The sequence below is a fragment of the Aegilops tauschii genome, chromosome 1, assembly GCF_002575655.3.
Source record: "Aegilops tauschii subsp. strangulata cultivar AL8/78 chromosome 1, Aet v6.0, whole genome shotgun sequence".
Classification (NCBI taxonomy): domain Eukaryota; kingdom Viridiplantae; phylum Streptophyta; class Magnoliopsida; order Poales; family Poaceae; genus Aegilops; species Aegilops tauschii.
The window spans coordinates 61,542,706-61,613,955 of record NC_053035.3 but is presented as its reverse complement, the minus strand read 5'-3'; the positions used below and the strand labels follow the sequence as shown (position 1 = coordinate 61,613,955).

Below are 71,250 nucleotides of genomic sequence, written 5' to 3'. Positions count from 1 at the left end.
TGATCAGTAGTGGAGCCAAGTTGGGACGATCAAGGATCTAGCAGTTGGGTTGCCTTCTTTTATTTTGGTTCCGTAGTCGGACCTATGTGTGTATCTTGAATGATGTATGATTTTATTATGTATTGTGTGAAGTGGCGATTGTAAGCCAACTCTTTATCCCATTCTTGTTCATTACATGGGATTGTGTGAAGATGGCCCTTCTTGCGACAAAACCACAATGCGGTTATGCCTCTAAGTCGTGTCTCGACACGTGGGAGATATAGCCGCATCGTGGGTGTTACAAAATCCAACCGAACTTACTAGCAAACTCTCAAGCTTCAATTACTGAGTTCACATAAATTGGAGCTCCATGCGTAGCATTAACACGAAGCATTGCATTCCTGCATCAAGAAAAACCATACTATCACCACAACGTACCTTGACATCAAAGCCACCTGCATTTTCTGCCCGCAGCAGCGGCGAGGCTGCCCCCCACTCACCACGACACCGATGCCACCCAGCGCCACTGGCAGCCACCACATAAACACCAAGGCTACACGCCGCTTCCCACGTCTTGTAGTCCATGACAGTGCCACCACTTACCGCGCCTCAAGCCGCCCAAATCCCGAGCAGTAGTCTGCCCGCCGTCATCCTCAATCTCTAGTTTCAGATGCTCTTTCCCGCCGCAATCACCAGCTGTACCCGCAATCGCCAGTGAAGCCGCTCGTCGAAATTCCAGAACCGACGGCCACACACGACGCCCTCAATTATAAGGGAAAATAATCCTGTACGACCGGGTTGTACGAAGCTGCTCATGAGAGCATCTTCAGCCGTTGGCCTACAGGGGGCGCCTAAAATCGCCGCCTGGGGTGAGCCGGCGCAAAAAATGGCCCTGGAGACAAGTTGGTCCCCAGCCGCCCGGCCCAGGACCGCCCCAGGCGCGTTTAAAAAAGACAAAAATATAGCAAAGTTCGGCATATATTACATAATAGTCGCGGATTTTTATTACATAATATATCTAATTAAAAAAACTGGCTAAAAGCGGAGTAGTCGCCGTCGTCGCCGCCATCCTTGCCGCCGCCGTCGTCGTCGGGCTTCTCCTCCTTAACGCGGCCGTCCCTGGTGGACCCCTGACCGGCGTCGCCAACGCGAACTGGTGGCGGCGGCGCGTCGTCGTCATCGTCGCTGTCCTCGATGACGACGACTCCTCCTTCGTCGCGGCACCGGCGGCGCTGCGCGAATCGCCGCAGGGCGGCGCACTGGCTCCCTTGCCATCTTCAAGGAGTCCGCGCGCGCCCATTCCAGGGCCGCGTCGTCGTCGAGCTCGACGTCGCCGCCGTGCTCCGTCTTCACCGCGGGGAGGCCCGGCTCCGTCTTCACCGGCGCCAGCCCCGGCTTCGTCTTGGGCTTGACGAAGCGCGGAGGAGCCGGCGAGGAGGCGCGCCGGCCGCCCTCGTTGATGACGATGCCGGCGCTGCGAGTGCGCCGGCCGAGCGGCGTCTCCGCCGCGGGCTCGGCCTTGACGCCGAGCAGCGCCGGAGTGCCGGAGGAGTGCGAGGAAGAGCGCGAGGAGGAGGAAGAAGAGGAGGCGCCGAACCTCCTGGGCAACCATTGCCCGTCGCGTCGGCGGTGAGCCGTGGCCGTGGCTGCCGCCCTCGCCGGGGGGTATGCCAACGGCGGGTCGTTGCCGCCCTCGAGGTACGTCAGAACGCCCTCGAGGGTGCGGCCGGGGACACCCCACCACAGGTGGCGTCCCTCGCCGTTCTTCAGGCCGGCCACCACCGGCGCGCCGTTGGTGGACGACATCCTCTGCTGTTGCCGGCGCTGGAAGTATGCCGTCCACGCCGCTTGGTTGTCGGCGGCGTACTCGGGGAGGGCGAGTTGGGCGTCGGTGAGGGAGGCGCGCACGACCTCGACCTCGTCGGCGAAGTAGGACGGTTTCGCCATGGCGTCGGGCAATGGGGGAATGGGCACTCCCCCGTTGCTGAGTCTCCACCCCGTCGGCCCGGCGCGCATGTCCGGCGGCGCCGGGATGTTCGCCTGGAACAGGAGCCAAGACTCATGTTCGCGGAGCGAGCGGCGACCGAAGCCGTTGGCCGCCGCCTCATCTCCGGGGAATCGCTCGGCCATCGGGAGAGGGAGGGAGGGAGAGGGAGGGCTCAACGGCGGCGCTCGGGAGAGGTAGAGCTCGGCGGCTAGGGCTAGGGCTGGTGTGGCCAGAGGCGAGGGAGGCCACCGGCTTATATAGCCGCGCCGCGCCCGTGTGTATGCGTGCGAGGGAGGGGAGACGTCGGCGCGCCGCCCCGTGACGCGCTGCCCGTGAGGAATCAATGGTAAGGCTGACCGGCGGCAGCCTTGCCATTGATTCCCCGCGAGAAACTGAGGCGTTGGGGGGAAGACGACGCGCGGTGTCGCTGACGCGCCGGGCCCGCGGCTCTTTCGCGCCAAAACCGCTCGCCCCGGTGCCCCCGAGCGCCCCCAGCACGCCGGGTTCGGCCTGGGTCCGCCGGCGCTAATTTCGGCCCAGGCCGGCGAAAATCAGGCTCCTGGGGGCGCGACTGGGCCGATTTTTCGGCGCCGGCGCAAAAAAATCGTCTGGGGAGGCCTTTCTGGGGGCGCGGCTGGAGATGCTGTGAGACCCTCTCTCCCGTGCGGCGCGTGGCAATACGAATCTCAAGGCAGCAGCCGTCTCCTTCCCCGCTTTTCCCTTTGCAAATCACGATTCAATCTATCGAACGGCCCCGCCGGCGTGAAACGCTCTGCTGCTCGCCGGTGAGCTCCTCTACACCAAGCACAACACCCCAGCTCAATCTCGTCGGTAGCCCAGCTCGCGACACCGTACTTTGCCAAGATGCAACCAGCAGGTCAATATCATGTAACTATAACACATCCGGCGGAGCCGAGCTGAGGAGGTTGCCATGGACGGAGCGCCAATGGCTGTCGGGGCGTGAGGAGCCAGGTGTGGACGACTGGGAGAGCAGCGGAGACGGAGCTCTGGTGCTTCTGCAACGAAGCCAGCTTTCGTAGGCGGTGACTAGCAGCAGTGGATGCCGGAGCTTTGGCAGGGGCGTTCGATAGATTGAACCGTGATTTGCAAAGGGGAAAGCGGGGAAAGAGACGGCTGTTGCCTTGAGATTCGTATTGCCACGCGTCGCACGGGAGAGAGGGTCTCATGAGCAGCTTCGTACAACCCGGTCGTACAAGATTATTTTCCGATTATAAGATGGTCCAGCTCGTAACAATAGTGGGGGAAAAGAAACGTTGATGTATAAAAGAGATAAGAAAGGATGACGATAACTGCCACACGTGTGGGTGTTAAAGGATCGGCCCACACACCTTTTTTCCTCGCGGTTCCTCTCTCAACCACCTACCTCTCGGTCCCGCATGCCCCGCGTGACAGTCACCACGCGTCCCCGCAGTTGCCATGGTCCGGACCCTCTTTAATGTCCGTTTAACTGCAGTTGCCATGGTTGCTCAACTGCAGTTGCCATCTCAGGTCAAGTGCCAGATGCCATTTTGGACAACTGCAGCTGTTGCCATGTATGGTCTGGTTTACTATAGTTGTCATGATTTGAAAACTTTAGGGGTTGCCACCTACTAACACTAGGCAGTTGCCATGTATGGTCTGGTTTACTACAGTTGCCATGATTTGAAAACCTTAGGAGTTGCCACCTACTAACACTAGGCAGTTGCCATGTATGGTCTGGTTTACTACAGTTGCCATGATTTGAAAACCTTAGCAGTTGCCGTGTAGCGCTACAAAGAGACATGGCAAAAATAACATGTTTCGGGTAAAGAGAGAGTTGCCATCTGCTTACAAGCACACTAGGGCAGTTGCCGTGTACCCTGCAAAACACATGGCAACTGACATGTTCGGATAAAAAAAAGAGTTGACATCTGCTTACAAACACACTAGGGGTAGTTGCCATGTACACTGCAAAACACATGGCAACTGGCAGCTTTGAGGGTGGGAGAGGAGACGGGCGTGTGGGCGAGATGGCAAATGCCCACACACCAACCCTTGTGCCTGACTGAAAAAAGACGTGTGGGCGAACTGCTAAACGCCCACACACCGGCCCCTTCCTGTGTTGAAACGGACGTGTGGGCGACCGAAATGCCCACACACCAGCCCAGTCCTACGTGGCACCACAAACATATCAAAATTCATGCACCCACAAACGGGCGCGGATCCACGCGTGTGAGCGAGATGCAAACGCCCACACATGTGGGCGTTAGTGTTTCCGATAAGAAATTGCATCAATAGTGATGGGACCATAAGGGCCACTATTCCCAGGGAAATTTGGACTGAGCCGCACCAGGTGCAATGGAGCAGATTTACATACTCTTCACCTTGGTGCTTTAATAGCACTTTTAGGACGCGCTAATTGAATTCTTCTATTTTCTTTATCTTCTCCTTTGACTTGTTCACATGACTAGTTTATATTGACTAGTCTAAACTTTATGAATTTGTCTCTTGGTTAGCATGTAGGATTGATAGGATCCACCAGTAAACTTAGTTACTCTCTCTGTTTATAAGGCGTTTTGGTAGCTCAATTAGAGGGAGTATTATCTTACGGAATGGTTTTGAGAATGTATTTATTAAAAAATCATAGTAGGGAGACCAATCAGCAACGCGTGAACTATGAGGTCGGGGAACTAAAAAAAGGAAACGTTTGGGGCCGGGGCATCGGCGGGACATTGGGCCGGTCGCTCCCTCTTCCTCGTGTCTCCTTCATCGCGTCTCCCCGCATCTCCCGCACATCTCACGCAGCTCTCCCACATCTCGCGCAGCTCGCTGGGGGCGCGCGCCGCCCTCTTCTTCTGCCCCTGCCTCCCCATCCCCTCCCATCCTCCCCCACCCCCGCCCCCGGTCGCAGCACCACGCCTCCCCTCCCCGCTCGAAGCTCGCCATGGCTCTGCGCAGTGACCATCCCATCTCGCCGGCGACCGAGGGGGGGTGACCATGGGAGATGTTGCAACCAGAGCGACGGGGTGCTACCACGGCGACGTTGATGCAACCCCGCGGAGGCCGAGGTGTGTGACGGCGATGACCGAGGTGACCGCGGGCTGCAACCACGGCTTTTCCATCATCGGTAGCCGGTTGAAGCTTTTCCTATATACGGTTGAAGCGTTCTCTGTCAATGTTTGCAACTTTTTCTCTGGGTCGCAGGTCTGGTTGAAGCTTTTTTTCTTAACGGATGAAGCTTTTTTATACACGATTGAAGCTTTTCCAAACCACAGTCGAAGCTTTTCTAAAAACGATGGAAACTTTTTTCGTTTTTTTTTTGTGTTTGCTACAACCACGTCATTTTTTTGCTGCAATCGGGCAACCACAGAAGCTACATCCGATTAACATTTTTGCTACAATGACGACGGCGGGCTGCAGCGGTAAGCTTTTTTGCTGGAAGCAATAAACTTTTTTGCTACAACCGGTGTCGTTTTCATTAGAACCAGCAAGAGCCTCGGGTGGGCACACGGCAAGGTATAGCGCGAGCACAACGACAGGTGCTGTGGCCGGCGGCCGGTGTCACCGGAGATGCGGCCATCTCCCCCGGAGCTGCAAGCTTGCACCCACGAGTGCAACCATGGGCACACGCTGCTGCATCCACGGAGGTGAGAAACGCATGAAGGCGGCATAGGTGAGGGCGGCGACCAGCGGCGAGGGCGGCGACCGGCGGTGAGGGCGGCTGGCGGTGAGGAGGCGAGGCGAGGCGTCGGCGCCGTGCGGAGGCGTCAGCGCGTGCGAAGGCGGGCCTCTCCCTTTTTTCTGTGCGGGAGGTTGAAGATGGGGGAGGTTGGGGACAAAGGGATCTGACGACTCGGGGGGCCAGATCTGACGGCTGGGGCTTGAACTATCCAACGATTGGCCGGTGCGCCGGCGCAGATCGCTGCCCCTAAAAAAACATTGCTCATGACACAAAATGAAGAAACAAGACAAACAATGAGATTGGTGGGGGTTAATTATCTCTTTATTGCAGAATGCAGTACAGTTCCGTCGCATAATATAAAACGACTAAACATGGATCAGCTTATAATAGCTTATCCCGAAACAAAGCAAATGGTCACTGCCGGTGCTTCATATAGGGCTTTCTCGGGCAAAACCAAGAACTCGGTGACCAATTAGCTCCGTTAACTCTAAGCTCTGACGGGTATGGGATTTCTTCTAAAGCATTAGTTTCCAAATCGAATACAAACACCCAATGATGCAGCTTGCGCCCTCCGGTGTAGTTTCGATTAAGAGGAACACAGTAGTAGATGTGGTTTCTCTTGAAAAATGAGAACTTTTCTGGCGACTCGGGGGCACCCTACTGCGCCGCCGCCGCCTCCTCCCCCTCCCTTTCCCCTGCTTCGCCGCCGCCGGAGGGGACACGGGCTAAGCCGCGCGTGCCTCAGGGATGGCGGCGGCGGGGCTCTCACGGCAAGCGTACACGTGGATTGCCTCACATCGCGCTGGATCTGGTGGGCGGCTGGCGGCGGATCCGGGTCGCCTGCCCCTTGTCGCGATGGCTCGGGTGGACGGCGGCGCCTATGGCCCCGTCGCGCGGCGCGGCTGCTTCGTGCTGGCCGCTGTCTGCGGATCTGGGTCGGCCCCCGCGTGGTGACGGCGCTGGGCGCGCGATGCCGGCCTCCTGTGCTATGGTGGTCTGCGCGGCGGCGTCCTTCCTGTGGCCCCGCCCCTAATGGTTCTGGGCCAGCCGCTGCTCGTGTTGGGGTGGATCTGGAGGCCTGTTGGTGATGCGTTTCGCTGGACTGGATGATTCCGGCTGGATCAGCCCGTGGTCGTCCGGCTTGGGACAGAGGAGGGTGCTGGTGAGTGGTGCTGGTGGAGGTGGAGGGGTGGTGGCGGTGCTGCTGCAGCCAATGATCTCACTGCTTTCTGTTGGCGGGGCGGGCGCTTCGGTTTTGGTCTCCGACGGGTGTGCGGTGGCGCGCGTGGGGCGTGTCGGCGCACCTGATGTATGGCTGCAGCCCGGACCATGGTGGTTCCTGGCCTCGGGCAGTGCTCCTCTGCTCCTTGCCGGCATGGTGCTCGGATGGGCATGGTGGCCTGCGCTGCGTCCGGTGGCCTGCGCTCGGGCGGCCGTTGATGGATCTGGCGCCTAGTGCTGACGTTTGGTTGTCGGTGGTCTCCGCAGGGTGCGGTTGGCTCCGGCGGCTTGTCGTGCTTCTTCGTCTTTTGAAGGGTTCGATGGTGGTGGTGGTCGGTTGTCGTCTTATTGTAGGGATGTGCTCAAACTCCGGGTGAGAACCCTGCATCGACTATGTCGATGCCGGCGGCAACGGCGTCTATGGGCGTCGTTTTCCTTGCAGGAGGTGCCGTTGTGGAGCTCCAGCACCTACAATACTTTGCTTTGTGGTCTCCGGGTGAAAACCTAAGACCGGGCTTGTCGGGTCGGATGGCGGTGTTGTGTCCTCAACAACACTATGGAGGCGTCGTCTTGGAGACCCAAACTACGGCTTCAGTTGCTGCGGCTGGTTGAGGGTGGTTCGCGTGGTGGTGGTGGTGTGGCCTGCTCAGGACCGAGGGTGGTGTGTTCTTCTTCAGGTGTTTCTCTTCGGCTGTCCTATGTGTGGTCTCCGGCCTGCTACTTTGCATGCTCATGACCCTGTTCTGTTGAGGCGAGCCTCGGGCTCTTGGTCTCGTCTTGATTCATCTTTGCTCAATGACGACGCGATGACGCCTCCCCGACTTGCTAATCATCTTGAACTTCCGTGGCGGAGCTTCCAGTCAAGGTTCGTGTTAGGCATTGGCACTCGTTGATTGTGGATGCTCCTCTGTTATGCCATGGGGTTTGATACGCACGCCGGTGCGGTGCGTTAGGCTGCTTCTAGAGTCTTGGTATTGTGAGCCCTCGACGCACCCCTCATCTACCTGGTCCTGTTAGTTTGCTAGCTAGGTCTTGCCTTATGTTGGGCGTCATGTTCCTTTCCTCTTCTTGTAACACTTGTTACTTGTCTGGTTTTCAGCTCGGTTTTCCTCATAAACGGGGTCAATTTGTTAAGGTTTTCGATCCGATTTTTCTTATAAACTGGATCACTCTCCTGGCATTATGGCCACTTTGAGCAATATATTCAGGTGGAGGGACTCCTCCCCGGTGATTCTCAAAAAAAAAAGGGAACTTTTTAGCCGAGAGTGCAAATGTATCGCCACATCCCACGAAGAGCGAATGTTCCCCTAAATTAGTGACTCTGTCGCGGAGAGGGAGTAGCCCACCATCCGGTGCCCACTCTGGCTTGTAGACTTCGGCAAATGAAGGGTGGCTGTGTTCTAGACGCAGCACGACAAGCAGAAGCTCATCATTGCAGGTCACCAGAAAACCTCCGCAGAACCCGTGGAAACGGTCACATGTGCAGAGCTTGTTCATCCGGGGACACATATTAAAGATCCGGAGAGACGCCATTGTTCCAACATCGTAAACGTAGAGGTCGTGACTTGAGTCCGGGTAGTATAACTTCCCCCCATGGAACGCAACACTGTCGATCCTGGCGGCTAGTCGCTCGTACAGGGCGCTCCAGGCGGCGGCGTTTTGAGGCCGCCAGAAGAAGGTCTTGTACTCCCCTGTGTCACCGTAAGGTTGGAAAGCGACTTGATTTCTTTAGATCTCGTTTCTTTTGGCAGTCTGATGAGGCCAAGAAGAAATACCGTCTCGCGCGATGGGATATCCTTTGTCGACCTAAAGACCAAGGAGGTCTCGGTATTGAGAACTTGGAGGTCAAGAATAAATGCCTTATGAGCAAATGGTTGTACAGGTTAGAGACAGAGCCGGAGGGCATGTGGTCTCAAATACTGCGCAATAAGTATTTGCACTCGAAAACGCTAGCCCAGGCTACCATCAGACCGACTGATTCGCCGTTCTGGAAGGGACTTATGAGAACGAAGGATATGTTCTTTCGGAGGGTCAAATTCTTGGTTGGCAACGGGATGTCAACAAGATTTTGGGAGGATACGTGGTTAGGAGAGACACCTCTGGCCTTACAATATCCTACCCTTTACAATATTGTACAACGTAAGGAAGATTACGTAGGTATCGTCCTTCAAACTATTCCCTTGAACATCCAGTTCAGACGAACGTTAGTAGGCGAGAGATGGACAGCCTGGCTGCACTTGGTTCGGAGATTAATTGAAGTTCGACTCTCCGACATGCCGGACTCAACACAATGGAAGTTAACTAAAAATGGGATATTTACGGTGAAATCCTTTTATACGGATCTGATTAATTCTGGCCCCATCTCACGGTCACTTCATATATGGAAGGTTAAGGTTCCTTTGCGGATAAAAAATTTTATGTGGTTTGTCCACAAGCAAGTCATACTCACAAAGGACAACTTACTTAAGAGGCGATGGGTAGGTAACTCGAGGTGTTGTTTTTGTGCTCAGGATGAGACAATACAACATTTATTCATTGAATGCCCACTTGCCAAGTTACTTTGGAGAACGATTCATATAGCTTTTAATATTAACCATCCAGTAGATATTGCGTCTTTGTTTGGGACGTGGTTAGCTGGGGTTGAACAGATCACGGCAGCTCGTATTCGGATTGGAATATGTGCGCTACTATGGGCTATATGGAACTGCAGAAACGACATGATTTTTAACAGACAACACAACTTAACTTTTTTGCAGGTTATCTTCAGAGCTACAGCTTGGATCCGTACGTGGTCCTTACTCACTCCTATGGACTCCAGGGAGCCTTTGGTTACTGGGTGCAACCAATGGGAGATGGTGGCTCGGGTTATATTCAACCGGTTCGGATGGCGTTCAGATAACAGGATAGGAGTCTAGGGAGCTTGTCCTTATTATTACCGTATCGGTTGTCTCTATCCACGTGTTTTTCAGTTTTGTGCTCTGTTTTGCTCCGTTTGCGAGCTGTAAGACATTTATGATGATACTTCCTGGATTTTTAATAAAAGGGCCGCATGCATCATCATGATGCAGAGGCCGGGGGTATACCTCCATTTCAAAAAAAAATCCAACCCGACGGCGAAGGGGTAAGCGGGTCGCCGGAGAGGAATACATTGGTAACTGGACTTAAACAAGGGAGCGGGATCTGGGCGTTGGACAGAGGCTCCCACAGTACAAGGCGTGTTGGAGAGTTTGCGTGGTCGGTGAGGGCGAGCCAACCATGAGAGGCGCCGCAGCAGTAGGGGAGGCCGGCAGGAGCAACGCCGACCCCAATCCGCTCAACACGGCGGAGAGGAAAGAAAGAGTAATCGTCCCCATCCAATCGGCTCCACGGCGTGCGATGGGCGATGATCCACGGACGATAGGCCGTGGGAAGACGTGTGTTCGATCTCCAGTGGGTACATACCTGGTGAACGCAGGTGTGGTCGGCGTCGGTGGACAGGCAAACAGAGACCTGCTCCACCAAGTCGGAGACAAGAGAGGACCAGCAGCCACCGCCGGCCATCGTCGCCTTTCTCGACTCTTAGAGATTATAGAGGTCTAGGTCTGTCAGGGGTCAGGGGTCGCACCGCTGGCTTTTTTATATGCTATATATCGGCCGGGGTTGTTGCCCCACTGCCGACGGGTGGTTGAATTGGCAAAGCCTATTTGGCGCTGCAGGCGCCGGTTATAGTGCATTTTCGCTAACGGGCGCCTGCAGCGCTCCCGCACTGGGCCGGCCCATCTCACACGTTTTTATTCTGGTTTGGTGTGCAAAAAATGGGTGCTGGTGAGATTTGAACCCGCAACCTGTAGTGTAAGTTGCACACGCACAAGCCAAACCGGGAAAGACAAGAAGTCATGGCAATTACTTTCCTTTGCATCTTTTATAGTTTGCCAGGTGGTTTTTTTTTTCCTGTTGTGCGTTTTTTCTGGACCGGTTTTTCCTATTATTTTTTCTGTTTCTTTTCTTTCATATTTTTTCCTTTTTTTTTACTTTTTATGCTCGAACTAATTCAAATTGAACGAACTTTTTTCAACTTTGATGCACTTTTTGTTCAAAATCGAGATTTTTTTTGAACATCAACGAACTTTTTTTCAAAACCTGTGAACTTTTTTCCCATATGGATGAACTGTTTTACAAAACCGGTGAACTTTTTCAAATCCGATGAACTTTTTCCAAATTCAACGAACTTTTTCCCTAAATGGATGAACTTTTTTCAAATTCGATGATTTTTTTCAAATTCAGTGAACTTTTTTCAAAATAGAATGATTTTTTTTCAAAATCGGTGAACTTTTTTCAAATCCGATGAACTTTTTATCAAATCAATGAACTTTTTTGTAATTCGTGAACTGTTTTCAAAATTTAACAAACTGTTTTTATTAGAATAATTGATATTTTCCATATAATTTTCAAATAACTCAAAAATCTCAATGGTATAGTAATGGCTGAGTAAGAAATAGCATGGGTTCATTAGTTCTAAACTTGTTCGCATTGGTTTTTGTTTACTAGCGCTCTAAGCTGTAGTGGTTGAGCTAAGCAATTACATGCAAGTGCGGCGTGAGATCGATACCCATTTCTGCCAATTTTTCACGTGTTTTTTTTTTCGGGAACGAAACTGTTCCTGGGCCCTTTCATGCCAAGGCCGTTCCTATACATTATCTTGGGCTGGCACCTGGGCCTACTATCCGGAACCAACAGCCCGAGCTACAAATACAGAAGCCGCATCATGTGTGTAAATCAACGGGTTGTCTAAAAAAAAGTGTAAATCAACCAAACTAGCCCTTTTCTGCGAAATCACTAGTTGAGGAGCGCTCCTCGCAACGGTTAGTCGGGAAGCGTTTCACGCGCGTAGCGCTTCTCAGACTTTTCCGGGGTGCTCTGCGCGTGACACTTGTCGAGCGGAAGGGCACTCCCGAGTTTTCCGGTTTCCGGTTTTTCTTTTTGGTTTTTACTTTTTTCACTTTAGTTCTTGAACTTTTATTGTTTTGTAATAATAGTTTTAATTTGTTTCTGAGATCTGTTTATGTTTCGCATGGCCGATTCGTCGCCGCCGTCTGGGCTTTGTTGCTCTGTTTCCTCTTTGGCTTTCGTTGTCGTCCTCTCCGCGCGTCGCGGCCGCCGGTGTTATCGCCTCCTTAGTGCGGCCCTTCTTTGCTGTCCACGACGCTTCTTCGTTCGGGCTGTCGTCGTTGCCTACCGCCTATTTCCGGTTTGTTTTCCCATTATACTTCCGGGCAATGGAGATTTATGGGGTGATTATGGGTGGAGACTTCCAACACTATCAAATGTCATCTTTCAACTCGTTTTGTGCAATCAGTTCGTCATAATCATTGTGTTCTTTGCAGGTATGGCTTGTCATGTTTGTCGTATGCCGGGTGGCCCTTGTTCCTCTTTTGATTCTTTTGTAGATGTATTTGTTGGGAATCGTAGCATAATTTAAAATTTTCCTACGCTCACCAAGATGCATCTATGGAGTCTACTAGCAACGAGGGGAAAGGAGTGCATCTACATACCCTTGTAGATCGCGAGCGGAAGCGTTCCAATGAACGTGGATGACGGAGTCGTACTCGCCGTGATCCAAATCACCGATGACCGAGTGCCGAACGGACGGCACCTCCGCGTTCAACACACGTACGGTGCAGTGACGTCTCCTCCTTCTTGATCCAGCAAGGGGGAAGGAGAGGTTGATGGAGATCCAGCAGCACGACGGCGTGGTGGTGGATGTAGCGGGTCTCCGGCAGGGCTACGCCGAGCTTCTGCGAGACGGAGAGGTGTAACAGGGGAGGAGGGAGGCGCCCAAGGCTGTAGGTTGCTGCCCTCCCTCCCCCCCTTTATATAGGCCCCTGGGGGGGTGCGCCAGCCCTGGGAGATGGGATCTCCAAGGGGGAGGGGGCGGCGGCCAAGGGGGGAAGGGGTTGCCTTGCCCCCCAAGGCAAGGGGGAAGCTCCCCCCTAGGGTTCCCAACCCTAGGCGCATGGGGGGAGGCCCAAGGGGGGCGCCCCAGCCCACTAAGGGCTGGTTCCCTTCCACTTTCAGCCCACGGGGTCCTCCGGGATAGGTGGCCCCACCCGGTGGACCTCCGGGACCCTTCCGGTGGTCCCGGTACAATACCGGTAACCCCCGAAACTTTCCCGGTGGCCGAAACTGGACTTCCTACATATAATTCTTCACCTCCGGACCATTCCGGAACCTCTCGTGACGTTCGGGATCTCATCCGGGACTCCGAACAACTTTCGGGTTTCCGCATACATATATCTCTACAACCCTAGCGTCACCGGACCTTAAGTGTGTAGACCCTACGGGTTCGGGAGACATGCAGACATGACCGAGACGCCTCTCCGGTCAATAACCAACAGCGGGATCTGGATACCCATGTTGGCTCCCACATGTTCCACGATGATCTCATCGGATGAACCACGGTGTCGAGGATTCAATCAATCCGTATGCAATTCCCTTTGTCAATCGGTATGTTACTTGCCCGAGATTCGATCGTCGGTATCCCAATACCTTGTTCAATCTCGTTACCGGCAAGTCTCTTTACTCGTACCGCAATGCATGATCCCGTGACTAACGCCTTAGTCACATTGAGCTCATTATGATGATGCATTACCGAGTGGGCCCAGAGATACCTCTCCGTCACACGGAGTGACAAATCCCAGTCTCGATCCGTGCCAACCCAACAGACACTTTCGGAGATACCCGTAGTGCACCTTTATAGTCACCCAGTTACGTTGTGACGTTTGGCACACCCAAAGCACTCCTACGGTATCCGGGAGTTGCACGATCTCATGGTCTAAGGAAAAGATACTTGACATTGGAAAAGCTCTAGCAAACGAAACTACACGATCTTTTATGCTATGCTTAGGATTGGGTCTTGTCCATCACATCATTCTCCTAATGATGTGATCCCGTTATCAATGACATCCAATGTCCATAGTCAGGAAACCATGACTATCTGTTGATCAACGAGCTAGTCAACTAGAGGCTTACTAGGGACAGGTTGTGGTCTATGTATTCACACATGTATTACGATTTCCGGACAATACAATTATAGCATGAACAATAGACAATTACCATGAACAAAGAAATATAATAATAACCATTTATTATTGCCTCTAGGGCATATTTCCAACAGTATTCACTGTGGTGCTGGATCGGCGTTGTTTGAGGCGTGTTGTAAGAATAGCATTTTATAATTGTTCAATTTTTGGCACACATACTTGTTTCTTTTTGCGTTGTTGATGGTGTTTTGAATGGGAATTATTCTAGGTTTTCTTTTTCTAATTGTGATGATTGTTTTTATTCGTTTTGCAGTATGTCCCTCCAGTGTTAGTGCTCATCTTGCTCGTTACATTGAGGATTGTAGGGCTTTAGCTATAAGGAGGGGCGACAAATATGCCGTGTTGAGTGATTTGTTACTCTTACCCTCAAAATAAATGAGACAATTTAGGACTAGTCGGTGTGGCTAAAAAATGGCAACATATGCTCTAAACGGGGAACACTGAAAGAAGACTATTGCTTCATCCATCACCTGTTATTTCAGCCACACCTATGTGTTCGGTCCATCTGAATTCTGAATAGATAAGCAGAGCAAAAAGTCTTCGTCACGTGCAATGCCAGGATTTCTTTTGGAATTGCGTCCACAAAACAACAACGGTGTGCAGTTTTCCAGTGGCCCGGCAGCGACAGAAGGTTGCTGTTCTGAATATCCGGATAGATAGAAAGATGGACCTGACTCGGTGGCGCCCGTGCGCTCATACGCGGGAGCGAGCGCTCTCCCATATAAGGAAGGACCTTCCCACGTGCTAGCCAGGACAACCAAAAAAGGAACCTGCATGCGCGTGCATAACTATCCCACCTGCATTTATTAGAGGATCAAAAACTTTAAAAACTTATAACTTTTGATTAGAATGTCAAAATTCAAATCCGTTTTCACCGTTGGGTTTCTCGCGATGAGTTCTTCAAAACTAGATCCCATATGAGTAGGTTTCGACCAACTTTTTTTTCCGAGCAACTTTGTGTGCTACAGAGGCAACTTTAATGCTATATAAAAGCAACTCCTTTTCCCCCCTAGTATGACTACCTATCAAATGGAGGATCCTTATAAGTTGGTTACCATGATTATCAATTGACTAACTTCACCTCTAAATCGCCTACCACAACTCCAACGTGGATCACCAAAACGCCCCAAAAATATCGGAATCGACCTCTCTAACACTTTTAACCATCCAATGAGTCCAACTACTATCAGGCATGTAAAAAAGGTCTACTGCCCCATATGAGTTCCTTGCAGTAAAAAATAGCATGCATCCCCTATGCAAAAGTAAAAAACATGCAGCAACTTTGCTATAATTTCAGACAACTCTTGTAAAATTTGAAGCAACTAGTGTCATGCATTAAAAGAGGGGTTGGTGCCCCATAAGCTCATTGCAGTAATATCAGGCAACCCTTGTGAAGAAAAAGAACCACAAAAACAACAAGTAGAGGCAACATATATAGGTGGCACTAATGCATATATATTCTCTAACATAGGCAACTATAGTGTGATTCATGGGCAACTATTAAAAAAACAAAAATGTGTTCCATGCATTTTTATGCATCTGTTGATGTGAACTAATCAGCTCCATATATATTCCGATGCAACTTAATCTACTAATAATGTATTTTTTAGAATAGGAGTAACTCCCTCTATCGTGTGATACAACTAATACAGTATTTTTTAGAATTACTTCCTATCCACCTCTCTTTGCCCGTTTCGGTTGCCTTCCTTCTTCATCTTCGTCGTTTCATCATTTTTTTTTGAAAAAAACACGGGTACCTGCTGTTGATCCACCATTTCGCCTTGTGAAGCATCAGGTTGAGCGGCCCTTTTTCTTGTAACTCAATATAAACCACAAAAATGCAAAATTGTTCTAGCAAAAGAAAACAAGCAACTGCCCTAGCAAAACCAAGCAATTGTACTAGCAAAACCAAGCAACTCCCCCTAGCATCTACTTTAGGCAGAGGAAAAAATGTATGAGCAACTTGAATAGCCTTTTATGGACAAATATTCGATCTACTCCCCCCCCCCCTCTCATCTACCTTCTCATATGTTGTAACAGAAGATCAAAGCAACTCAATTACAAAGAAACCAAAAAACTGGGAAACTGTTTGAGCATAAACAAGCAAATGTCCCTGACACTACTAATTAGATTGTCTATTTTAGGCAGAAAAAACATATGAGCAAGTTGAATAACCTTTGTGGACAACTATCTTACCCCCCTCCCCCCCCCCCATGTAACTTCTCATCTGTTATAGCAAAAATCCAAACTCAACTACAAAAGGACACAAAAGGCAAAACTGTTCTAGAAAAAAAAGCAACTGCCCTAGAAAAACCAAGCAATTGTCCTAGAAAAATCAAGCAACTACCCTAGCATCTACTTTAGGGTGGAGGTGGGGGCGGTGGTGTGCTTCGCACGGAGCGCGTTGACGGGAGGAGGATCGGGGCGATAGCCGTGTAGCTGGGAGGAGGAGGAGCACGACTGGGAGGAGAAGGATCACGGTTTTAGTTACGTCCCCATGACCAACTCCATCTTGCTCCCCTTGTATGATTATTCGCCAAGTATTTACGATCATACCAAAGGGATCCCACCCTGAGGAGATAAATTCTTGACACATCTCTATGACACAAGCTTGAAAGGTATCTAAAACCTTTGCATATTAGCCAAATTATGGTCTTGGTAATGTTACTGTTCATGAGGATTGGGCAACTAGATACATGGTTTTAGACAAGTGTATGGTTGATTGTGGGCAACTGGATACATGGTTTTGGACAAATGTACGGTTGATTGTGGGCAATTGTGGGAAATTCTTAACTAACACATGCAACCAGGAATAGCAGGAAATTCTTAACTAACACATGCAACCAGGAATAGCAGGGCCAAAAAGAACACTTGTCTGAACCAACCTATCCAATCAAGAAGAGCTTATTCCATCAAGAAATCTTAAAAAGTTCCTTTCCAATTTCAATAAGGCATGGTGTGCATTGAGTGTTGTCGTGTACAACTTATCTATGAATTTAGTCCATCAATCATCTCACAAAAAAGCACCTATCTGTTAGCTTGACTGAGAAGAGAGGCTAAAGAAAACTACACTTATACATGGATTTCCCATGATTGAGTTTGAGCAACTCTTTGCAGATGTGCAACAACTACTAATACCATAGGTTGCAAAATGTGCACACATTCCAGCAAACAACCCCACATCGAGAGTAGAAGCTTGTGTGTTAGCCATATTGGTTTTCGAGCTATATTTCCTGAAAATTGAGTGTGCACTACCGAACTAAGCTACTGCTCTTGCTAATACCAACGTGTATGCCAACTTTCTGATCCTAAAACTATCATGGTCAGTTTACTCATATTCTGCACCCTTTGGTCAAATAACCATGCAAATTAATCATCACATCAGTTCTAGGGGCCATCAGGAACTACTTTCTAGATGTATCTTCTCAGTCTGTATGTGTATTCAAATCTGAGATGATAATCTAAAAAACTTACAAGCAAACAATCCAAGCAACTAGGAACAGAAATCCTGCCAAAAACAAGTAACTGTCCCTAGCATTACTACTTAGATTATCTACTACTTTAGGCAGAAAAAAGCATGTGAGAAACTTGAATAACCTTTGTGGGAAACTATCTGCCCCCCTCCCCATGCAAATTCTCATCTGGCCTAGCAAAAAAACCAACAACTCAATTAAAAAACACAAAATGCAAAACTGTTCTAGTAAAGAGGAAGCAATTGTCCTAGGAAAACCAAGCAACTGCATTACAAAAGGAATATTCAAAAATGAATCCGAGCAACTGCCCCAACAAAACTAAGCAACTGCGGTACACACACAAAATGCAACTTTTTTAATGAAATCCAAGTAACTACTCTATCCTTATAGTGGAAAGTCGCCTTCCGAATCCAATGCTGCCCAACCCCCTTCAATCCCCATATCAGGTGTGACCCCGTCGCAAGAGAAGCCACTCAGAGGAGTACAAAATCCGCACCTCTCCCTTGTTTCCAGGCCCTATGGATGTAGTGAAAATTAAATCAACCTTCCGTTTAATTCCAGGCAACCCATACTAAAAACTTGAGCAACTATTTGCAACTAGTGCATAACAAAGATTGTGTTGAGATGTAGGCAAGTACATAAAGCTTTTGCAGCCGGTGGTTTTGTGGTAAAACAAAACCTAAATTCTAAAAGAAAAGTGCAACCAAAAAATAAATCAGAATAAGTCCTTGGAAATTAGTTTTTTGTCGGCAAGGTACATAGTTGATTGAGGCAAAAAAATATATGATTTGTAGGCAAACTGTGTGTTTGATTGCAGGCAGAAAATTGTGCTGCAACGAAACAAAGGGCAAAGGAAAAACTATATTTTCTAATGGGTGATAAAATCAGGCAACTGTAATGTTGGTCTCAAGCAATTTTTGGATGTACCGGGACTCATGGGACTCATGGTTTCTTGGTTCTAGCTATATTTCATAAAACTTGAGTGTGCGCTACCAAAGTAAGCTACCCCTCTTGCTAATATCCATGTGTATGTGTACTTCCTGATCCTAATAATATCATTGTTCAGTTACTCCTATTCTGCATCCTTCAATCAAATAAGCAACCAATTTATCAATCATAGCATCAGGAACTACTTCCTAGATATTTCTTCTCAGTTTGTATGTGTAATCAAATCAGCAGGCAAACACACCTATAAATGAATAATGTCCGACCAGCACACGAGCGGAAGGTTAGCCTCACACCACTTCTTAACAAAAGCCTCACTGCAGCGAACCAACATACACCAGTCCTAATCATCCAAACCAACAGACTAGTCCCCAAAAATCATTGCTGCAGCAGGAGCTACTTGGGCTCAAGAACAAGAAGTACTGACCTCAAGATTTGATAAGCTTGCCATGTCAAAAAAGGTCACACAAATACAGTGTAAACTAATAGTTTTTGCAACCCTGTAGCTTCTAAGTTTCATATGTTAATACGCTACTGAGTTTACTGGCAGAGATGAGAGATAATTCTGAGAGGTCAATAATCATACCCTCGTACATGATCAAATGTGCAACTATACTAGTTCATTTAGTAACTAAGGCAAGAACTCTTCCTATAGTTTTCAGGAAATCTAAGATGATGATGTACAAAACTTACAAGCATTGTAGCAGCGTTAGATGGCTTGCATCTACACAGTCCTGAGCTGCTGCTGCTGCTGGAACCATCTCCTCTAACCAACGACAGATTCAATGTTTCCATTGCCCTCCCTCCGTCTCAGGCGTCCCCCCCCCTCCCGGAAGAAATCACCCCCCCCCCCCCCCCAGCGGCGGGGTCGAAACCCTCACGGGCAAGGCCAGCGTTGAGGAGAGGGCAAATCGCACAACGGAGACAGCCTGACGAGGTCGTCGTCACTGCTGATGCATGCCCCGGCGATGGACCAGCCCTTGGTGTCAGCAGACCACACGACGGCGCGGCTGCAGCCTTACCTAAGCACTAGGTCGCTCTCCGGCGTGAGCTCCGTGGCCCCTTCCTCGACGGGGATGCGGCAGCTGGCCGACCCCGCTCCAGCTAGAAGAAAGACGAGGGGAGGAGACGATGGCGCTACTGCTCCGGTTACCCGCCGACCGGCTCGCCTGGTTCCTCCAGTCCATCGCCTCTCCCTCGACACCCTGGGCTACGACACTGCCGGCGGCTGTGGTCCTCTGGTTCTTCGCCACCACCGGGTTGAGACGAGGAAAGGGGATTAGGATAAGGCGTTCTTTTCGGAGAGAGATGGTGGATGGGTAGCGTTGTTTTTTTCAGCGACGAACATACGTGGGGCTTTTGTCCGGTAGCGCGTGCGCTCGAGACAGCAATCCAGCGCACCTGCGGGATTCAGAATTCGGGTAGAAAGATAGGGGAAAGTGTGCCGCCGGCGATGGGCCTGGAGGAAGGCGAGAAGCCGCACGCCGTGTGCCTGCCGGCACTGGCGCAAGGGCACATCACGCCGATGCTGGAGATGGCCAAGCTCCTGCACGCCCGGGGCTTCCACTTCACCTTCGTCAACACCGAGTTCAACCATCGCCGGCTGCTCCGCTCCCGCGGGACGGCGGCACTCGACGGCCTCCCGAGCTTCCGCTTCGCCGCGATACCAGACGGGCTCCCCCCGTCAGAGGCCGACGCCACCCAGGACGTCCCCGCCCTGTGTTACGCCATGGCGACCACCTTTCTCCCCCACCTCCAGGCCCTTCTTGCCAAGCTCAACGACCCGAGCTCCGGGCAGGGCCGGCTCTGGCCCTAGGCGAACATGGGCGACGCCCAAGGGCCCATGTTTGGGGGGGGGGGCATCACCACATATGTGTATGTATACCTCCTGCTTTTATACGGGCTGAAAAAAAGGTTTGTGCTAAAGGGCCCAGCGGAAAAGGCCCCTGATCGGGAGAGGAAAAGGCACAGTATCGATCGACCAGGCACGCGGACGTCTCGCCTCCTGGTTCGCTTGTCTGTTCGACTTCGACGCCTCGCCTCGGCCGCCTGCCTATAACTTAAGCGCTTATCAGTTACTTATAGACGTCTCTAAATAAGAATGTGTGGTTAGATGTAAACTTTAATATTTTGCGCCTATATATTTATAGATGTGTACATATATTATCAGTGTAGGGGCCTATTTTTAACTTCGCCCTAGGGCCCCGCAAAATATAGAGCCGGCCCTGGCTCCGGGGTGCCGCCGATCACCTGCCTCGTCGTCGACGGTGTCGCATCGTTCAGCTACGATGCCGCGGAGGAGCTCGGCGTGCCTTGCGCCGCGTTGTGGACGTCCAGTGCCTGCGGGTTCATGGGATACCGCCACTTCCGTCGGCTTATCGACCGTGGTCTTGTGCCTTTCAAAGGTCTATCTACACCGTCCCGGGGCTGCTGCTTCATTTTTTGGCGCGCCATGATGTCATGAGTATTAACAGAGTGTTGCCTTTGCCGCTTGTGTGCAGACGAGGAGCAGCTGACGGACAACGGGCATCTCGACACGGCGGTCGACGGCATGAGCGGCATGTGCGACGGCATACGGCTGCGCGACTTCCCGACGATGATCCGCACCACCGACCGCGACGACATCATCCTCAACTACTCAACTACGTCATGCGCGAGGCCGAGAGGCTGTCGCTCCCAGACGCCGTCCTGCTCAACACCTTCGACGCACTCGAGCAGCCGGTTCTCGACGCCATGCGCGCCGTCCTCCCGCCCATGTACACCGTCGGTCCGCTGCATCTCCACGCCAGCAACGTCGTCCCCACCGGCACCCCGCTCGACGGCCTCGGCTCCAACCTCTGGAAGGAGCAGGACGGCCTCCTCGCGTGGCTCGACGGGCACGGCGCCGGAGCCGTCGTGTACGTCAACTACGGAAGCGTCGCCGTGATGACGAACGAGCAGCTCCTGGAGTTCGGGTGGGGGCTGGCCGACAGCGGCTACGCGTTCATATGGAACGTCCGGCCGGACCTCGTCAGGGGAGAGACGGCCGTGATGCCGCCGGAGTTCCTGGCATCGGTTCACGGCCGCGCCATGCTCACCACGTGGTGCCCGCAGGCGGAGGTCCTCGGGCACGAGGCGGTGGGGGTGTTCCTGACGCACTCCGGCTGGAACTCCACGCTCGAGAGCATCTCGGCCGTTGTGCCGATGCTGTGCTGGCCGTTCGCCGGGGAGCAGCAGACCAACTGTCGGGATGGAGATAGGCGGCGAGGTGAAGCGGGCGGAAGTGGCGGTGATGATACGCGAGGCGATGGTGGGGGAAAAGGGACGGGAGATGAGGCGGCGTGCGGCGGAGTGGAAGGAGAAGGCCCAGCGTGCGTCGCTGCCAGGTGGGGCCGCAGAGGCCAACCTAGACGAGGTGGTTCGTAGTGTGCTCCTCGCCAAGTACAACATTTAGTAGTCGAGGAAATTAAACAAGCTTCACCGGGATTGTTTAAAAAAAAAAGCTTCACTTGTGCAGTTTCTTTTCTTCAAACTGGAGCCCGCCAAAAGATGGGGCCAGCACTCTGTGCCGGTCGATCAGCGCCTATCTACGCCGTACGATTCAGATTGTTGTCGATGTTGGAACCCCGACTCCTATTGCACACGCACAACAAAGTCAACGGAGCACGCAAACAGTCCGGACAGGTTTCACGGCTCGCAGCAGACCGGCTCCCGCTCGCATGATCGTGGCTAAGCCTCGCATCGCCAGCCGCAACATGGTGCACTCGCCGTCACAGCACGCCCGCTCGCCGTCCCCGGGACAGATCATCCGTTGGCTGCATCGAGTGCAACCGTCCGCCGGGTTGCTGTCGAGGCTCGTCGCATGGCTGCGCGCGCGCAACATCGTCGTCTTTCACTCTTTCTTGGGTCACCATTTTCTCATTACTGTCGTAGAGCCTTTTCATCGTCGATTGTAGCCATCGTGTCACCCTTGTCGCCGCCGCACCACCATTTCTCGCCGGTTGCAGCACATCACCCGGCCTGTCCCGGCACTGCGACTCATCCGTTGCAGCAACGCACTTCGCGCCAGTTCCAGCATGCGGCGACACCGGTCGCAGCACCGCATTCTACCGGTTCCAGCAAGCGGTGACTCCGGTCGCATCACCGCTCGCCAATTTCAGCATGCGGCGAAACTGGTCGCAACACCGCACTTCACCGCTTAGGCGTCGCCGCATAGTCTACAAATAGCAGCGATGCTGCCACAGGAAGGAAACGGCAGGCATGGCGTGGCGTTCGGGATGGGAATGGGCCGGGTCGGCCCGCCGGGTCGCTGACCCGCCCCGAAAAGTCGAGGCCAATGGGCCGTGTGGATCGGCCTCGAACCATAGTTGGGTCAGTGGAGCCGGCACCGACTGACCCAATGGGTCAGCAGGGTCGACCCACCTCCGAGGCGTGAATTAGCAGCTAGTTACTCGGGCATGTGTTTTGTTGCAGTGGAGTCGTTAGTTCGTTAGTGCCCGCGGGCGTAGCTAGCTAATTCCTTTGAATGTGTAACGTGCATGCATGTAGGATCAGCTGGCAGGCCCGCGTCGTGCGCGCGGACACGGCCGGGCCGGGCGGATCACAGCGCGCGCGGCCTTGCGTATGCATGCACCCGTAGCTGCAACATATCTGATTACCTTTCTTTTAATTGACATATCTAATTTTTTTTAGTAAAAATTGACATATCTAATTACCTGCGATACAAGACAAGAACTAGAATTTGGGCTGATCCGAGATACCCATTGGGCCAGCAAGGCCACTGGTTTTTTGAAAATGGGTCGACCCGTGGCCTCATAAATTGGCCTTGAGACCATGAGGGCCAGGTCCAAGGCCAGGGCCGGGTCGGCCCATTCCCATCCTGACGTGGCGTCTATGACGACGAAGCTGCATACAGCCAGCGGCTCCGGCAGCATGGCCACGGCAAAAAAAATGGACTGACAAGAAGAGACAGGAAGGAAGTGGTGGACGCGGGTTGGCGACAAGGCGGCAACGCCGGACAATCACCTCCCGGTTGCTCGCGACAAGAGAGGAGGGAAGTGTGTGTGTGAGACTGAGGAGAAGCTCTCCCCATCTGGCCGTTTGGGGAAGAAGGGAATGTGGAGGATCATGAGCGAGATTTCTGGAGACATATGCCCGAGTGTCTGGGTTCCGCATGACGCGTGACATACTCCCTCCGTTCCTAAATAGTTGTCTTTCTAGAGATTTCAAATGGTTACCACATACGGATGTATATAGACATATTTTAGAGTGTAGATGCACTCATTTTGCTCCGTATGTAGTCACCATTTGAAACCTCTAGAAAGACAACTATTTAGAAATGGAGGGAGTATATGCGATTGGTTGAGAAAGGGACAAGTGAGACGAGCGTGCGGAAAGGTGACCGGATTAGGCGCTGGCTGGTCACCCGATTATAATCCTCTTAAGGACATTAATGGTTTCAAAGGCCAAGTTGAAGTTACATCGAGTCATTGCTGCAATGGAAACTGTAAGTACAGGAGAAGAGCACTTTTTTAAATCTCTCTTTGCAAGGGGATTGACTATGATGTTTAGAATTCTAAGGATGCATGCAAAGGAAGCTGTAAATGAGGGGGCTTCCCCATTAGAGCTCATGCCCGCTATGCGGTCAACATGATGAAACCATGACCCACATCATGATTGGGTGTGTGTTCGCAAGAGAGGTTTGGGCAAGGGTATGCCTCACCATGGGGCAACATGGAAGAACCCCAACAACAAATGAGACACTACCCGAGTGGTGCATTCGGCAAGAGGAAACAGGACAACACCGAAAGATGGTGAGGGCAATTTGCATCCTTGTCCTATGGGAACTGTGGACGCATCGCAACACCGTGGTATCCGACGGAGTGATGCCATCTACACGGCAGGTGTTGCAGAGCATAGAAAGCGAGGCCCGAGCATGGAAGCAGGCAGGACTACTGAGAGGGGAAGCCGAGGCGTTTTTCGATGGTCTCGCATCGTGGGGTAGTAGTGAGTAGTCGACCATAGCATGCTGGATATGTGGAGTGGCAGTGAGCCACTTGTAAATATTTTTGTAACATCGAATGTGGAGGAGTCTTCTCTATCCCCTTTAATATATGATACGCACACTCGTGCCTATTCGAGAATTTTTTTTCTTTCTAAAAACGCTTTTCGCAAGGGAATGGTCTACCAGGCTTAGAATTCTAGGGATGTGAGCCTCTTTGGAAGCCCTCATAGTTAAACTACCGAAAAGAGATCAATGAGAACTGACCTTATGCTCTAATGGCCAGATTTGGAAAAAGGATATTTGGCCTTACCTATAGTCACCAAAGTTTTACAATCCACGAGGATTTTAACTTTGCGCCAATCCAGAACTTTAACTACTTGAGCCGTCGGATGTCACCTTGAAGCTTCAACCCACAACACTGCATTTTCATCAAAAGAAACAACTTGAATGAAGATGGAGTGGTTAGAGGTACGATTTTTGAGAAACACCAATGGTAACCACCTTCCTCAACTAGGAAGGATTAAAAGCCTGCATCCACAAATACTTTTAGGGCTTGAATGAATCTGAGATTGCAAGTCTATGTACACTGCCAGTCCGTTGCATCTCCACGCCACCAACATCGTCCACGTCGGCACCCTGCTCGACAGCCTTGGCTCCAATCTTTAGGAGAAGGACGACATCCTCGAGTGGCTCAATAGGCACGACACCAGATCCTGAGAGAATAAAAATCATATATTTTAGCTCCCTTTGATTTGACACTCCATACTTAACACCTTCACTTTGGAAAGTGCTACAATAACTTCTTGTACTTGGGGATTATCAAGCCCTTTATGGCGCCATTTTCGGAGAGCGTAACGCTAAGGGTAAATATTCTCGTGTGCATCTATTGGCTTTACCACTAAGTAGCTTTTATTCTTGTTCTATAGTTATGTTTCTGTCTTGTTATGGGTAGGCAATGCAAAATAACCCCCCCCCCCCCCCCCCCAGAAAAAAGATGTGCTTGCTACCTAAAGAGTCGAGGAACCTCCTACAATCGTCGATACCGCTGAAAGAGATTACATTGGTAGCTCCTTATCAATGAGCACACTTGTTAAAATGCCAACTTACTTGGTAGGGGGGACATCAGGAGAGTGTGACTACTTCAAGAGTTACCGCTTGTCTCAAAAGGAGAAACACTTGTGGGATTTAATAAACTAATTGCATTGGTATTCTAGAACTTTGTGTGCTCAATATGATACAACTTGTTGCTTTAGGAAGGATACTAAACAACCTTCATTTCAACCTAAGTACAATGATAATGACACATTGGCTCCTTATATTAAGGATGAATATGATTATTATGATATATTCCCTTCGTTTCTAAATATAAGCTTTTTTAGAGATTCCAATATGGCTAGTCCGTATTGAAATCTCTAAAAAGGCTTATATCTAAAAACGGAAGTTGTTGCTTTTAGAGGTGCTTATGAAATTGCCTCTATATTTGAATTTGAATTTGAAACTAATGATGATCCTTATAAATCTATAAAAACTTTGTTATACTTAAATGTTGCTTAAAAAATTTCAGTAACATTCCTTATATTAATAATGATATTAAGAGAGTCTCGGCTGTTTGAGAAAAGATTTATATTTTGTAGGAACCCATGGAAGAAAGAAATTGCTGAAACTGAGTGCTCCTCGTATTACACCAGGGTGGAAGGAGAATGCCCTTCGTGCGTGGGTTGCTGCCAGGTGGGCCCGCGGAGGCCAAGCTGGGGTAGGATCAAAAAGAAAATTCGTAGTTGAGGAAACGGAAAAGCAAACGAGCTCAGCTGACGCTCCCTAGGTTCCTAGCCGCCGCCGGCCCACCGCCGCTACTGCCGGTCCTCCGCCGCGGCGCGCTCAACCGGGCGAAGCCTCTGCTGCCCCGCCGCCGGTACAGGAGCCCAGCAGCGCTTCCCTCCGTCGAGCAGCCGCTCTCACACGCAGCGCCTCCCTCCCTGGGGCAGCCGCTCCCGCCTAGCAACGCCGCCGACCGAAGCTACGCCGGAGACCAGTCCTTAGGCAGGTAGCCACCACTCCTTCGTCCCCCCTCCCCTTCCTCCCTCTTCCTCATTCACCCTCCCTCCTTCCTCTTGCATCCATGTTTGTTCAAATTTTTGTTCTGATTTAATGATTTTTGTATCGGATGCGTACTTGCTATAGATTGGATATTGTGAGTATAATGATGGAATTTTCTTGATGAGTATTTTCTGCATGATATTTCCAATGCATGTTCAAGTTGACATGTGAAAAGATTTTGCTTGATAGGTGTTTGTGATAATGCTTGTAGGGGCAAATTGTTGTTCGAATTTCAGTTGAGCAAATGTTTTGGTCTAAACATGTTAGCAGTGAAACATGCAATGACTCACCATTTATATGAAAAAGAAAAGATTCAGTTGTTTTATCCGCACTGTCTTGACCTGAAATCAAAGCTTAGCAGTAACATGCATTTTGACAGAGCAGGAGCTTTCTCTTGGTTATACTGGCCGAAATTGGTTTACACATTAGTACTAGTGGTATTGTTGGCATGATTGATGTCTCAAATCTTGTTTGTGATTGGGAATATGGTGGTACTATTACGCTGTGTTGTTGTTTTTAACAGTCAGACCTAAAATACTACCGTTTAAAGTGATTGTTTCTCCTTCTGCATGTTAGTTGATTGATCTTTAGGTTCCACCATTCGTGTTATGCCATGCTGCAAGCCTTTCATTGTTGGTTTCTTGTTTATTCATACTCCTACAATATTACAATTTCTCCTACAATTATGTGTTTCCTGTTACAATAGTCAATCATTCTTCGGGTTTTTACCTAGTCAACCTCACTAGCAATGTTACACAAGGCTTCATTTTCGGGGTTTGATGTTAACATTAATTTATGTTTCAGTATATATGCTAGGAAGGTATTGAATTGCATGTGTACGTACCTCCCAATGCTACGAAAGGGGGTGTCACCAACACAAGCGAATCACGTTCAAGAGGAGGAGAGCGAAGATATCTTGAACAATATTCGTAGTAGGATAGCCGATGCGTGTTTTGTGAGAGCAAGATAGGTTAGCTATGTTGATGAAGGCCATCATCATGTGAACAATTTGTGTTCTGTATGGTCCATATCTTATTTATTAATATTTATACGCATGAAGTATGAAACACTACAATATAATCATTGAATTTCCTATATGTTATCCATGAATTGTCTAATTTTCCTTTCCAAAATGGTTGTTGAAATGCCTAACAATGTAAAAGTCACTGCTTAGTACATAAACATTCTTTCAGCCCCGAGGGGCATTACGGACAATTCATGCCAAATCTACAATTTCACAGTTGTCTCGACCAAACAACTTCCAGCCTTTTCACAGTTCTCAGCTCACAGCCGCTTTCTCACAGCTCGCAGCTCACGGCTGCTTTCTCAGAACTCGCAGCTCAACCAAACATACCCTAATTCTACCCCTTTGGAACTTGCAGTTGGAACAGGGCACCAACATTGTCAATTGGAGAGGCTTGGAGCTGCTTCGGCATCCTCAGGAGAGCAAACAAGAAGGTAATTTGCTGCTCCTAGCTTCTATACGTATTTTTTTTGTGAATTTTAAAAATAGTAAATCGTATCCCTTTATTGGCGCTTTTCCAAAATGACGAATTTACCTATCTGTAGATACTGATACACATATCGGCACATTTTAGCTCAGGAGAGCAAGCAAGAAGGTGATCTGCTGTTCCTAGCTTCTATACATATATTTTTTTGTGAATTAAAAATAATAGCAAAACGTATCTCCACATTGAAGTTTTTCCAAAATGGCAAATTTATGTATCCATGTATCATATCGGTGTTAGGTTCCCAGAAGCTCGCTGGAACTGCTGCCATGTCTTCGAAGGGCAAGAAGAAGAAGCCGTCGGCATCCCCGCAGCCGTCACCTCGTACACCTCCCTCTCGCGCCCGTGAAGGCACCGGGGGCTGCATCCTGGACCTCTCGTCCACCGCTGCAGCGGCGGCGGCACGGTACCCGGCGCTCGTACCCCGCGGAGGCGCGGGTTGTTTCGCCGGCACCGTCTCCGATGTGGTCTCCAGGGGCGGGAGCCGCAGTGGCGAGGGGAGGCTCTGGCTTGCCGAGCCCGCCATGGCCAGCACCGGGCTACGGCCTGGGTGCCTCGTCTTTGTATGCTCCTCACCAAACTTGTTAACTAAGCACTACACTTGTGTTTTCAATACAAACCATGCTCCATGTAACATCAATTATTGCTGTTAAAATTTTGATTGTGTGCCCACCTTTGACTGTGTAGATGTATCTTTGCTCTACTGGTGTAACATCTGGTCAACTGAATATACATTGATCGATCCACACTATTTTTCAATACCGCCGCAAAGAATCATATTTACAGTTTGCTGAAAATAAGATTAACGCATACAGTGGATTGCGGTACCCTGGTTGTAAAACTGACATTCGAGCTTCCCATGGATTTTCCAATAAAGATAAAACTTCAGCTTACCAGTGTCTATGTGTTGTTTTGTTCTAGTCAGCTGAGCTTCGTCTCCTTGTTCTTAGGTGTCACTCATTTCTTCAAGTAGTAACAGTTTAGATGGCTTCCCACTTGATAGTTTATTTGAGGAGTGCAACAGATTTTTTGATCTTGATGTGGGCAATGATCTCATCTCTAATGAAGCTGGGGTGAACTTTGTGACTGCTACAGTTTTCCCTTCACGTGAGGTATGTGCCTTTGTTATCTTTCTTCTCTTGGTGTATAAATGCCGCGAATGCCAAACTGTAAAAGTTTCTGATTGGATGGTCACTCTTATCAGGTTCAAAAGAATGACATCAAGCTCTCTTGGGATCTTGCCTGCACACTGGGATACCCTGTAGTAGGTCGTTCTTTGCTAATTAGCCCCGTATATACATCGCAAGCCCCAAAGCGAGCTGATTCTGGCGAGTTATTGCGTGTGATAAAATGCAGCGATCTTTATCTCGGTCTAGTTCCAACGAAAGTTGTACCGTCCAGTCATAATAAGTCGGAATCTGATTGCCATCCTGTAAGAAATGTGATGGTTATGGAGTCACCTAAAAGGATTCCTTCAACTCCTCCATGCAGAAATGAATCCCATGATGGTGCATCTAACAGTGGCTTTTCATTGTGCTTGGATCAAGCCACTGCAAAATCAGCATTAGCAGATGATAAAATAAATGACTTGCTGCAGACTTCTGCATCACGGTGGCTTGATGGTAGGCACTTACTGAAAGGAAACTATGTCCCTCTCTCAATGTGCGGGAAACTATCTATGTTCGTAGTTTTGCGAGCAGAAACAGATGGTTCTGCCCTGGATGTAGTGCATGAGAAAAGAAATTCAATGTCTAATGCAGATGTCTCTGGTAAATTGGTTGAAACCCCTGCTTTGTACCTTGTCGACAGAACCACAAAAGTGCACCTTTCTGATTTGTCATCTTCAAAGGAGTTTGGGTCAGATAAGCTAGGGTTCCCACCAGAATATTCCATCTGTGCTGATACAGGAAGTGAAGATGCCAATCATGATCAAAGGCTTGGTGGGTTATCTGAAGTGTCAGCAAAAGTAAAAGAAATGATTTCGTTTTCGCTGGCAGATCAAATTGGTCTGCCAAGGAATGGCCTGCATGATTTACCAAGGTATAGTGTGAACTTGTCCCCCTAGATTGCAAACACATTTATTTGCTAGTTAGCAATATACTATTTTGTTTCATTTCAGGTATAAAGGTCTTCTTCTTTATGGTCCACCTGGAACAGGGAAAACCTCTCTTGCTTCTTCATGTGCCTATGATCTGGGAGCCAATCTTTTTACAATCAATGGACCAGAGATCATTGGTCAGTATCACGGTGAAAGTGAACAAACATTGTATGATGTTTTCACTTCAGCTAAGCAAGCTGCACCTGCTGTGGTTAGATTTTCTTCTAATGCCAACCACTTCTTTTCATTGTCATGTCAACAGCACTTGAAACTTACTTTTAGTCTACTACCTTTTTAGGAAGCTAATGTCACAATTTGTTAACCTTTTCTCCCTCACCCTGTATCATGTGGGATAGAAAAATGAGCAATCTTTTTCTTCATGAATTCTAGAACCTGAGTTAAAATGATTCCTATCCTCAGATGGTTACCCTTAGTATTCTAGATGAAAATAAAGGTTTGATAAAAGCATTCAACATGCCTATATATATTTCATTGGTCATCCACCTTTAGAGGAACCTCATCCTTTACACCATCTTTTAACATTTTAAGTGAAGTTAGAAGTTACTACCATTTTAAAATCAATTTAACACTGTTACTGCAATTGAAGAAGATACAAAATTTGAAGAAGATAAAAAACAAATATATCTTATGAACTAGATTTTGGGTAAGCTAGGTGTTATCATCCATTATCTCTTGAGTTATTAGTGCTCAAAATTAGTAATAGCTCCTGTTATCAATGTTTATGGATTGAATGAAGTATTTAATTACAAATGGTTTCTATATACTTCGATGAGGACTTATGAATGATTAGCAATATGATTATTGATGTCTATGGATTGAATTATTTAATTACCAATGGTTTCTCTATATTACAATGAGGAAGTATGTGATGTCTTAATTAATAACAATATTGAGGATTGATAATATGTATCTTCATTGATGTTAGATATTTATTGATGAATTGGATGCGATTGCTCCAGCCAGGAAGGATGGAGGCGAGGAGTTGTCTCTTAGAATGGTGGCCACTCTGTTAAAACTAATGGATGAGATTGGCCGTAATGATCGTGTTATCTTAATTGCTGCTACAAATCGTCTTGAAAGTATTGATCGTGCATTACTACGACCAGGAAGATTCGATCAAGAAATTGAAATAGGTAGAAATCTTTGATGTTTTTCATGTACCGCAGTTCTATATCTATTCTAGGTCAGTGCTGTTCTTTTTTAAGGTATTGTGTGCAGTCATCCCCTAACGAAAGGTATTGTGTCCAACTAAAACCAGTACTAGTATATGTGCCGAATACATGTAGGATTCCTTTTGCTGGTAACATCATCCATTTAGGGTGGTATCGACAAATAATTGTAGGCGATTGATGAATCCCCCCTCCTCCCCCGGCGAAAAATAGACAATTTGTTATCTTGCATTTTAAGTACTTTGTGGTACTTAAGAGACATCATGCCCCATATACTGTTATCTGCATCAGTTTAGTACTAGCTGTTTTCAGAACTTCGGGTAAACTGAGGTTGACTGCTTACAGATAGCGTCAAATGCAAGCTGACTGTCATCGATGATAAGCCTAATGTTGAAATAATAGGGTTGTCCAGTTGATAAATTGTTGAGCAAGTCAAAGTTGATCAATTGTTGATTCACTTGCAGGAGTACCATCTCCAGGACAGAGGCTGGACATACTTCACCACCTTCTAAGTGGAGTTCACCACTCTCTCACTAGTGAGGAAGTTGAGTCCCTTGCTTTTGCCACTCATGGATTCGTGGGTGCTGATCTAGCTGCACTATGCAATGAGGCTGCATTGAGTGCTCTTCGCCGTTATATCAGTGTAAAAGAAAGTTCAACCCAACTACTTGGTGATCATGACACAAATGCAGAAAAGACTAATATTCAAGAAATTGATGGTCTTTGGGGTTATGAAGTAAGCTCATTATCATCATCTCTCTCAAAGTTAACCATGTCAATGGAGGATCATTGCTGGACCAATAGAGGTGATATCATAGAAAGTAGCGAGCCGGATGATAAGAAAGATGAGTTGCTATTGTTGGTGACCAAAGATGACTTTGAACAAGCTAAAATGAAAGTTAGACCAAGTGCAATGCGTGAGGTATCATTTTTACCCACCTTATATGTTCATTTAGTGTTTCTTTCTCAGATTTCTTCTCTTATTACTTGCTGTGATTTCTTATCTTGTAAGCACCATTTCTTCTCTCTTGCTTTTTTTTTCTTTCTTTTCATATGTTTGTGTCAATATCTGCATCATGGACTCCAACTGACGAGCAGTGAAAACTAAACTAAAAGTTGCACATTTCAGAACAATTGATATGAAATTCTGGTATAACAATTCAGTTTAATGTAAGGTGTTCTTGATTTGGTTGGTTGAGATGCACCCTGTGTGTTATTATCTTATGGGAAATAAACACCAACATCAGTAAAATATGTGTGTGCTCTGTAGAACGTAGCACAATGTTAATGCTTCCATCATTTCCTGTACAGGTAATGCTAGAGCTTCCGATGGTACGATGGGAAGATGTTGGTGGTCAAGCCAGGATCAAGAAGCAATTAATTGAAGCCATCCAGTTGCCACAGAAATGCCCAGATGCGTTTGAACGCTTAGGGATCCGCCCTCCTAGAGGATTGCTAATGATTGGACCACCAGGTTGCAGTAAGACATTGATGGCTCGTGCTGTAGCTTCTGAAGCAAAAATGAATTTCCTTGCAGTTAAGGGTCCTGAGCTTTTCAGCAAATGGGTTGGTGACTCTGAAAAGGCAGTGAGATCATTATTTGCGAAGGCGAAGGATAATGCGCCTGCAATATTATTTTTTGATGAAATAGATGGGCTTGCAGTAACTCGTGGCCATGGAAGTAATGGCATATCTGTTGCTGATAGGGTACTCAGTCAGTTGCTACAGGAAATGGATGGTAAGCCTTATTACTTCCTTAGGGACTGTTGGTTGATCCATGATGGTAGTCCAGCAACTGGTCACTTGTTACCTCAGTCTTTATTTGATCAATCATTGATTTTTTATTAAGTAGTTAAATACTGGAAAGTGGGTTACTCTTGTATTATAGGCTGTCATTGATTTAATTGATGACTATACTACACAAATCAAGCAGTCAAGCATGTAAATTAGAGCAGATATGACGTTTCTACTATTTCTTTAGGTTCTACTGGTTGATTCCACACATGTTATAATCTTATATAATAAACTAGGTTACATTCATTAAAATGGACAATTACTAGTCAAAATTGAGGCCCCGGTATCTTACTATCTTATTAGTTACTGGGCTCTCTGCTATTTGCTTGTCTTTTCATTGTTTTAGTTGGAAATGCTGATAACCTACTATCTGGACTCATGTTACATATCTTTGCCAGTTATGTTTTGATCATCTATAATTACTATGATTGCAACAGGTTTGGACCAGAAGATTGGTGTCACTGTTATTGCAGCTACGAATCGTCCTGACAAAATCGATATTGCACTTCTGAGACCAGGTCATCTGTCTTAACTACACATACATGCACATGCATTTTATGGTCTACGCTTCTTGTTGGGTTTCACATGCAATGTTCTCTATCTTTTGTTGGTTTAACTTCATGAATGATGTGTGCACTAGGTCGTTTCGACAGACTGCTTGATGTTCAACCACCAGATGAAACTGACCGTGAGGATATTTTCCGGATTCATACACGCAAAATTCCTTGCAGTCACGACGTCAATCTAAACGAACTTGCTAGACTCACAGAAGGCTACACCGGTGCCGACATAAAGCTCGTCTGCAGGGAAGCCGCCGTAGCTGCTCTTGATGTATGCTGCCTGCTCTTTGCCCATTCTGGTACACAAGGACTAGATGTGTTTTCTTCACTAGAAGCTTGCTGATAAACTATTTGGATTTTCACCAGGAGAACTTTGACATCCCAGAAGTAGCAATTGTACACTTCAAGTCGGCAATCGACCGAGTAAGTCCATCAGATATGCAGTTTTACCAAGAACTTGCGGCGCGATTCCGCCGACTCGTTGATGACACAGATAAAGCAACAACGATGGGAATACATACCGAAACTGCCATTTAGTATCCCTATATCTGTAGATAGAGGAGAGCAGTTCACTGTAAGCCATTCCTTATATCCTCCTCGTTACCTCAATGATTCATCATTAGGTCCTAACATGTTGTTTTCTACTTTATCTGTTCCAGCTAATACCAGAAACGAAAGGAAAATGGAATTTATGTTGACAGTTGCAGTATTATGATCCTCTCCAGCATTTCCCGCATCTGGAATTCTTTTTTGTTCTGGTAGAGGCTAGTAGTGCAAGTCAAGAGTTGCATCTTTTTCCTTGGACGTCCAATGGTTCCATCTAGTACTATTTTTGTAGTGGTGGCTCTTGAAAGAGAGAGGATACTGATTACTGGACACAATTGCCTGTGCAATTTTTTGCTAGTCATGTACCCGTGGAGTCTAGAATTTTTGTTGTAGAGATTGCCAAATGCTGGTCGTCACTCCTGTTCAAATTTGTGCACATCTTGACTGCCAGTAATGGCATCGAGGAATCATATGCACGCGGTGCGGAGAGTTTGGAATCCCAGTTCAAGAGCCCATGAAAAAGAAGACCGCGGGGTGAAAAGCCCGAACCCTTTTGCCCGACGCCCGTCAGGCCTGCAACATACCCACTCCCTTGCTCGTCTCCCGCCACTCCGGCCATGGACGCAGCTGGCTCCGCGTCTCACAGCCGCAAGCGCCCCCTCAATGTTGATCTAGTGCAGAAAGCATCAGCCTCCGCGTCTCACTAAACGTTCTTGTTAACTTAAAAAAAAAGAACCTGAACATTCTTGTTACTCTGTTCATTCCTTCACAAAACATCAGCCGTCAGAGCATCACTGCTCATGCCTACAATGTCCATGGCTAGCATCCACAATATGCAGCACAGCAGGAGGTGATGAATCTAGCCCTCGCCATCTCCATTATATGGTACAGTTAGTAATTAGGACCTGCAGCATCGTGGCATGGCAGCACCAAAGAGTAACAACCACTATCGCTGCCAGCTGATCTGACCAAAAAAAGCTCTGCCAAGCCCGAGGCTCACCCGGCCGATCACTTGCGAGGCCTCCCTCGCTTCCCGCTCTTCTTCCCACCTCGTCCCGAGCTCCCGGCTTCCGGAGTAGCAGCGCCAGGGCTGCTGGTTCCCTTCTTGGGGCGGCCTCTGCCTCTGCCCCTTCCTGACGGCATTGGCTCCGGAGTCGCCGTCTTGGCCCCCCTGCCTCTGCCCCGCCCGCGACCATGACTGCCACACTCTGCCTCCTCCTTCGGTACCTGTCTGATCCCGTCCTCGGCTTCTGGTTCTGCGTGTTCCGAGGCTTTCTTGCGCTTGTTGGACCGTGAGTTAGTGGTGGGAGATGCCGCCTTGGTTACCTGCTCCGGCTCCGGTGTCTCTTCTGCTGCGGTGAAACAAACGGTTCAAAACCATCCACGCTTAGATTTCAGTTCAGCGACTGTGAATGTTAACCCAACTCAATTTCAGTTTTACCATTTTACGCTGAAAGTGCAGTAGGAGAGAAGCATCTTGTTAGGTGTACCGTCACTACGGAGTTTGCTTGAAAATTTGGTACATGATTGCCATTTACGAGCACTACATATGTTTTGCGCATGGAAGAAGCACTAGAATTGGATGGACCAAAATGATCAGGAAAGCTATAAGCTAAACAGAGCCCACTACATCAGAGCACTGGAATTGGATGGACCAACAATGGCTAATGTTGACAAACATCGCACTAATGCGCACTAATGGACCCTTGGCTACCTTTTGCACACTAATGCAGTTTCTATTTTCCAGTCTGATAGCAAATAGCATGAGATCTGCGATAAGTTGCCCAAACCTTAGAAGAAACGGGCTGACCAACGTATTGGCCACATAACGACAAGTTATTCGAGTGAGTGAGAATAGGATGCAGAATTTCATGCATATTAAGTGCTGATGCTCGACATAGTGGCCACAGAAGAAAAAAAAATAAAGACCAAAATGCAGCAAACGATCGACTAATTGTTGGGCTGAAAGCATGGCAGTGGAGAACATCTCAATTTATCAACATCTTCTCTGTTCCGAAAGCATTAGGATCGACATTAGGAGGAGAGATACTTGAAAGTCAAAACCAGCCACCTGAATCTGTGGCGGTCACTGCTGCATAGATAAATAATTTTATTGTGAACAGGCCAAAACTAATAATGACCAACAACCTACTCGATATTTTCATTTTTCTCCTGGCTCCTGTGATTTTCTTAACCCAAAACTAAGCTAAAGTTGGGCCAGCTTGAACTACGCTTGACAAATCGTGGCACAAGGGGGGTAATGGGCTATTCAGCATGGTAACCTGTGCATCATGTACATGCCATATTTAAATAATTTAGGGAACGTCATTGAGATGTAACAGCAGATTTTGCAATTCATACTTTCCTAGATTTCTTCTACGATCCCTCTGATGCTGTTTTAAGAAGTTTTTAACCTTCACATGTGGAGAAGCTGACACGCATAAGGCCACAATCATACCAGTTCCAAACTCTACAGACTAAAACTAAGCACCGAATAACTATTGGCAGGATAGCTAGTTAATTTTATTGGACAAGAGGGCATACAAAAAAAGTTATGAGCAAGGAACAAAGTCAGCAAGACCATACTATAAGTCTAGACCTGTAGCCATGAGTTGGTCGTGAGATCTTATGGGTTTCACCTCTAGCCTACCCCAACTTGTTTGGGACTAAAGGCTTTGTTGTTGTTGTTGTAGACCATATACTAGTAAAAAGTCCCCACCCATGTTACGAGCACACAAAACTGAGTATTAACAAGTTTCATGGGGTTACTGCTTACCAGGCTGTTTTAAGTGGTATAATCAAGATGCCATTTTGTGGACCAGATATTGCAGACTGCAGCACATGTGTGAGAGTCACTAAATTTGAACCAGAAATTGGTGTGCAGTGATGTCGCTAAATTGCTTCCCTATGAATATGTGATGGCATGGTTGTACTACACTGGAGGTGCAAGAATATATGTGCTACTGCACATTTGCTGATTTACAAATGCACTTGCTAATTTATAATTGTTGGTTCCTGCTACTATACACCACACTATATATCAATTTCAAATTTTGATCCTTCTTGTTAGTTGCTTCCTTTTGCAATTTAAAACTTCTGAAGTTCATGATAAATCTCCAAGTCATGATTTCACTAACATTCTTTTAGCATTTAATGTTCAAGATTGTTTTGTAGTATTTAACTATTTAATCTCATATTACGTCAAAATTATGAGATACATGCATCATATATGTTTTGGTGATGTCTGAATATAAATATATAAACCAAGAACTTAAATAGGGAAACTGGCTACAAGAATGATTACTGTACAATTGATACAAGGGGAGGTGACCTGGCAAGTACCTGTTTCGTCGATTGCGGGATGTTGGCTCGTCTTTGGTTTTGGTTTTTCTTTACTGTCTCGGCGCGGAAGAAAGTAGAGCTTTTTCGTGTTCTCTAAAAAGCCGAGTAACAGTTAGCTAGTTTCAATATCTTGAGCAAGGATAATAGTTTCCTTTGCAACAGATCAAGCAAGACTAGAATGATATTGGCCCACCAAATTTCCAAGTTCACAGACAAATGAAATTTTAATAATTGTCATCGTAAGAATACATAAGAGAAATGCACACCTTGAAAGAGAGCATCAATATCACCATCAAAATTATCCAGCTGCGACAAAAGTAATAATACATGTATTAGACATTAGGTAATAGAAGGACGTAACAGAACATCCATATTATGGGGTATAGTTCACTAGTATCTCCTGTTGAGTACTCTACTGTTCCCGTAAAAAGAAGGTAGTAAGTAAACTAGTCACATTCCTGGGTGTTGAAACATGTTATTGTCAATCTAAGCACTACAAGATGTGACAACTGACAACCAAAGAGAAGAGGGAGGCAGGTATATGAGTAAATGACACTTTTTAAACTGACAAACAATTTCTCAAAAAAGGTTTATGGATCAATAACTCCAAGATATTTTTGTTTCACTGTTACCTCCTAAAAGTTAACTCCTCGTCATTAGCATGTGTCTGTGATTAATCACCTGGCTGTTGCTAATATTAATATGCTTTGATTAGTTGGTTTAGGAGATGTCTGTTAACAGACATAGCTCACTACATTACTCAAAGTCATGCTGCTGATTTATTCAACCCGTTTCTTTAGTTTTGCATAAATAATTTTAATAAATTGCATTAAATTTTCACCCTACCAGTAACTTCAAGCGAGTAAACAGCTCTTGCATGAAATCCCATTTAGTTACCTGGTCAAGCTTATCACCAACATTTGCCCTGTCTACAACAATCAGAGACATCCCAACTCCACAACCAACACTGCAGAATTGTTCTGAGCTTAGTATAGGATAATAGTATGAATAGAGGATGCCACTACATTTACATGTTGATTTCATGCAATTACCTTGTAACATGCATTCCTTCAAGAATGTCAACCTTTTTAGGATTTACAGATGACCTGTATATAATGCATAACAATAACTGGTAAGAGAAGTTAAATGGTCGAAATCTCGAAGGTTGCAAGACTTGTATTTCACATGACATTAGCATTTTAAATAGATGTACTTTTGTGTAGGGCCATAACCAAGCTCTCCATATTCAGAAAGACCCCAACTTATGCAAGAATCCTCTGCACCAACAATATGGTGCATGTCGCCAGAAGCCATGCAGCGGATGTTCCAACCGCTGAAGCAAACAAATCATCTATTAAAAAGATAAGTGAGGATAATACCATTTCAACAGAAAGCTCTGATTATGAGAATAGCTAAACAGCAGAGTGTAGCCATCTAAGACACTGTTCATCACTATGGTATTTCACAGTTTGTAAGGAACCTTAAATCTCTAACTGGCTTAGGATACATGCACTCATCGCCCCAGTTCTTCAACTTTCCCCACACATACAGCTGCCCACGACCTAAAAATCAAACCAAATGACCAACAATTAATTAAAATATAGCAGTTCCAAATATTGCAACACAATCAACAGAACATCAATCTGATTGAAAGAGTGCAAAGGTATAACGACAATACTATTTCCCAACCATATGTGATATGAGATCTAACTTGCAGATGAAAAATAGGATGACTCAGGAATCATGGCATATGCCTCCTTTTGTAATGCAACTAAACCCAAACATCATAAATAGTCAATAGAAAATAAAGACTATTGTTCTTCCTTAGTTTGGATAATTATTTGCCCAGAGTGGTATGCCCATCCTAAAACAGGACAATCTGATTTGATGCTCACAACGTCAAGTGACCAGATATTTCCATGAATAGTCTTACTCTACAAAATGCTCAGTGCAATAAAAAATCTGCTAATGTATTTGATTTACATATCTGAAAACACATATCTTTGCATCTTCAGCCACATCTAGACCCTGTCTATAGCACCCCACTTTAATGATAAAAAGCTGCTCTTACACTCCATCCGTCCTAGTTTGCATGGCGTCCTCGTCTTTTGTGATTTAATTAGACCAATAATAATAAGTAATGTGCCATAAAAACTATACCATTGAAACCTCTTTTCGTGATGGTACATTTTTTCTGGCACATAATCTTACATTTCATTGGTCAAAGTTAAACACTAAAACACATGGGCACCATGTGAATTAGGATGGAGGGAGTAGGAAATTATGTATGGGCAGTATGACAGGAGAACGAAAATGATAGTGAACATTTACACGATGTTTTCCTTCAACTGAAATAATTTAAGAGCAATATTATCAGAAAGTACCCAAGTTTTGAGCTCCTTTTCAAGTAGTAACGCGCACAGAAGCATACACTTAAAAGGCAACAACGTTTGACAGCTTTTAGGCATATGTATGCAAACACAGAGAAAATGCTAACATATGATACAATAATGTTTGTCAGGCTTGAGAGGTTTGGTCTTCAACAGGCTAAGTTCCATTGCTAACTCAATTTTCCTATGCCATCTCACTTGGATGTTTGAATTGTATAATCAGCTCACCAAGACATGCAACACAAACATAACTAAAAATATCAGCTTAAGGTGCAAGGTAAACTAATCACAAGAGCTGCTTGACCCATATGTGACCCTCGGCCAAACTATATTCTCAAAACTATCTTTTTCTAGTATATTTTGTCATATAGCCCAAGCAATAAACTCCTGTGGTAATTAGTTAAAAAAAGGCGCACCTAAGCGAGCACTTGAGCGCGCCTAGGCTCTAGGCGTTGGCAAAACGCATTGCGCATAACTGTGCTTAATCTGCGCATAAGCATGCGCTTTGGTCAGTAAAGCGCAAGGCGGTGGCAAAACGCACAATTAACGCCTAGCGCTTTTTTGAACTATGGGTAATTTTATCCCAGAGTGCATGATAAAATAGCAAGTGCATCAGATATATATGCATCATACCACCGGCAGTGCACGCAGAACTTGCAGAACCAGCTGAGATAATATCACTGGGAGATAGCATATTGTTCTTTTGAAATATTTCAACGAGGCGTGGTTGCCACTCATCTTTCTGTTCATTATGACCCAACCTACATCGTAAGAAAGTGGACAGATGAACAATGTAGGATACATCATGAATACGGTGAGATACACCATACATGACAAGAATAAGTTACCTTCCATATCCACCAAAACCCCAGCTGGTAAAACATAAAAAGGAACCATGTGAGAGAACATAAATGTGACATGAAGGAATCATATTAATGTATGCAGAAAGGGACTTTTATACAACATGTATAGAGACACTAGTTAGTCATAACTATCTGGATTGTAAGTTTGTAACATTGTCAAACAAATGGTGGAGAAGGAACATACGTGTAAACAAAGCCACTTGAATCAACTGCAACTGCAACATCCAAGTATAGCAAAGGTTTTAGTATCAGTGCTGATCCTCAAGACTCAAATTAACAAGAAAATGAAAGAAAGGAAAAGAACCTGTATGATTTGTTCCACATGCAACTTTGACAACGGTCTTCCCAGATAATGCAGCTATTGCCCTGGGGTGGGGCTGGGGATCATATGTTAGCCTTACCGATGATGCATTGGCATTATACTGTAACATCATAAATCAAATCACAATTAGTGATGATAGCAAATTTAGTAGGTGTGATTGACTGATTGTTAACAGAGTAGCAATTGACCTCATTGTCGCTTCCATGGCCAAGTTGGCCGTACTGGGGAAGACCTGCTGTGCTGAATAGCACAGAAGAATAGAATACATATTCAAAAAATTGACGAACAAGAACGAGACCACTAAATACAGCCAAAGCATATACTAAATTACTAATCGAAAGATGTTATCATGAGAAGATGATCAAAGCCTTTTGTTTATTCTGAAAGAGGAAAGAGGTTGCTAATCGTTAAGTTTTATAGTTTCAGCAAGGCCATACAGTATGGAAGAGCCCTCAACTGATGATAGCCAGACAGTAAAGTCGGCACCACAAACAGCATTAGTTGCTTTAGTAACGAGGCAGGGGACTGGCGACACCCTAGTTCCTGCACCAAATTTAGAACAACACATAGTCAGGGACAACACCAAAATAACAGCACTGTTAGAACCCAACGGGAAAATGAGCTTCCCATATGGTCAAATTCCCATGAAATTGTCAGAACTACCCCATCGTCCTGAACAATATAGTTCTGTATGCTCATGGCATAAATATTTTTATTGGTTTCGTTATCACCCAGACAGGTAGATTCCAAGAACAGGTAACACCGTAACAGAACACAATTGTAGATTATATAATACTAATGTCTCATATGCTCCTAGCACAAAATGATATTTCCGTACACCAGTTGTATTTGTTGCACTTCTAGTTGTGTCATCTATCAATCATAAAAATAAAGGAAAAGGTGAGGGAGTCAACCACTCCTTAGTGAACCCATCCCCAACTGGCCATGTCTGTTGTCACCAAATGCAAAGGACCTCCCATCGTCAGTTACGACCACCGTATGATTTCTTCCAACACCTGCTGCGATTATGTTGTATCTGCAGAATTGACAAGTGCTGATTAGCATTTACAAACATGTTGAGAAAACATATAACGCCGTTGGGCTATTCAGTTCAAGTATGTTGGATGGTACATATTCATGGGTTCAGCAATACCATACACACCTTTTTTTTTAAAACTAAAATGAAGGACAATGCAGAGGAATCTCACTTTGATAGTTTAGAAACAACAGTTGGCAGGTTACGCAAGAGAGTGTCCCCATGCCCCAGCTGCCCCTTCTGCTAGAAATAACAGTGTTAAGTAAGAAACATAACAAAAATTAAGCATCGACTCATACTTATACCTCATTTCGACCCCATGAGAAGCAACGGCCGTCAGAACTCAGAGCAACACAGTGGCAAGCCGCTGGCAAAATGCAGGAATCCATTAGCAAAATCGATATGACCATAACTCGATTTTACTACTACTTGACAGCATTCAACAAACGCTAGGACCATCCACCAATCTAGGCATTTCCGCGCACAAACTGGGCGAATTCCCATGCCTCCTTATATCAGATGAAGAAATACAGTGGAGGAAAGTAAGGAGCTCATCTCAGAGGCGGAGGAGGGGAGGAAGGAACTCACCGCAGCCGGAGGCGACGAAGCGGATGTCCACGCCCACGAGAGGGCGCAGCCGCGTCGGGGACACCAGGTTGCCTCTGCCCTGCACCCCGCCCTTCACCGTCCGGCCCATGATGTCGAAGCGCACCGTGCCGCAGTACAGCAGCTCCCTGCCCCCCGCCTCCGCCGCCTTCTCCTCGCCTTCCGCGGCGGCCGCAGCCGCGCTGGCCGGCATCCTCGCCGCGATTCCGACCGGAAACCCTAGCTTCGGTGGGGCGGAAGCGGAGAACTGTGGAAGCGAGTGGGGAAGAGGGTTTGAAACCGAGTGCGGCTCTGTAGAACGGAACTTTTCGCGATTCGCGGGGTGTTCTGCCCTGCCGCAACGGCTGGCTTCGCTCCCCATGAAGCGGCAGGGCCAAACTGACATGGCCCAGTCTACTGTAGTACGGGCCGAGATCGAAGCCCAGGCCCGTGACAACGTGGGGGTTCTCGCTGAAGGTTTTTTCTCCATCAGTGGGAGGAGACGTTCTCGTTGACGACGAGGTGCCTACAGTACCTTCATAAATTTTAAAATGATACGACGGCTCAGTCTTTCAATGGTGCTCACAGAGGTAGGGTGTGCGTGTGTGCTTTCATAGGGGTGAGTATATGCACATGTATATGAGCGCTTCTGTATGTACTGATGTTTAAAATAACTCCGATTAATGTAAAAGAGCCTATTTTCTCCACCGCTTTTTCTGTTTTATTCAGTTTTATTCACGTTTTTTTCGTTTTCTATTTTCTTCTTCATTTTTCCATTTTTTTGCATTTGTTTCTTAAGTTTTTTCTTTGTTTTTTTTTCATTTTCATTTCTTTTGTTTTCATTGTTTCTTTTGGTTTTCATTCAACATTTTTTTATATGCCAACAACATTTTTCTAATACAAGTTTAACACTTTTTCAATACAAATTTAACATTTCTAATATGTGGTCGACATTTTTCCTATACATGTTTTTAACATTTTTCAAATGCTTGATTACATTTTTTTAATTCAAGATTAATATTTTTTGAATACATGGTCAACATTTTTCCTTTGGTTTATTTCGTTTCTTTTTTAGTTTTCATTTTTTGGTTATTCTTTTTTTTCATTCTTCATTCTTATATACATGATCAACATTTTCAAACACTTGTTCAACATTTTTATATACATGAGTAACATGATCAATATCTTCTTCAAATACTTGTTCAACATTTTTTCAAATACTTGTGCAGACTTTTTTCAAATATTTGTTCAACATTTTCCAAATGTTTTTGTATTATATATATTTAGAATATTTTAAAGTATAAAAAAGAAAAAAAGAAAAAGAAAAAGCGTGAAGAAAAAAATAAACAAAAAAAGGATGGTGTTTCGCGCGCGTGTGGGCCAGCCCAACTAGTTGTTCGCTTCAGCGAGGGGTTCTCTCCTGTCTCGTCCGAAATCCCAAATTAAGGAGTACTCCTTTCAAAGATCACTTTAATCTCCCAGGTTGCGGCAAAAGGCGCACTGCCAGGGAATTTTTCTCTTTTTTTGTAGATCTGTTTCTTCAAAACATTTTATCTCTTAAGCCGAGCGTCCAAACCTCAGACCGTTTTGACCGTTGGATTCCTCATGTCGAGATCTTCAAAACTAGATCACATGTCGATAGGTTTTCACAAACATTTTTTTTCATGAAAAAACCACATCGGGAGCATTTTTTTTATCCCTTTCCGAAAGCCATTTTCGAGAGGCACGTCCATGCCTCTCGCGAAGGAAAAAAAAGACATATTTTTTCGTTTCGTAGAGGCACGACCGTGCCTCTCGCGGAAGGAAAAAATGGGTTATTTTTCATTTTCGTGAGGCACTGTCGTGCCTCTCGCGAAAGTAAAATCATACCTCTCGTGGAAGCGATTTTTTTTGTTTTTGTTTCGAGAAGCAAGGTCGTGCCTCTAGTGAAAGCAAAACCATGCCTCTTGTAAAAGAAAAAAAATCGTGTTTTCACATAACTTTTTTAGTTGAAAAATAAAAAAACGATGAAAAACCGAAAAAGCCAAAAAAACATCTAAAAAGAAGAAAACGCATGTGAAAAAAACAAAACCGAATGCCGCGTCCAGAGCGCGACACGTGACGGCGGCTGAGAGCACGCCAAGTGGCACGCTCTCAACCCACCCCAAGTGACCCTTGGGAGGCTCCCGAACGATCGCTCCTCAGCTCCCTTAATGCGAGACATAGGGGCGCCCAAGCAAGACAGAGTTAGTTCTCGGTTGAAGGAGCTTGGGAATGGGCCGGTTCAACTAGCGCATGCGTAACCAGGTGCCTTCCTAAATGAGCCAGCCCAATACACGGGAGGTTACTGGCTCATTTTTTTACCCTTTTTGTTTCATATTTTTGCTATCTTTGTTTACCTTGTTATACTTCTATGTATTCTAAATATACACGTTGCAAAAAACACTTTACATAAATGTTACAAAAATGTTAAATGTCTACAGAAAAATGTTTCCCATATATATAAAAAATTATATACAAATAATATACAATGTGTATAGAAAAGAGTAGACATCGAAAAATAAGTTTTAAAAAATGTTAATCATGTATTTGGAAAATGTTAAAGGTGTAATAGAAAAAATGTAACTGATGTATACAAGAAATATATAATATGTAGAAAAAATAGACATTCAAAAATATATGTTAAAAATGTTAATAACATATTTAGATTATGTTAAACTTGTATAAATAATATGTTAAACATGTATAAAAAAATGTATCGGGTCTATAACAAAAATGTACGATGTGCACACAAAAAATTAGACATCAAAGCATATATTTAGAATATATATATATATATATATATATATATATATATATATATATATATATATATATATATATATATATATATATATATATATAATGTTAAGCCTTTATTAAAATGATTTGGATTGTACATAAAAAATGTATCATGTGTATAAAAACAATAGACATTGCAACATGTATTTGAAAAAAATGTTAATCTTGTATTCTAAAAATGTTAAACGTGTATTTAAAAAAATGTTCTTCACGTGTACAGAAAATCTAAAATGTGTAACAAAAATGTAGACATTTGCTTAAAAACCATTAAACGAACAAAAGAAAACCGAAGAGAAAAAGGAAATACGAAAACAAGAGAAAAACTGTGTAGAAAAGAATAAGAAACAAAGAAACCCAAAACAGGAGAAAGAAACAAAGGAAACCATTGAAACACAATGGAAAAAAGGAAGAAAACAAAAAAAAAATTGTGAAAAGCGAGAACGAAACGAAGAAAATCGATGAAAAACAAATTAAAACTGAAGTTATAACAAAAAACAGAAAAAACTAATGAAAAACAAAAGAATTGAAGAAGGAACAGAAAAATGAAAACTAAATAAACACTTATCTGATAGATTGCTTTGGATCGGGGTAGGCTAGATCATCCGGTAAACCTACCTTCTGCTTGTCCAGACGAGGAACTCCCGGTGCCGGCCATGGTGACGGTGGCCGGTGATGGCAGAGAGTGGATGGCGGCGGTGGTGGAACTTCCCGTGAGCACCGCGCTAACCCTAGATCGGTAGGGAGTGTCGGTGGGGATTGTTGCAGCGATTAACCTCGTGGCTCGTGCCCCAGCCCCCACCTTTGTTAATATAGCGCGGGTCACAGGGCCCCACCAATCATTGTTTGGTTGGGCGCTCCCGATCAGGGCGCGATGCAAGGGCTCGTTCGACCCGTTGGGCTCGAACGGGAGATAGATCAACCTAACATTCTCCCCCTTGATCTCAACTTTACTTTTAACCTTATACTTTCTAGTTTATTTGTTTCATCACATATTGGTACATAGAGCATGTTTCATCGTCACAGCTTAATTGCCGATAGAATCATACAACTACAACATACGTTTTGTTCAGAAACAAATTCTGTTCCTTTTGGGCCTATCCAGGAATCATAAGGCTTTCCCTTAAATCCATGCCGGCTAAGTGTTCTTTGAACACATTGGGTGGCAAGCCTTTCATTAGCGGATCCGCAAGCATATCTTTTGTCTGAAGGAAATATGCCCTAGAGGCAATAATAAAGTTGTTATTTATATTTCCTTATATCATGATAAATGTTTATTATTCATGCTAGAATTGCATTAACCGGAAACTTAGTACATGTGTGAATACATAGACAAACAGAGTGTCACTAGTATGCCTCTACTTGACTAGCTCGTTGAATCAAAGATGGTTAAGTTTCCTAGCCATAGACACGAGTTTTCATTTGATTAACGGGATCACATCATTAGAGAACGATGTAATTGACTTGACCCATTTCGTCAGCTTAGCACTTGATCGTTTAGTATGTTGCTATTGCTTTCTTCATGACTTATACATGTTCCTATGTATGAGATTATGCAACTCCCCAATACCGGAGGAACACTTTGTGTGCTACCAAACGTCACAACGTAACTGGGTGATTATAAAGGTGCTCTACAGGTGTCTCCGATGGTACTTGTTGAGTTGGCATAGATCAAGATTAGGATTTGTCACTCCGATTGTCGGAGAGGTATCTCTGGGCCCTCTCGGTAATGCACATCACTATAAGCCTTGCAAAAAATGCAACTAATGAGTTAGTAGCGGGATGATGCATTACGGAACGAGTAAAGAGACTTGCCGGTAACGAGATTGAACTAGGTATTGAGATACCGACGATCGAATCTCGGGCAAGTAACATACCGATGACAAAGGGAACAACGTATGTTGTTACGCGGTTTGACCGATAAAGATCTTCTTAGAATATGTAGGAGCCAATATGAGCATCCAGGTTCCGCTATTGGTTATTGACCGAAAATGAGGATCGGTCATGTCTACATAGTTCTCGAACCCGTAGGGTCCGCACGCTTAACGTTCGATGACGACCGGTATTATGAGTTTATGTATTTTGATGTACCGAAGGTAGTTCGGAGTCCTGGATGTGATCACGGACATGACGAGGAGTCTCAAAATGGTCGAGACATAAAGATTGATATATTGTACGACTATATTCGGACACCGGAAGTGTTCCGAGTGATTTCGGAGAAAACCGGAGTGCCGGAGGGGTTACCGGAACCCCCCGGGGAAGTATTGGGCCTTAGTGGGCTTTAGGGGAGAGAGAGGGCAGCAGCCCAGGAGGTGGCGCGCCCCCTCCCATGGGGAGTCCGAATTGGACTAGGGGAGGGGGGCGCGGCCCCTCTTTCCCTCTCCCTCTCTTTCCTTCCCCCTTCCCCCTTCCTAGTAGGACTAGAAAAGGATGAATCCTACTCCTACTAGGAGGAGGATTCCTCCTCTCCTTGGGGCGCACCAAGGCCGGCCGGCCTCCCCCTTGCTCCTTTATATACGGGGGCGGGGGGCACCCTTAGACACACAAGTTGATTGTTCCAAGCCGTGTGCGGTGCCCCCCTCCACCATAATCCACCTCGGTCATATCGCAGCGGTGCTTAGGCGAAGCCCTGCGCTGGTAGCATCATCATCACCGTCATCATGCCGTCATGCTGACGGAACTCTCTCTCGAAGCTCTGCTGGATCATGAGTTCGAGGGACGTCATCGAGCTGAACGTGTGCTGAACTCGGAGGTGCCGTGCGTTCGGTACTTGGATCGGTCGGATCGTGAAGACGTACGACTACATCAACCGCGTTGTTTTAACGCTTCTGCTTTCGGTCTACGAGGGTACGTGGACAACACTCTCCCCTCTCGTTGCTATGCATCACCATGATCTTGCGTGTGCGTAGGAACTCTTTTTGAAATTACTACGTTCCCCAACACTGGCATCCAAGCCAGGTTTATGCATAGATGCTATATGCACGAGTAGAACACAAGTGAGTTATGGGCGATACAAGTCATACTGCTTACCAGCATGTCACACTTTGATTCGGCGGTATTGTTGGATGAAGCGGCCCGGACCGACATTACGCGTATGCTTACGCGAGACTGGTTCTACCGACGTGCTTAGCACACAGGTGGCTGGCGGGTGTCAGTTTCTCCAACTTTAGTTGAATCGAGTGTGGCTACGCCCGGTCCTTCTGAAGGTTAAAACAACACATACTTGACGAAATATCGTTGTGGTTTTGATGCGTAGGTAAGAACGGTTCTTGCTCAGCCCGTAGCAGCCACGTAAAACTTGCAACAACAAAGTAGAGGACGTCTAACTTGTTTTTGCAGGGCATGGTGTGATGTGATATGGTCAAGACATGATGCTAAATTTTATTGTATGAGATGATCATGTTTTGTAACAGAGTTATCGGCAACTGGCAGGAGCCATATGGTTGTCGCTTTATTGTATGAAATGCAATCGCCATGTAATTGCTTTACTTTATCACTAAGCGGTAGCGATAGTCATAGAAGCAATAGTTGGCGAGACGACAACGATGCTACAATGGAGATCAAGGTGTCGCGCCAGTGACGATGGTGATCATGACAGTGCTTTGGAGATGGAGATCAAAGGCACAAGATGATGATGGCCATATCATATCACTTATATTGATTGCATGTGATGTTTATCTTTTATGCATCTTATTTTGCTTAGATCAACGGTAGCATTACAAGATGATCTCTCACTAAATTTCAAGGTATAAGTGTTCTCCCTGAGTATGCACCGTTGCGAAAGTTCGTCGTGTCGAGACACCACGTGATGATCGGGTGTGATAAGCTCTACGTTCACATACAACGGGTGCAAGCCAGTTTTGCACATGCAGAATACTTGGGTTAAACTTGACGAGCCTAGCATATGCAGATATGGCCTCGGAACACTGAGACCGAAAGGTCGAGCGTGAATCATATAGTAGATATGGATCACGTGAAAACTACTCCATCTCACGTGATGATCGGACATGGTTTAGTTGATATGGATCACGTGATCGCTTAGATGATTAGAGGGATGTCTATCTAAGTGGGAGTTCTTAAGTAATTTGATTAATTGAACTTTAATTTATCATGAACTTAGTACCTGATAGTATTTTGCATGTCTATGTTGTTGTAGATAGATGGCCCGTGCTGTTGTTCCGTTGAATTTTAATGCGTTCCTTGAGAAAGCAAAGTTGAAAGATGATGGTAGCAATTACACGGACTGGGTCCGTAACTTGAGGATTATCCTCATTGCTGCACAGAAGAATTACGTCCTGGATGCACCGCTAGGTGCCAAACCCGCTGCAGGAGCAACGCCAGATGTTATGAACATCTGGCAGAGCAAAGCTGATGACTACCCGATAGTTCAGTGTGCCATGCTTTACGGCTTAGAACCGGGACTTCAACGACGTTTTGAACGTCATGGAGCATATGAGATGTTCCAGGAGTTGAAGTTAATATTTCAAGCAAATGCCCGGATTGAGAGATATGAAGTCTCCAATAAGTCCTACAGCTGCAAGATGGAGGAGACTAGTTCTGTCAGTGAGCATATACTCAAAATGTCCGGGTATAACAATCACTTGATTCAACTAGGGGTTAATCTTCCGGATGATAGTGTCATTGACAGAATTCTTCAATCACTGCCACCAAGCTACAAGAGCTTCGTGATGAACTATAACATGCAAGGGATGGATAAGAAAATTCCCGAGCTCTTCGCGATGCTAAAGGCTGCGGAGGTAGAAATCAAGAAGGAGCATCAAGTGTTGATGGTCAACAAGACCACCAGTTTCAAGAAAAAGGGTAAAGGGAAGAAGGGGAACTTCAAGAAGAACGGCAAGCAAGTTGCTGCTCAAGTGAAGAAGCCCAAGTCTGGACCTAAGCCTGAGACTGAGTGCTTCTACTGCAAAGGGATTGGTCACTGGAAGCGGAACTGCCCCAAGTATTTGGCGGATAAGAAGGATGACAAGGTGAACAAAGGTATATGCGATATACATATTATTGATGTGTACCTTACTAATGCTCGCAGTAGTGCCTGGGTATTTGATACTGGTTCTGTTGCTAATATTTGCAACTCGAAACAGGGACTATGGATTAAGCGAAGATTGGCTAAGGACGAGGTGACGATGCGCGTGGGAAATGGTTCCAAAGTCAATGTGATCGCGGTCGGCACGCTACCTCTACATCTACCTTCGGGATTAGTTTTAGACCTGAATAATTCTTATTTGGTGCCAGCGTTGAGCATGAACATTATATCTGGATCTTGTTTGATGCAAGATGATTATTCATTTAAATCTGAGAATAATGGTTGTTCTATTTATATGAGTAATATCTTTTATGGTCATGCACCCTTGAAGAGTGGTCTATTCTTTTTGAATCTCGATAGTAGTGATACACATATTCATAATATTGAAGCCAAAAGATGTAGAGTTGATAATGATAGTGCAACTTATTTGTGGCACTGCCGTTTAGGTCATATTGGTGTAAAGCGCATGAAGAAACTGCATTCCGATGGACTTTTGGAATCACTTGATTATGAATCACTTAGTACTTGCGAACCATGCCTCATGGGCAAGATGACTAAAACACCGTTCTCTGGAACAATGGAGCGAGCAACAGATTTGTTGGAAATCATACATACTGATGTATGTGGTCCGATGAATATTGAGGCTCGCGGCGGGTATCGTTATTTTCTCACCTTCACAGATGATTTGAGCAGATATGGGTATATCTACTTAATGAAACATAAGTCTGAAACATTTGAAAAGTTCAAAGAATTTCAGAGTGAAGTGGAAAATCATCGTAACAAGAAAATAAAGTTTCCGCGATCTGATCGTGGAGGAGAATATTTGAGTTACGAGTTTGGTCTTCATTTGAAACAATGCGGAATAGTTTCGCAACACACGCCACCCGGAACACCACAGCGTAATGGTGTGTCCGAACGTCATAATCGTACTTTACTAGATATGGTGCGATTTATGATGTCTCTTACTGATCTACCGCTATCGTTTTGGGGTTATGCTTTAGAGATGGCTGCATTCACGTTAAATAGGGCACCATCTAAATCCGTTGAGATGACGCCTTATGAACTGTGGTTTGGCAAGAAACCAAAGTTGTCGTCTCTTAAAGTTTGGAGTTGCGATGCTTATGTAAAAATGCTTCAACCTGATAAGCTCGAACCCAAATCGGAGAAATGTGTCTTCATAGGATACCCAAAGGAAACTGTTGGGTACACCTTCTATCACAGATCCGAAGGCAAGACATTCGTTGCTAAGAATGGATCCTTTCTAGAGAAGGAGTTTCTCTCAAAAGAAGTGAGTGGGAGGAAAGTAGAACTTGATGAGGTAACTGTACCTACTCCCTTATTGGAAAGTAGTTCATCACAGAAAACTGTTCCTGTGAATCCTACACCAATTAGTGAGGAAGCTAATGATGATGATCATGTAACTTCAGATCAAGTTACTATCGAACCTCGTAGGTCAACCAGAGTAAGATCCGCACCAGAGTGGTACGATAATCGTATTCTGGAGGTCATGTTACTTGACCATGACGGACCTACGAACTATGAGGAAGCGATGATGAGCCCAGATTCCACAAAATGGCTTGAGGCCATGAAATCTGTGATGGGATCCATGTATGAGAACAAAGTGTGGACTTTGGTTGACTTGCCCGATGATCGGCAAGCCATCGAGAATAAATGGATCTTCAAGAAGAAGACTGACGCTGACGATAATATTACTGTCTACAAAGCTCGACTTGTTGCGTAAGGTTTTCGACAAGTTCAAGGAGTTGACTACGATGAGACTTTCTCACCCGTAGCGATGCTTAAGTCCGTCCGAATCATGTTAGCAATTGCCGCATTTTATGATTATGAAATTTGGCAAATGGATGTAAAGACTGCATTCCTGAATAGATTTCTGGAAGAAGAGTTGTATATGATGCAACCTGAAGGTTTTATTGATCCAAAGGGTGCTAACAAAGTGTGCAAGCTCCAGCGATCCATCTATGGACTTGTGCAAGCATCTCGGAGTTGGAATAAACATTTTGATGTGTGATCAAGGCATATGGTTTTATACAGACTTTTGGAGAAGCCTGTATTAACAAGAAAGTGAGTGGGAGCTCTGTAGCATTTCTAATATTATATGTAGATGACATATTGTTGATTGGAAATGATATAGAATTTCTGGATAACATAAAAGGATACTTGAATAAGAGTTTTTCAATGAAAGACCTCGATGAAGCTGCTTATATATTGGGCATCAAGATCTATAGAGATAGATCAAGACGCTTAATTGGACTTTCACAAAGCACATACCTTGATAAATATTTGAAATTTTTCAAAATGGATCAAGCAAAGAAAGGGTTCTTGCTTGTGTTACAAGGTGTGAAATTGAGTCAGACTCAATGCCCGACCACTTTAGAAGATAGAGAGAAAATAAAAGATGTTCCCTATGCTTCAGCCATAGGCTCTATCATGTATGCAATGCTGTGTACCAGACCTGATGTGTGCCTTGCTATTAGCTTAGCAGGGAGGTACCAAAGTAATCCAGGCGTGGATCACTGGATAGCTGTCAAGAACATCCTGAAATACCTGAAAAGGACTAAGGATATGTTTCTCGTTTATGGAGGTGACAAAGAGCTCGTCGTAAATGGTTACGTCGATGCAAGCTTTGACACTGATCCGGATGACTCTAAGTCACAAACCGGATACATATTCATATTGAACGGTGGAGCTGTCAGTTGGTGCAATTCTAAGCAAAGCGTCGTGGCGGGATCTACGTGTGAAGCGGAGTACATAGCTGCTTCGGAAGCAGCAAATGAAGGAGTCTGGATGAAGGAGTTCATATCCGATATAGGTGTCATACCTAGTGCATCGGGTCCAATAAAAATCTTTTGTGACAATACTGGTGCAATTGCCTTGGCAAAGGAATCCAGATTTCACAAGAGAACCAAGCGTATCAAGAGACGCTTCAATTCCATCCGCAACCAAATCAAGGAGGGAGACATAGAGATCTGCAAGATACATACGGATCTGAATATTGCAGACCCGTTGACTAAGCCTCTCTCACGAGCAAAACATGATCAACACCAAGACTCCATATGGGTGTTAGAATCATTACCGTGTAATCTAGATTATTGACTCTAGTGCAAGTGGGAGACTGAAGGAAGTATGCCCTAGAGGTAATAATAAAGTTGTTATTTATATTTCCTTATATCATGATAAATGTTTATTATTCATGCTAGAATTGTATTAACCGGAAACTTAGTACATGTGTGAATACATAGACAAACAGAGTGTCACTGGTATGCCTCTACTTGACTAGCTCATTGAATCAAAGATGGTTAAGTTTCCTAGCCATAGACATGAGTTGTCATTTGATTAACGGGATCACATCATTAGAGAATGATGTGATTGACTTGACCCATTCCGTTAGCTTAGCATACGATTGTTTAGTATATTGTTATTGCTTTCTTCATGACTTATACATGTTCCTATGACTATGAGATTATGCAACTCCCGAATACCGGAGGAACACTTTGTGTGCTACCAAACGTCACAACGTAATTGGGTGATTATAAAGGTGCTCTACATGTGTCTCTGATGGTACTTGTTGAGTTGGCATAGATCAAGATTAGGATTTGTTACTCCGATTGTCGGAGAGGTATCTCTGGGCCCTCTCAGTAATGCACATCACTATAAGCCTTGCAAGAAATGCAACTAATGAGTTAGTAGCAGGGTGATGCATTACGGAACAAGTAAAGAGACTTGCCGATAACGAGATTGAACTAGGTATTGAGATACCGACGATCGAATCTCGGGCCAGTAACATACCGTTGACAAAGGGAACAACGTATGTTGTTATGCGGTTTGACCGATAAAGATCTTCGTAGAATATGTAGGAGACAATATGAGCATACAGGTTCTGCTATTGGTTATTGACCGGAAATGAGTCTCGGTCATGTCTACATAGTTCTCGAACCCGTAGGGTCCGCACGCTTAACGTTTGATGACAATCAGTATTATGAGTTTATGTATTTTGATGTACCAAAGGTAGTTCAGAGTCCCGGATGTGATCACAGACATGACGAGGAGTCTCGAAATGGTCGATACATAAAGATTGATATATTGGACGGCTATATTCGGACACCGGAAGTGTTTTGAGTGATTTCGGAGAAAACTGGAGTGCCGGAGGGGTTACCGGAACCCCCCGGGGAAGTATTGGGCCTTAGTGGGCTTTAGGGGAGAGAGAGGACAGCAGCCCAGGAGGTGGCGCGGCCCCTCCCGTGGGGAGTCCGAATTGGACTAGGGGAGGGGGGCGGGCCCCTCTTTCCCTCTCCCTCTCCCTCTCTTTCCTTCCCCCTTCCCCCTTCCTAGTAGGACTAGGAAAGAATGAATCCTACTTCTACTAGGAGCAGGTGTGGCTTTACTCGCATGCATATTATACTTTGTAAGAACCTTTTCTAAATATGCTTTCTGCGATAGTCCTAAGACTCCATTGTTCCTATCTCGGTGAATTTCTATGCCCAAAACATATGATGCTTCACCAAGATCTGTTATGTCAAAATTTGAGGATAAGAACTTCTTTGTTTCTTGTAGTAGACTAACATCACTGCTAGCAAGCAGAATATCATCCACATACAAGATTAGGAAAATATTTTTCCCATTTTTAAACTTTGCAATAATGTAGTTATCCTCAATATTTTCTTTAAATCCAAAACTTTTAATCATTTGATTAAACTTTAAATACCACTATCTAGAGGCTTGCTTTAATCCATAAATGGATTTCTTCAGGCGGCATCCCATATTTTCCTTGCCTTCCATGATAAAACCCTTAGGCTGTTTCATGTAGACATTTTCTTTTAAATCCCCATTGAGAAATGCCGTCTTTACGTCCATTTGATGTAACTCTAAATCAAAATGAGCAACTAATGCCATTATGATTCTGAAGGAATCCTTACATGAGACTGGAGAAAATGTCTCATTGTAATCTATCCCTTCTCTTTGTGTAAATCCTTTTGCCATGAATCGTGCTTTATACTTTTCTATATTCCCTTTAAAGTCATACTTAATTTTGTAGACCCATTTACAGCCTACTGTTTTGGCTCCTTTAGGAAATTCCTCTAAGTCCCAAACATCTTTGGAACTCATCGATTTCATCTCATCTTCCATTGCCTTCATCCACTCCAATGAATGAGGGCTTCTCATGGCTTCTTGATATGAGGTGGGATCTTTTTCCATATGAACCATTTCTGTTTTATAAACTTTAAAGTCAGTAGAAATAGCTGCATTTCTTGGTCTTGTAGACCTTCTAAGGGCCTCAGTTTCTAGCACATTCTGTGCCTCGACTTCTAGCACTTCTTCTAAAATTTGCTGCTGCACCTCCCTTTCATGCTCAACAACGGGTTCAGTCGGCTCCTGACGGACAGGTTTCGGGTCTACTCCCATAGTTGTCATGGGTGGAGTTGCAACTGGTAGAGAGAAAAATGGATCCTGAATCATTGGATTAGGTGCATGCACCCTCTTCTCCTCAAGATCAATTTTCCGAGCTACCAAGCTCCCCCTCATCATTTTGTCCTCTAAGAAGACTGCATGTCTCGTTTCTACAAACTTTGTATATCTGTCTGGGCAGTAGAAACAAAAATCCTTTGATCTGTCTGGATAGCCAATGAAGTGGCAACTCACTTGTCGGGGATATACCCCGCGGCGTAACCCGGCCGGAAGTATAACCCGGCCGGACTGACGACTCACCAGAAGACCCGGATGATACTTGGCGTTTCATTTGTAAGCCGCCCAGAGATTGGCCACTCACTGGTAACCCGGCGGGCGGGTCAGATAGATGACAAAGACCAAGGCCAGACGACCGGTTCATGTTATGGTGGGCCGGCTTAAGAGGAAGCATAAGGAATATTCCCTTATAAAGGAAGCAAGACTAGGACTCAACTTGTAATAGAGTAATCCTAATCCTACTAGGACTAGTCATGTAACCCGCCCCTTCAACTTATATAAGGAGGGCAGGGCTCCCCAAAGAGGGGAGGCAAGAAGAAAATAATCTCTAGGGCTAGACACAACTAAGAGGAGAGCCGGTTTATACGGCAACTCCCTCATGAGCATAATGAGACCTAGTCACAAACATCATGTAGGGCTATTTCGGATGATGTTTCTCGGGGCCCGAAGCTGTCTAAATCCTTGTCTTGTGTGATGATCCGCCTCGCGTCTCTCGTCCCGATCAACCCCTCTCAAGCTATCACTTAGATGCGCTGGCCTCACGACTAAGTCCTCACACTAGGACATCTGCCGTGACAATTCCACGACAGTTGGCGTCCACTGTGGGGCTTGCGCATGGTGGTGTTGAGTTCTTGAAGGGATCTCATCTAATCTAGGGTTTCGAGAAGTTCGCAAGTTTCCGGATGAAGAAGAGCCGGTTTGGAAGGAGCTGGATCAGCTTCAAGTCATCAGTCTAGTTTATAGTCTGTGAGATTTAAAATTCGAAGAAAGTAGGGTTGCGATCGGTTCGCTACTGCAAGTCGCCAAGAAGTCGACAGCCAGCGATGTTTCCTACGCCGCCGCCGAGTCGCCACAAGCCCTGTGTTTTTCTGGATCAAAGGAAAACTACGTGTGAAGAAAATTGCATCTACAGCAGCGGATCCGTTTCGACTTCTGAGGGGTTTGATGATCCAAACTTCACACGAGATTACCCATCCACGGTTTCCACAGGTTTGACCAGGTCTAGGTGGGGCTTGATGCCACCCACGTGGGATCAAGATAACGTTGTTTGCTATCCACGTGAAGATGATGGTTTGGGAGTATCAGTAAAAAAAGGAAAAAGGAGGAAGCCGTCAGGTCAACCACGACCCGGAAGAGGATAGGGTCGTGGGCACGGACACCGTCACTGCTCCGGGCCGGCTCTCGCCTCGCGCCTCTGCCTCCGGCCGGTCGTTGCTTCGGGCTGGCTCCCGCGTCGCCGTGCCTCGATCGGCTGCCTCCGCCTCTCCGCCTGCCTCCGCCGGTGTGGCTCTTCGAGCCGGCGCCTCGCCTGGCCGGTGCCCCCTCACGCTAAGCCGCCTGTTCCCGAATCGCTGCCGAGATCATCTCCGCTTTGCTGCGGCGAGCCGCCCCGGCCGAGGGCAGCCTGTGAACCGCCGCCCGGGCCCCGCTTCGGACGCCACCTCTGCCTCCGCTGTTCGACGCCACGGCGTTCGCCTCGCTCTCACCGGAGAGCCGCCGCACTGCCGGGCTGCCAAGTCGCTGTCGCCGTCGTGCCTTCAAACCGCCGTCCGCTGCCTCCACGGCTTCACCACACCAGCTTGCGTCTGACGAGCCGCTGTGCCGGGTCGCTTCTGCCGCAGCCGGGTTATTCTGCCTCGAGCCGCCGCTCCGCCCTCGAGTCGCCGCTGCTTCATTGAGCTGCTATGGCCTCGCCTCCACTGTTCTGTCGGGCGGCCTACCGTAGCCACCGTCGTCCGAAGCCGCGCCGTCTGCGCGCCTCTGCTGCGCCTCGCTGCTACCTTTGCCGTGTAGCTGCATCCCCGCCAAGTCGCTGTTGCATTCTCGTTTGGTCGGGGACGCACAGTTAAAAGAAAAGAAAAAAAATCGCGGCTGCATGTGATCGCGCAGTCCGCCGAGTCTCCACAAGTGCTCTGATGAAATATCCAGGTGCTGTTCGTTGTTCCGTGTGTACTGGTACTCCCATCAAGCAAGGCAGTCCAAGATCAATATAATATTGGCTGAGGCCATATACACAACAAGCTTCGGCCAGATTAACCAAAGCATGATGATGTGTCATTAATTCGTTTGGGGAATCAAACCTTTCAAGTGCACAAATTCCTATGCCAACTGTTACATCAAAGTTGGTCTACCAAAAAGGTACTATGACCTGGACAAGTCCGGCGACGTGCGCAGTATTGATCATCGGTCATCCGAGCAAATCAGGTGATATCCATCTGAGTCTATTTTCTTAACATATATTTTTTCATTAAAAAACAATTACTCTGATCTGCGATATTTTTTTCGTAGGACTATTGTTTATTATAAAGGTGTCGCACAAGGGGCGCGCACCAGCATTATTTTTGCACTAGCGTTTGTCCGTGCCATGCTACTCGACGAGTATGTGCATAGGTCGCGGCCCCTGCTACATCAACACGACGCGGCTGACTCGCCCGTTCGCGCGACTTACCGCGCCTGTGATTAACTCGCCCGTCTGCGCTGGCTTACAACGCCACGGCCGGCTCACCCGTGAATTGATTTCAGCTTCACCATAGTGATCATCAACCCCTCTCAAGCTACCACATAGATGCGCTGGCCTCACGACTAAGTCCTCACACTAGGACATCTGCCGTGATAATTCCACGACAACTCACTGTTTTGGGATCTAACTTTGCAATGTTTGGATTAAACATTTTGGCCTCAGCAGGGCACCCCACACCCTGAAGTGTTATAGGGAGGGCACCCTCCCTGTCCATAGCTCGTACGGTGTTTTGGGCACCGACCTGCTTGGTACTCTATTGAGAATGTGAATGGCAGTTTTAAGCGCCTCCATCCATAATCCCAATGGCAAGTTGGAATAACTCATCATGATTTGCACCATATCTATAAGTGTACGGTTGTGACTTTCAGCTACTCCATTTTGCTGAGGCTCGCCCAGCATTGAATACTGGGCTACTATGCCAGCCTCCTGCAAGAACTTTGCAAAAGGTCCAGGGACTTGGCCATATGGAGTGTGCCGACCGTAGAACTCTCCCCCATGGTCGGACCTTACTATCTTTATTCTTTTATCATGCTGATTTTCAACTTCAACTTTGAATATTTTAAATTTATCCAACGCTTCCGATCTTTCTTTGATTGGATAAATATAACCATAACGAGAGTAATCATCTGTGAATGTTATGAACGAGTCATATCCATCCACACTTTTCACCGGAAATGGTCCATAAATGTAGGTGTGGATGATTTATAGTGTGCCTGTGCTATGGATTGCACCTTTTTTTATTTGTTTTGTATACTTTCCTTGAATGCAATCTATGCATTGTTCTAAGTCTGAGAATTCTAACGGAGGAAGAATTTCACTTTTGACTAATCTTTCTATTCTCCCCTTGGAAATATGGCCCAAGCGACAGTGCCATAATTTCGATGAGTCAAATGTTCTCTTTCTTTTCTTTTGTTCTTTATTCGACTCGGAAACATGTTCTTTCACATTGCATATAGAATAAACTTTTTCACAAAGTGATAACAAATAAAGCTCATCGTGTAGTAAAGCATCACCCACATAAGCATTATTATACCATATGGCACACTTGCCATGTCCAAAATAACATAATTATCTTTGTCCAAACATGAAACGCTAATTAAGTTTCTATTACATGAAGGAACATAAAGAACATCTCTAAGTAGAAGCTTGAATCCATCAGTTAACTCCAAGGAGATGTCGCCGATAACTTCAACTTCCGCTTGAATTCCATTTGCTACTTCAATGCCTCTTTCTCTTCTTAGCGTAGTCCGGGTCGAATGGAATCCCTGTAAACAATTTGCAACATGAACAATTGCTCCTGAGTTAATCCACCAAGTAGATTTCGAAAACTGTGTGTACAAGGATTCATTAACTAAGGAAACAATGTTGTTACCTTGCTTTGCCATTAAGGACTTCAGCCAAACAGGGCAGTCTTTCTTGTAATGCCCAGTCTTCTTACAGTGGAGACAAGTGTCTTTGTCCACTTGGAAAGGCTATTGCCGACGCTGATGCTGATAGGGAGCTTTTCCTTGTGGCTTTGAAGGAGAACTTTTGTTGTTTTGATTGTAATTCTTTTTCTTGTGATCCTTCACATAGTTGAGTGAACCACCATGTCAGGCTTTGAGTCTGTCCTCTTATTGGACACACATTGCTATTGTCTTTTCAATGTCCCATGTTCCAGGTGACATATTGTAGTTTACAACAAAAGTTTCAAACTCCTTTGGCAGTGAAGCCATGACCAGATGGACCAGGAGATTTGGTTTGATCTCTAGATCCTTATCCATGAGCTTTAGCTTTGCTGCCATATTGCTCATCCTCAGGATGTGCTCTCTTATTCCATGACTACCACCTGTGTAGCGTTCTGTCACCATTTGCTCTAACACCTGGGTGGCATATATCTTTGAAGAGCCAGTGAACTGGCTCTTTATCTTTGTAAGCAACTCCCCTGTGGAAGTGCACTCTGCAATGGAGCCCACAATGGTGCTCTCAATTGTATTCTTTATAAATGCCATGCACTTTTTGTTTGCATTGACCCACTTTTGGTTTTCTATGATGTATGACATCTCCAAAGGAGCATAATCCCCCCTCTTTTTACCCCACGCAGCATCATCATCAGTGGCCTCTTTTACTGGCTCTGTAGGTCTGACCGGCTGTGGTTCATCCACAACCCAGTCCAGCTCAGCACAGACAAATGCCAGTTCAACTTTCTTCCTCCACTCAGTGTAATTGTCACCTCTGAGTATTGGAACATCTTTTAGGCAACTCATCAAGTGAAAGCCTCCTGAAATCAAAATTTAAGTGACATCAGTATAACAATCATATGCATTAATCTAACGTTGGTCAAATTAAACATACAATTGTCTATGCAATTAAATCTATATTACCGTGGGCAAAATATTAGAAATAAATGCACCTTTAAATTTTAATAATAAAACATGATCATGTTATTAACAACGTTGGTCATAAAAATAACATAATCATATTCATTTTAATAATCACTTTAACATGCTCTTAAAACTTAATTCTATCTAAACTTTTATTTTCTTTGTAAAAGAGCATTAAGTATTTACATAGCGGAAAATCATGAATAAAAATTCACGAACTTTTACTCTTTACAGAAACTTTTTCTTTGACCGAATAAAAAATCATGAACTTTTTAATTTTCTTTATGAAATTCATGAACATTTCTTTTTCTGGAAAAAAATCTTTGGATTAATTTGAACAGAAAGACTATATAAAAGAAAAAATATATTAGCCAGCTCCAGGCGCGGGAAGCCCGCAACGGCCCACGGCCTGCACCCCCGCGCGCTCTGCCACCCGAGCCACTGGGCCTACTGCGGGAGAGAGCGACGTGGCCCATCTCCTGCGCCCGCACTGTCGACGCCGGCCTCTGCCACTTTCGGCCCAAAGGGCCCGTGGCCAGCTAGGGTTTAGCTACTGGCCGTCGGATTCAATCCGACGGTCCAGCGCGCGGATCGAGCGATCAAAAACGGGCTCCAGCCATCGAGGGGAAACCCTAGCGCTCATCCCCCCACCCCGCGCGCCTCTCCCTGTCTCTCTCCCGCAGGCGGCAGCCTCGGCCACCGGCTCGGCTAAGTCCGACCGCCGGTGACGGCATGAAACCACCGCGCCGCTCGTGGCCTGCTCTCCTTCCTTTCCCCCACGCACACCGACGTGCTACCGCGCCGCGGGAGCTATTCTTTTTCTCGACGCTCGCTCTGTCCCGCGGCGGATAGGCTTGTGCGCCGGTCGCGCTGTCGGATCACGGGTTCCGGCAAAACCCTTAAGGTTCGAACACTGGGGTGCGCGCGAAGATCTCCTCCCTACCGATCCACGCCCTAGCTCTCTAAGATCTCGCAGACGAACTCGACGAACTCGCAACACAGAAAGACACAAGATTTATACTAGTTCGGGCCACCGTTGTGGTGTAATACCCTACTCTAGTGTGGTGGTGGTGGATTGCCTCTTGGGCTGATGATGAACAGTACAAGGGGAAGAACAGCCTCCTGAGGTTGAGGTGTTCTTGTGTTAGGCTAATTTGTGTGGGTGAGATGCCTCTGAATCCGATGCCTCTACTGTGGTGGCTAGTTCTACTTATATAGGCCTTGGTCCTCTCCCCAAATATTGAGCGGGAAGGGAGCCAACAACGGCCAATTTGAAAGGGGACAGCTAGTACAGCTTATCCTGACAAAAGCGGTCTTCGCCTGCCAAAGGCTCTGGTGGTGACACCGTCTTGGGCTCCATGGTGACCTCTGTCTCGCCGTCCTGCTGGTCTTGGTCTTGTTGCACCGATATGGAAACCTTTGCTTGACGCCTCGGTACTCCGCGCCTGCGCTTGCCCCCTTGGCACCAAAGAGGAAACAAGGACGCTGCGCGCGCTGGCGCCCGCCTGGTCTCGTTCATCATGGCTCACGTCACGAGGACCTCGCGAGGTTTGCCTTGCCTTGATCTCTCCGCCCCTCGTGAGCCTGCCTGGCGAGGCCGCTCTAGAGGAGGTCTTGCGTCGTCCGCCTCGCGAGGCTTGGCCCCTCGCGAGGGTCTTGAATGCCTTGTCGATGAAGATGGGCCGTACGGGCCTGCTAGCTCAGCCACGCCATGGGCCGCAGGCAGGCAAGTCTTGGGACCCCCGTTCCTAGAACGCCGACAGTAGCCCCCGGGCCCAAGGCGCGCTTGGGCTTGGCTTTGAGGCGAAGCCAAAGGTCAAGCACGGAGCGCCGCGGGCCCCAAAAGCCTGCGGCCTCGGTTGACGCGTGGCGGTTGATTGGACGTGGGCGTCTCCGCTTCCCCACGCTGCCTTGGAATCCACCTGGCTATGCGGCCCCCTCTACCTACATAGTTATTCCTCCATCGCCCGTGCCTTGTTTCCCCTGTCCCTCTGCTTCCTCGAGACCCTGATCCTCCTCTCCAATCCGACCTGCACTCCGCCCGCTTCATCGCCATGGCGCCGAAGCAAGTAGACAAGGGGAAGAAGCCTCTGTCTTCGCCAAGTGCGCCTCCGGCCGCCGAGCCTGCAGTCGGCCGACCCTTGGTGCTCAACGACGAGGCCATGGACAAGGTGCATCCCATGCTCGCCACCAGTTTCAACGAGTGGGGGAAGATGGTGGCTTGGCCTGCGTCCCGCGCTCGCATTGCTCAGGCAGCCACCGAGGTCCCAATCTTCATCGATGCCCTTTGGGCAGGCCTGATTCCTCCTTTCTCCGCCTTCTTCAACGCGGTGCTTGAACATTACCAGATCCATATGCTACATCTCGACCCCCAATCCGTGACTCTCCTCGCCGTCTTCGCCTTCGTGTGCGAAGCCATGGTGGGCATCGCTCCTTTTGTGGCCCTTCTCCGCCATTTCTTCTCATTGCATCTGACTGATCCCCGGCAAAGCTCGGGGTGCGTGAGCTTCCAGGCCGTGGCCGCGACGGCGGGCACGGGGATTGACTTCGAGCTTCCTCCATCCGCGAGCGAGTTTCGGACACGGTGGGTATTTGTCGACGCCGGTGTGCTCAGCCCTCTGCTTCACGCCCCGTCAGCGCCTGCCGTTTCCCACTCCGGCTGGGGCCACGAGAGGCTCGCGAGCCCCCGTCTGGCTCAGGCTGAGGAGGCTGAAGGACCGCGGCGTGACCGCGCCGATGGTGGTGAAGGAGTTCGTCAAGCGCCGGGTCGCTCCACTTCAGCACCATTCTCGCCCGGTGTGGACCTTGCTCAGCAGCCAGGACCATATGAGGTTTCAGGAGTCCGGGCTCCCTCTTGAGGCGCGGCAAACAGTGCTCAAGGTCTTGATAGGTGTCCCTTCGCCGGACGACATGCCTGGGAAGAGCTGTCTGCTGTACCCATGCACGAACAAGGCTGAATTTGCAGCGAGCATGACTTCCTTTGATGAGTGGGGGCTGCGCCCGGACGACCTAGTGGGATCTCGCGAGAACCCTGTCAACGTGGCTCCCCTCTTTGTTGCTGGCGCTAAGCTCGCCCCAAATGTGGATGCAGGGGGGCGAGCGCCGCCGGAGGCTAGCGGCACGAGTGCTGATGTGCGGATGCCGCCTGGGGCTCCCGGGGCATCATCCCCAGGATCTCGTGATTCTGTGACGTCGGTCGCTGAGATGAGGCAGCACGGGGCTCCCGAGGCCGAAACTCCGGAGGCCTCGGGAAGTCACGGTGAGACGGCGCCCGACTGTTCTCCGCAGCCAGGCACCCCTGAAGTCGTTCCCTCGAGCACTTCTCCGGTTACACCCCGTACTGGCCGCCACGTTCAGTGCTTCGGTCGGCTTTGCGTGGACTTCGAGGAGCTTCGCAAGAGGAAAGGATCTCCGAGCGGCAGCGGTATCTTCGGGCCATTGAAGCGACGAAAGTACATCGTCGTCGACGAGTAAGTACTGCACCTCGTGATTTCTTGATTGCTGCTTTTCTCCCTGACGCTGGCTCTTTAGGACCCCCTCGGCCAGGGCCGTTGAGTCCCCCGAGAAGCAACCCCCGCCTTCTTCGGCACCCCCGTCGGCCTTAAGCATCCCGAGCCTGCATGCCGCGCCTGGAGCCGAGCCGGTCGAGGGGGTGCGCTCGCCTTCATGGCGCTTTGAATCTGCGGCTCCGTCAACCTTTCTCCACGGCCTAGCTTGGAGCTTGGCGGGCGTTCCCCGGACTCCTCCTCTGGTCATGGACAACAACTGGTTGGCTTCGGTCTTCAGATCCTCCTCGAGCAGCGGGCCCCGACTGCCCGGGGCCCCTCGTGAGGTTGGGTTGGTGCCCAGAGCGGCACCAGCCCCCAACCCCCTGCGGAGAGGGGGTGCGCCGCTTCACGTCCCGCCTGCAGCCCCCGTGGCGGAGGACGAGGTGGGCCGTGCGTTGGAGTTCGAGCGCGGGCGGAGCGTCGTCCGTCATGAGCTCTTCCTGGAGGTAATGGGCGCGATGAGCCGACTTGGTGAAGAACTCGCGGGTGTCGACTCGCGCCTTGAGGCTGAGGGTCTTCGGCTGGTGGAGGAATGGCGTAAGCTGAGGCTGGCCATCAACCTTGGCCGCTACCAGCATGATCTTGATAATGCGAAGGCCGAGGCGTCTCTCAAGGTTTCCCGTGAGGCTTGCTCCCGAGCCTTGGAGGAGGCTCGTGAGGCTGACCGCCGTCGCGAGGCTGCGGAGAAGCGCGCGTGGGAGCTCCACGCCTGGAGCACGTCCCTCGAGCGGCAAGTGGAGGCGCGCAAAGCCGCCCATGCGTCGCTGAGGGGGACGCCCACCGAGGAAGAGGAGGTCCGGAAGCGCGAGGAGGCGCTGGCTCTGGAAGCCGTGGAGCGTAGCCTCGAGCTTGAGCAACTAGAGACGAGGGAGCGTCAAGTTGCCCAAGCGGAAGATGCCGTCGGGGCTCGTGAGGCCAAGGTCCAGGAGGAAGTCGACCGCCGGGTGGCCGAGGTTCGCGTGGATCTTGAAGGTTGGCTCGACCTGAAGCTGAAGCTTGCGGGAACTGAGGCAGCGGGAAGGACCGCCGCCCTTAGGCCCAGGTTAGATGAGGCGGAGAGGCGTGAGGAGGCCACGTCTGCCGCTCTGGTCACGGCGCAGGCAGACTTGGCCTCCGCCCGCGCCGAGCTGCTTTCTCTTCGGAAACGGGTTGATGACGTCGAGGCCGTCGCGCAGCAAAACAGGGAGGAAGTGCTTCAACGGCGGACGCTGGAGCGCGAGCACGCCCCCATGCTTCAGGACCTCCGGAACAGGGCTAATACCGCTCTGGGCAACATCTGCGACGAGAATGCACCGCACCCCCACTCGAATGACTACGCCAGTCACCTGAACTTCTTCTCCAACATGGTGACGTGCTTGGAAACCCGGTCTGATAGGGCTCGCCAGCTTGTGGAAGAGAGAAGCCGGGGCCTGCTCGGGTGCACGTTCTCCTGAGTCTTCAGCCATCTTCAGAACTCCTTCCCCGACTTCGACTTCGATGCCGCCATTGCCCTTGTACCGCAGGCCATTCGTGGTGACCTGGCGCAGTGGGTGGAGGACAACGTGGACGCGCTGGTCAGGGCCTTCACTTCCGAAGACGAAGCGGTGGTGGTCGCGGTAGACGAAGGTGACGTGGTCAATGATGGCGATGGAGGCGTCGCTGAAGGTGGCGACGATGCCGGCGAGGACGGCGACGATGCGAGTGACGCGTCCGAAGGCGATGCCGCGAGCGACATATCCTGCTGATCTCATGCTCCCCTACTGTTTTATCCTGTATGCAAAAACCTGGGTGTGGCCCTTAAAGATTGTGAGAGCATTTTGAGAGGGGGAGCCCCTCATGTAAACAAATCACAATTTTTACTTTGTTATACCAAGCCAAGTGTGCGCCTTCATGGATCCATGAGCCTGGGGGCAAGTTTTGCTGCTGCGGCTTACCTTGGCCGGGGCGGCCCCGAATCGATTCGCAAGATTGAGAGTTGCCGCGGAGCTCCCGAGAGGCCTGCAGATCCACCCGAGCGGGCCTCGCGAGGATCTACCGCCAACCAGCGCGCTTGGTGCGTGTGCCGCGCCCAGCCCGGCTCACGAGGGGCCCGCGTGGGGGAGGCAGCGAGCGCGAGCTTCCGAACAAGGCAAAAACCGGATGGCAAGAAATTGCTCGAACGAGAAAAGGCACCCCCCGCGCGCATCGATAAAAACTCAACTTCAACTTAAATCCAAATCCAGAAGGCAAGGTTACAGAAAAGAGATCCAAGCAAATGGCCCTGTCCGGCACCTAGTCTAGTCTTCTTGTCTTCAAGTCTTCTCACCAGTGCGGAGCTAAGTGCTACCACTAGGCGTGGGAGGGAGCCCCCGAGGCCCGAGGGCGGCTCTCCGGAGACTCCGGGGCGTGTACAGCCCCACTCATTATTACGTGAGAGTGTCACGGGCGGCGATCTTCATAGGCACCGGGCCTTCTTCACAGGTACCGGCCTTGCTTCATATCGCCAGGCGAGGGGCCCGCCTTGCGCCGCCCTCGACCACCTTTGAGCCGACCGGCAACCAGGACGACACAAAGGGGGGAAAGGGGACGCCAGCGGCGCCCTCGGCGACCACGGGTCCTCTGCCGGGGGTAGGCTTTTCAGCACCTCCCCAGCAGAGGGCCTGCCTCCGGGGGGGACCTTGCTCCGTGCGACGCGGCGAGGGATCTGGCTCCCAGCTTCTCTCCTGCTGCCCCGAGCGCAATCCTCGTGGCGGGAGGGAGGTCGCCGAGCTGGGGCCGCCAGCCGCTGTGGTGACCTGATTCTCCTGCGACCCATGGTTAGCGTAAACTTGCTCCTGAGGGAGTAGTGGTGCCCTGTATCTGTCGTCGATGGTGCTGCTGCCGGGGCTCTCCGGCAGCTCCCCGAAGGCTTCAGCTCCTAATGCCTCCTCCTCCCAACCTGGCCCGAGGAACGAGCTAGGGTCGTCCTCCGGCGTGTACTCCTGGTCCATCATGCGGGGCACATAGGCCTCCGGGGCTGTCACCCCGAACACCTCGTCGTAGTGCCCCACACTACACGTCGCCTGGCCCAGCGCGGCGTCTTGAGGATGATGGCGCGACGCCTCGCTGGGGCCATGGGGGGCAACGCTCGTGCCCATGTTCATCGGGGGCGGCGTGGGGGCAACGGGGCCGCCGGCCGTCCTGGTGTTGATGAAGCCCCCAGGCCACCCGAGGGCGCGTGGTTGCGGCGAGGCCCGTCGTGAGGCCCAGTAGCGGCCCGGGAAGGGAGCAGATAGCAGAAAGGCGGCGCTCGTGATGCCGCCGCATCCAGTAGCTCGGCGACACGTTCCAGCAGTGCGTCCGGGCCGCTCTCCATCAGCCGGCACCGCAGCAACTCCCGCGCCACCGTGAGCGCGGCCCGCATGTTCGCCTGCTCCCGCTGGGTGTGTGGCGTCGTTGCTGCGGCGTGGCTTGCGGCCCTTGCAGCGGCTCGCGCTTGTCGTGGAGTGAGGGTGGACGACGCTTGGCTGCGCCGCCCACGCCCCGCAGCGTTAGGCGGCGCTCGTGCCGCCGGGAGCGCGGGGTTGAGGTCTTCATGGGCAGGTGGCGCCACCCGGGCTAGCCAGGCTGCCCAGCGGTCGGAGTCGGCCCTTGGGTCGCCGGACATCGGGGCCGCAGAGCGTCGGCGGGTCGATCGGCGGGGAAGAGGCTCCGGCGCACCCCTACCTGGCGCGCCAAATGTCGGATCACGGGTTCCGGCAAAACCCTTAAGGTTCGAACACTGGGGTGCGCGCGAAGATCTCCTCCCTACCGATCCACGCCCTAGCTCTCTAAGATCTCACGGATGAACTCGACGAACTCGCAACACAGAAAGACACAAGATTTATACTGGTTCGGACCACCGTTGTGGTGTAATACCCTACTCCAGTGTGGTGGTGGTAGATTGCCTCTTGGGCTGATGATGAACAGTACAAGGGGAAGAACAACCTCCTGAGGTTGAGGTGTTCTTGTGTTTGGCTAATTTGTGTGGGTGAGATGCCTCTACTGTGGTGGCTAGTTCTACTTATATAGGCCTTGGTCCTCTCCCCAAATATTGAGCGGGAAGGGAGCCAACAACGGCCAATTTGAAAGGGGACAGCTAGTACAGCTTATCCTGACAAAAGCGGTCTTCGCCTACCAAAGGCTCTGGTGGTGACGCCGTCTTGGGCTCCATGGTGACCTCCGTCTCGCCGTCCTGCTGGTCTTGGTCTCGTTGCACCGATATGAAAACCTTTGCTTGATGCCTCGGTACTCCGCGCCTGCGCTTGCCCCCTTGGCATCCAAGAGGAACACAAGGACGATGCGCGCGCTGGCGCCCGCCTGGTCTCGTTCGTCATGGCTCACGTCATGAGGACCTCGCGAGGTTTGCCTTGCCTTGATCTCTCCGCCCCTCGTGAGCCTGCCTAGCGAGGCCGCTCCAGAGTAGGTCTTGCGTCGTCCGCCTCGCGAGGCTTGGCCCCTCGCGAGGGTCTTGAATGCCTTGTCGATGAAGATGGGCCGTACGGGCCTGCTAGCTCAGCCACGCCGTGGGCCGCAGGTAGGCAAGTCTGGGGACCCCCGTTCCCAGAACGCCGACACGCGCAGCCGGCGAGCCGGCGACGGCGTCGGACGCAACCGCGCCGCGTCGCGCCACTCTTTCCCCTTCCCCTTTTCTTCCTTAGACAGAGAGAGAGATGCGAGGTCGAGCCCTCCTTTGCTCCCCTCGCGCCACCTTGGACAGAGAGAGAGAGAGACACAACTGCATCCTGCTCTGCTCCACTTCGACGACGGTGGTGCTGTTGCCTCCCCTTCGCCGTTGACGCGTTTCCCTTAGCGGAAGCGCGCTGCCGTCGAACGGCGTGGCTGTTGTGCTCTTTGCCCCTTTCGAGGTAGGTTCTTCGTCCCTGTCGCCTGGGCTTGCCGACGCGCAACGGGATCCAGAGGAACAGGCGCGGCCTTGCGGCGGCGCACTTTGCCGGCGAGGCCCGAGGCCCTTCTCCGGTGAAAACTTTGCCCTGTCTTGTTAGGGTTCTTTGGGAAGGGATTTACTTTTCTTTGTTGTACCGAAAATCTTAACCCAATCTGGCTGATACCACTGATAGATTGTTTTGGATCAGGGTACGCTAGATCATCCGGTAAACCTACCTTCTGCTTGTCCAGACGAGGAACTCCCGGTGCCGGCCAAGGTGACGGTGGCCGGTGATGGCAGAGAGTGGATGGCGGCGGTGGTGGAACTTCCCGTGAGCACCGTGCTAACCCTAGATCGGTAGGGAGTGTCGGTGGGGAATATTGTGGCAGCGATTAACCTCGTGGCTCATGCCCCGGCCCCCACCTCTATTAATATAGTGCGGGTCACAGGGGCCCACCAATCATGGTTTGGTTGGGCGCCCTCGATCAGGGCGCGATGCAAGGGCCTGTTCGACCCGTTGGGCTCGAACGGGAGAGAGAATGTATTTGGAAAATGTTAAAGGTGTAATAGAAAAAATGTAACTGATGTATACAAGAAATATATAATATGTAGAAAAAATAGACATTCAAAAATATATGTTAAAAATGTTAATAACATATTTAGATTATGTTAAACTTGTATAAATAATATGTTAAACATGTATAAAAAATGTATCGGGTCTATAACAAAAATGTACGATGTGCACACACAAAATTAGACATCAAACCATATCTTTAGAAAAATGGTTAATCATATATATATATATATATATAATGTTAAGCCTTTATTAAAATGATTTGGATTGTACATAAAAAATGTATCATGTGTATAAAAACAATAGACATTGCAACATGTATTTGAAAAAAATGTTAATCTTGTATTCTAAAAATGCTAAACGTGTATTAAAAAATGTTCTTCACGTGTACAAAAAATCTAAAATGTGTAACAAAAATGTAGACATTTGCTTAAAAAACAAAGAAACGAACAAAAGAAAACCGAAGAGAAAAAGGAAATACGAAAACAAGAGAAAAACTGCATAGAAAAGAAAAAGAAACAAAGAAACCCAAAACAGGAGAAAGAAACAAAGGAAACCATTGAAACACAATGGAAAAAAGGAAGAAAACAAAAAAAAAAGTGTGAAAAGCGAGAACGAAACGAAGAAAATCGATGAAAAACAAATTAAAACTGAAGTTATAACAAAAAACAGAAAAAACTGATGAAAAACAAAAAGAATCGAAGAAGGAACAGAAAAATGAAAACTAAATAAACACTTATCAACTTTAATGACGCCGATGTTCCATCACAACATTCTCCTAATGATGTGATATCGTTATTAAATGATGCTCAAGCGGCGGTGGAAGTGGTGGAGGTTCGGTGTCGACACATGCATTCTGGTCAGCTTCATCTTGGAGGCTGCGGCGACGTAGGCGACGCTCGTCTGGTGGAGCTACTGCCGATGGTCGAGGCATCGTCGGCAGTCTGCGCCATCAGGCTCGGGGTGCTCAGGGGGAAACCTCAGATCTGGGTCTTTCGGATCGGATGATGATGGCGTTCTATCGCTTTCCCTTCTGGGGGCATCGTTTTGGAGCAAGTGCTGGCTGGAGGGATGGTGGAGCGGTGCTTCATCTCACACATTGATGGCGGCGGAGATCGATGGCATGGCACTGTGGAGACTCGGCGTCCGATGCGCGGAGA

At 47.8% G+C, this 71,250-nt stretch overlaps 2 protein-coding genes and 1 pseudogene across 4 annotated transcripts; 2 read left to right on the top strand and 1 right to left on the bottom strand.

Moving 5' to 3' along the window:
• Positions 1-19,773: 19,773 nt before the first annotated feature.
• LOC109736608 (7-deoxyloganetin glucosyltransferase-like) lies at positions 19,774-21,805 on the top strand (annotated as a pseudogene).
• Positions 21,806-24,751: 2,946 nt separating this feature from the next.
• On the bottom strand, positions 24,752-43,011 carry LOC109736614 (uncharacterized). Of its 3 annotated transcripts, none has more exons than XM_040398462.3 (17): positions 42,663-43,011; positions 42,380-42,441; positions 42,247-42,314; positions 41,953-42,074; positions 41,476-41,581; positions 41,227-41,278; positions 41,021-41,138; positions 40,901-40,931; positions 40,702-40,725; positions 40,487-40,614; positions 38,944-39,025; positions 38,677-38,796; positions 38,516-38,569; positions 38,361-38,430; positions 37,730-37,769; positions 37,464-37,556; positions 24,752-25,041 (listed from the first exon to the last, which is right to left on the bottom strand). In XM_040398462.3, the coding sequence occupies exons 1-17, from the start codon at positions 42,871-42,873 to the stop codon at positions 24,875-24,877; spliced, it is 1,548 nt and encodes a 515-aa protein (XP_040254396.1). In that variant the 5' UTR covers positions 42,874-43,011; the 3' UTR covers positions 24,752-24,874. The 3 variants fall into 3 exon arrangements, with proteins under 3 accessions (XP_040254396.1, XP_040254395.1, XP_020151417.1); XM_040398461.3 differs by lacking the exon at positions 24,752-25,041 and adding an exon at positions 34,788-35,470 and having other exon boundaries at positions 42,663-43,010; XM_020295828.4 differs by lacking the exon at positions 24,752-25,041 and adding an exon at positions 34,788-35,473 and having other exon boundaries at positions 42,663-43,008.
• On the top strand, positions 26,106-34,588 carry LOC109736597 (calmodulin-interacting protein 111). The gene is made up of 14 exons (XM_020295811.4): positions 26,106-26,372; positions 27,808-27,883; positions 27,995-28,044; positions 28,174-28,496; positions 28,884-29,045; positions 29,138-29,973; positions 30,053-30,242; positions 30,978-31,185; positions 31,686-32,143; positions 32,533-32,959; positions 33,453-33,533; positions 33,656-33,846; positions 33,942-34,149; positions 34,235-34,588. The coding sequence occupies exons 4-13, from the start codon at positions 28,203-28,205 to the stop codon at positions 34,110-34,112; spliced, it is 3,018 nt and encodes a 1,005-aa protein (XP_020151400.1). The 5' UTR covers positions 26,106-26,372; positions 27,808-27,883; positions 27,995-28,044; positions 28,174-28,202; the 3' UTR covers positions 34,113-34,149; positions 34,235-34,588.
• Positions 43,012-71,250: the final 28,239 nt, after the last annotated feature.

Excerpts from the sequence above, each read along its gene's own strand:
- LOC109736597 (XM_020295811.4), top strand. The coding sequence starts at position 28,203 with ATGTCTTCGAAGGGCAAGAAGAAGAAGCCGTCGGCATCCCCGCAGCCG. Across the intron at positions 32,960-33,452 it reads GTTGCTACAGGAAATGGATG|GTTTGGACCAGAAGATTGGT; the intron begins GTAAGCCTTATT and ends TGATTGCAACAG. Across the intron at positions 33,534-33,655 it reads TATTGCACTTCTGAGACCAG|GTCGTTTCGACAGACTGCTT; the intron begins GTCATCTGTCTT and ends TGTGTGCACTAG.
- LOC109736614 (XM_020295828.4), bottom strand. The coding sequence starts at position 42,873 with ATGCCGGCCAGCGCGGCTGCGGCCGCCGCGGAAGGCGAGGAGAAGGCG. Across the intron at positions 42,075-42,246 it reads GTTGTTTCTAAACTATCAAA|ATACAACATAATCGCAGCAG; the intron begins GTGAGATTCCTC and ends TCAATTCTGCAG. Across the intron at positions 38,570-38,676 it reads GGTTATGGCCCTACACAAAA|GTCATCTGTAAATCCTAAAA; the intron begins GTACATCTATTT and ends CATTATATACAG.